This window comes from Aegilops tauschii, chromosome 7 (assembly GCF_002575655.3).
Source record: "Aegilops tauschii subsp. strangulata cultivar AL8/78 chromosome 7, Aet v6.0, whole genome shotgun sequence".
In the NCBI taxonomy this organism is placed as follows: Eukaryota; Viridiplantae; Streptophyta; class Magnoliopsida; order Poales; family Poaceae; genus Aegilops; species Aegilops tauschii.
This window is the reverse complement of record NC_053041.3, coordinates 331,549,832-331,621,920: the sequence shown is the minus strand read 5'-3', so window position 1 is coordinate 331,621,920 and position 72,089 is coordinate 331,549,832. Positions and strand designations below refer to the sequence as shown.

The window sequence follows — 72,089 nt, the reverse complement described above, 5'->3', positions numbered from 1 at the left end:
ATGGCCTTGTCTTTTCATTATTGAGGCTGGGGATGCTTTTGGTTTGCTTCCAGGTCGATCAGACAAAGATTGGGCACTGGGACAAGTTTTTAGACAAAAACTGTTGAAGAAGCTAGCAAAAAATCCACACAGATATAAGGTCTGAGACTTGGTGGCTAAGCTTTAGGTTGGAAGGTAGTCATGCTATAAATTTTTAAGCTCAAATGGACCAAGCAAAAATACACTTCCTTCACAAAGTGACCTTGCTGTCCGGAAATGAAAAATATTTTCTTGAGCCAAAATTCTCCTCATGACCATGGGATATTTTTGCATACAAAGGTGAGGCATGACTCAAAGAATACTATAGAATTTATTTAGGATTTTAGGAGCAATAAAAATGGGGGTTGCCTTGGAGCAGATTGACAAAATATTCATTTTCAGAGGGAAAATGAATATTATGCCATTTAAGAAAATTATTCCATGGCATGATCTTGGGAGGGATGTAGTGAAGAGATGTTTTGAGGGTGCTAGGATCCACTTGGAAGAAAATCAAAAATAATTTCTCAAGTGGCAGGTCCAAAAGAGTTGATTAAAAAATTCAAATTCAAACCAAATATTCAATAAACCTCAGGAAAAGAATGATTTCAAAATTCAGGGTGTCACAAAGCTCCCCCCTTAGGATAAATCTCATTCTCGAGATTCGGTTGCTCGAGAAACAATTCAGGGTATGCAGTCGAAATCCTCTCTTTCCCAGGTAGCTTCATCCTCAGTATGATGTTCCCACTGTACCTTGTAAAAATTAACTGAGTTGTTGCAGGTGACTCTTTCCATCTCATCAAATATCCGAAAAGGTTTCTCTTCATAAGTCAAATCCTGAGCAAGCTCTATTTCTGTCATATCAGTCCGTTTCTCTAGTGATGAGATACACTTTCGTAAATGTGACACGTGAAAGACATCATGCACTTCGAATAACTCGGGTGGAAGTTCTAATTGGTATGCCACTGGCCCAACTTTGGACATGACGGGGAACGGGACAATGTACCTTGGTGCAAGCTTTCCTTGAGTTTGAAATCTTTTGACTCCTTTCATGGGCATGACTCGAAGATAGGCATACTCTCCTAGATCAAAACTGATTTGTCGGTATTTGGAATCGTAATAGCTCTTTTGTTGACAATTGGCTACTTGAAGTCTGTCCCAGATTTCCTTTACTTGTTTCTCGGCTTCCATCATCAAATCAGTTTCTAAGATGTGGCTATCTCCAGCCTGAGACCAGTTTAAAGGGGTACGGCACTTGTGTCCGTATAGAGCCTCATACGGTCACATCTTGAGGCGGGCCTAATAGTTGTTATTGTACGAAAACTCCGCATAGGGCAAACTATCTTCCCATTTAGGTCCTTGAGCAAGTGCACATGCCCAAAGCATGTCTTCGAGAATCTGTTTTACTCATTTGGTCTACCCAACTGTCTGGGGATGATAAGCGGTGTTGTATTTCAAAGCAGTTCCCAAAGATTGGTGAAGACGCGACCAGAATGCCGAGGTGAATAGCGATCCTTGGTCAGAGGTGATGGTTTTAGGCACTCCATGCAAACTCACGATCCTGGACACATATAATTGTGCTAGTTGATTTGCTCGATATGTGGTTCTTATAGGAATGAAGTGGGCCACTTTGGTCAGCATGTCCACTACGACCCATACAACATTGTTTCCTCGAGACGTTTTGGGTAGTCCCGTGATAAAATCCATGCAGACATCGTCCCATTTCCATTGTGGAACGGGTTAGGGTTGAATTAATCCGATGGGTTTCTTGTGTTCCGCCTTTACTTTGTTGCCGATGTCGCAACAGGCAATAAAAATATGCAATTTTGTCGTGGGTGGACACGATCACCTATGGGGCCATGAGCCCCTTGTGGTTCGGCAAGGGGGAAGGTCATCTTGCACAAAGAGCGGAGGCAATGAGGCAGCGCGCCGACGATGACACTAGATATTTTTACCTAGGTTCGGGCCGCCATGAGGCGTAAAACCCTACTCCTGCTTTGGTGAATTGAGTAGAGGAACACAACAGCACACAACGCTCGAGCACTACAAGGTTGCCTCGGGGGAAGAGCAGCTACGCGCATACAAGTGTGAAGGGTCCGAATCCTTTCCTCTGTTGCCTTGGACCTCCTTTTATAGCTCAAGGGGTAACAAAAGTGGCAAAATAGTCATTATCTAGTGATTAGATAGCTAATAGTGCTATCATACCTAACTCTGGCAGTTAGGACAAAGTGCATTAAATGCACTGCTAGGTGTCATGTGGAAGGTGAAGCCCGGCAAGCCTGCCGTGACGCTTAATCATCTCTTGCTTATTTGCTTGACACACCTCCGGACGGGTGTCACACGAGGGTAATCTGTCTTCCAATGGGCTGCCACATGCTTAGTGGAAGCCAATTAATCACTTGGAGGCTCAACACCGCATTCATAAGTGATTTGCGTCGCTGCGAGGCGGAGTGATGGAGCGGTGGTGCCTTGGCGGAGTTTTTGGCCTTAGCGGTCCCTGCAAGCCTGCTGGGGAAGTCTTGGATCCATCCTTGAGGTGGCCTCGACCTGATCAAGCGCTCCTGCTCGGCAAGGGAGGCTTTCCCAAGGTGGTGCTCTGCTGTCTTGCACATTTAGCTTGGTCTTCTTGGTCCGCTCCTTGATTGATGCGGAGCATCCTACTTGACACTTCTCCCGTGTGCATGCATAGGTATTGTCGGAGCACCACATACGATGAGGAGGAGTGCGAGCACAAGAGTACAACTACACCATCCATGAGGGAAGCATGGAAGAGAAGGAAGAAGAAGCCTGGACAAGCTTCTGGAAAGCCCGGAACTTCCGGACGCTGCCCGGAACTTCCGGCCCCCGGAACTTCTGGCCCTGCTGCACCGAAGCCGTCCAAGAGTGTGCCAACTCTCTGGATAGCCCGGACCCTACCCGGACCTTTGCCCAGAACCTCCGGTGCCCGGACCTTCTGGCCGTCCCCGGAACTTCCGGCCCTGCCTGCGCGTAGACACTTGGGCCGAAGCCCATGTACCATTTCGCCCCTCACTTACCCCTTCGTGGCTACCACTATATATACTCACCCCTCCTCCATTATAGGGTTAGCAAAGGATTAGCTCATTTGAGATAGAGCTTTGCTCATCCATCCGGATCTACTCCATCGAGAGAGACCGTGCCTCTACGGAGAAGATCCACTTAGATTCAAGACCCCTAACGAGAAGACCTCAAGACCTCCTCACGGAGAAGAACTTGCTACTTGTATCGTCCCTTGTTGATCATTGATCGTGCATCTCTTTGTGTTTCGAGGAGCTAGTGCATGTGTAATCGAATATTGTTGATTGAGTGATTTCCTCTCGTGTTTCCCCTCATTTTCCCCTCGTGTTCTTTGTGTTCTTCGCGGGATCCGCTCCAATCGTGAAAGATCGGGCATATAGGGTTCTACCCTACATCATCTTGGTATCATAAGCCACGTTCATCACGAATTTGGAGTCTTCCCCCTCCATTTCTAGCCTTCTTTTGCTTGATTTCGTCCTAAATTCGAAAATCCCCACCAAAAATAGCCCCAAATATTTTTTGTAATTTGTTGGTTTGGATGATGTTTTGTTGATTTTGATCCATGGATTTGCTTTGTTACGAGTGGATCTAGCCTTCCTCCTCTTTCCCCCCATTTCCATCCACAAAATCTTCTCAATTTTGCCCCGGGAATTAGTGTTTTTCCGCCCCCGTTCTCAGATATGGAAATTAGGGTCCGTCCCGGAAGAAATTCCACGACCCCCGGAACTTCCGTCCTAGCCCCGGAACTTCCGGGCTAAACAGAGAGTTTACCCCAAAAATCCCCAGACTCCCCACACTTTTTCCGCGACCCCCGGAACTTCTGGCCAACCCCCCGGAACTTCCGGCCCTAGGCCCGGAACTTCCGGCCTAACCAGAAACTTTCCCCGAAATTTCAGCATCAGCCTCTTTCACCGTTTTCATCATTACTTTTCACTCCGAACTCTGATTTGAGTGTTCTTTGGCTCGTTTTGAAGCTATCGACGTGCCCGAGGTCCTCACATTGGTTTAAACACCATTTGTATCCATCAAAATTTTGGAACTTTGACATCTTTGCCTAGGCCTTCCACCATATCATCCGCAATACCACCATAGCCTTCCGCAACCTAACCCATTTTGATCCCCATTGCATTTGAGGATGTTTGAGTAGTGATTTGAGTCTCCTAAGGTGTTTAGCCTACTTAGGGACAGCTACTTCTTCATCAACCATCCACCATAACTACCGCATAACATTGGCCACCATACACTCCCGCCACCTGAACATAACCCAATTTTGTTTGAGCTTGTCCGAGTTGTGGTTTGTGTCTCCTAAGGTGTTTTGGCTACTTAGGGACGGTGACTTCAACTCCGACACCGTGTATAGTCCACCACCATAACCTGCAATGCGTACTCCAAAACCCATCATTGCATTTCCGCAATGTAGCGACCAGACCTCAAACAGTCTGATCTACCGTGCACCAGTGTCATCCCTGGATCAGTAATGCTGACACGCACAGTACTTGGAGGATTTATAACAGAGTAGCAATCACACATTACATTGAGTATCTCAAAAGAGAAATAACTATGACAAATATGGCTTAAGGCCATCTAAAACGATAACAGCGGAAGACTTGGAAGATAAGTGAGTCCATCAACTCCAACGGCATCACTGAGTATAAGACCACGACCTAAGGCACCTTACTCGTCGTCTGAAAAGTCTGCAACATGAAACGTTGCAGCCCGAAAATGGGTCAGCACATGGAATATGCTGGCAAAATAACACATAGAGAGTAATGAACAGAATACAGCTATACTACATGCATATTTGGCTGGTGTTTAAGCTCTATGGTTACAGTTTTGCGAAAAGCCAATTTTTCCCTACTGCAAAGGAATAAATTTTATTTAACTATCATGGTGGTTGTTAAACATTGAGAATGGTTGACAACATCTCAATCCCAATTAAGTATCATCCTTAACCCAACAAAATTAATTTGAGTAACATGATGAGATTCACATGATAATCCAAGTACTAGATACTCAAGATGTCCATAACCGGGGACACGGCTAACCATGATTAGTTTATACACTCTGCAGAGGTTTGTGCACTTTTCCCCACAAGACTCGATCTCCTCCGTTGGATTTCTCGCACTACATGGTGTTTGAGAAACGGATGACCGAGACATAGTCTTTCAGAAGCGTTTGCACCTTACGATTGGGTAGAAAGTTACACCTACTTTCCCCTACATCTGCTAGTCTACCACTGTAAGAGTTCACACGACTTAATCAACTATGCTAGAGCCCATAATAGGTTGTGGCTGCACACGGAAGTTTCTAGCATGAATAATCTCATGATCCCTTTGAGCCTGGGTGGCGGTCCAAAAGAAAACATGCAATCACTGAAAATACCCAGGTGCCTCAATCCACCCAGATGTGTGTTTAAGTTGCCACATTAAGTAAAACCATTAAATTAACAATCTCACATCTGTCATGGATACACTCACCCAATCCACGTCTACTAGCATAGCATCGCAACATGAGCAAACGTAGAAGTAACTCCCAGGGTTTGATAACAAAACAAGTAATAGGTACTACCTCATCTACTTCCCAATACCCACAATTTAATTAGATCCTAATCATGCAATGTTTGAGGATTGGTCTAATGCAATAAAACTGGGTAGTAAAGAGGTATGATCAAAGTGTTACTTGCCTTGATGATGATCCGTGAAACCTAGAGATTCGAAGTAGCAAGCGGCGCTCTCCGGGTACCCTATCGCAAACAAACAAGCATACAGTAAGCACTCAACTAATGCGCAGTTAAAACTCAAATAAAAGATCTAACCAGAAAGTTCAACTTAAGAACTCCGGTTTGCAAAAAGAATCAAATCAAACGAAGCAACGAAAGTCAAACGGCGAAGGAAACAAGCTTCGTTTACTAATCTGGATCTAAGTCAAATTTTACAGTAGCAAAAACTTGTTTGAGTTGGTTAAACGGAAAGAGAATTTCGAGACGAAACTCTAGGCGCTTGAATCGCCTGATTCTGATAAACGAGCGAAAAGATATACCAGAACGAAAATCGGATCAGAAATCGCGATCTGGAATAATCGCGGAAAATCCGAGAAAAAGAAAAACTGACGAACAGTTTATCGAACGAATGTTCGTTAACTGTAAGTAAACGATGAACACATTCGTTAAAACGAACGAACGAGCGAACGCTCGCTAATTAACTAAACCGAGAAAAAGAAAAAAATAAACCGATCTAAAAAAAAACAACCGCAGTTTAAAAAAAAACGGGCGACTTTCTAGAGAAAACCGCCGGCGGCTACCTCGGCGAGGGGTGGCGGCTCGAGCAGGGTCGGCGGGCGGCGGCGGGAAGACGGGCGGCGGGGTCGGGCGGCGGGCGGCGGGGCGACGGCGTCGGGCGGCGGGCGACGGGGCGACGGCGGAAGTCCGGCGACGGGGCGGCGGCGGCGGCTAGGGTTAGGGTTCGGCGGCAGCGGCTTGGCCTAACGGCGGGGTCGGGCCGCGACTTATAAAGGACCCGGCCAGGGGAGTCCTGGCCGAACACAGCCCATAGTCGGTTCCTTTTTAAAAAAAAGAAATACGCGCAGAAAAACAAACAAAAGAAATACTAAACAAACTCCAAAAATCCCGAAATAAATTTTCCCCAACTTCTAAAATCAAGTCGGACAAGATGAACATTTATTTGGGGCTAAATGAAATTTTGCAAAACGCGCATTTTTTCCTATCCAAATAAAATAGCGAAAAACTCCAAAATAAAATCTTATTTGATTTTTTTATTAAATTCTCATTATTCCTTTATTTTGCGAAAGTCATTTTATTCCCTCTCTCATATTTTTATAATTGGGAATAATTGAAGATAAAATAAATAAAACCAAATTATCCTATTTTCAAATTTGAGAAAACCCAAATATGAAAATAACGAAATCCCTAACTCTCTCCGGTGGGTCCTTGAGTTGCGTAGAATTTCTAGGATCTAGCCAAAATGAAATGAATTATGATATGCAATGATGATCTAATGTATAACATTCCAAATTGAAAATTTGGGATGTTACAAACCTACCCCCTTAAGAGGAATCTCGCCCTCGAGATTCGGGTTGGCTAGAAAATAGGTGAGAGTGGTCCTTCCGTAGATCTTCCTCTCGCTCCCAGGTGGCTTCATCCTCGGTATGGTGACTCCACTGAACTTTGCAAAACTTGATAACCTTGCTGCGGGTGACTCGGCTGGCATACTCAAGAATCTTAACTGGTTTCTCTTGATAGGTCAAGTCACTATCCAGCTGAATCGCTTCCAATGGCACTGTATCTCTCAGTGGTATCTCAGCCATCTCTGTGTGGCACTTCTTTAACTGGGAAACATGAAATACATCATGAACTCCTGACAATCCTTCAGGCAATTCTAGCTTGTAAGCAACTTCTCCCATACGCTCCAAAACTTTGTATGGTCCTACAAAACGTGGCGCTAACTTTCCCTTAACTCCAAAGCGCTTCACTCCTTGAAGTGGTGATACTCGTAGATAAACTCTGTCTCCGACTTCGTAAACTGTCTCCTTGCGTTTAGAATCCGCCTAACTCTTCTGCCTGGACTGGGCTACCTTGAGCCTATCGCGAATCAACTTCACTTTCTGTTCAAACTCTTTAATCAAATCTGGTCCAAACAACTGGCGGTCTCCAACTTCGTCCCATAACAATGGTGTTCTACACCTCCTTCCGTACAAAGCTTCGAAAGGGGCCATCTTCAAACTGGATTGATAACTATTGTTGTAAGAAAACTCTGCATACGGCAAATTGTCGTCCCAACTAGATCCATAATCTAGCGCACAAGCTCTCAACATGTCCTCCAAAATCTGATTGACTCTCTCGGTCTGTCCGTCTGTCTGTGGGTGAAAGGCTATACTGAACTCTAGCCTGGTACCCAAAGTTTCATGTAACTGATTCCAAAACTTTGAAGTAAACTGGGTTCCTCTATCTGATACAATGGTCCTCGGAACTCCATGCAGACATACGATCCTAGTCATGTATATCTTTGCCAACTTAGCACTGGTGTAAGTGGTCTTCACTGGGATGAAATGAGCTACCTTCGTCAAATGATCGACTACAACCCATATCGAGTCATAGCCTGAACGAGTCCTGGGCAATCCCGTGATAAAATCCATGCCTAGTTTGTCCCACTTCCATTCGGGTATCGGCAATGGCTGTAGCAATCCTGCTGGCTTCTGATGCTCTGCCTTCACTCTCTGACATACATCACAAACTGCTACATACTCCGCAATATCCTTCTTCATTCCGGTCCACCAGAAAGTATCCTTCAAATCCAAATACATCTTGGTATTTCCTGGGTGAATCGAATACGGCGAATCATGGGCCTCTTGCAAGATCAACTTCCTGATCTCCAGATCATTGGGCACATAAACGCGGTCCTCAAACCATAAGGTATCGTGCTCATCCTCACGAAATCCCTTGGCTTTTCCTTTACTCATCCTTTTCTTTATCTCGTCAATCTCCTTGTCTGTCTTTTGAGCTTCCCTGATCTTTTCCATCAAGGTAGACTGAATCTCCAACGTTGCTACAAAGCCTCTCGGAACTATTTCCAAACGTAGTTCACGAAGATCCTCGGCTAACTTCTTGGGTAATTCTCCGATCATGAGTGTGTTGACCTGACTTTTGCGGCTCAACACATCGGCTACTACGTTAGCCTTTCCGGGGTGATAATGCAATCTCATATCATAATCCTTTATGAGTTCCAACCATCTTCTCTGCCTGAGATTCAACTCCTTTTGCGTGAAAATGTACTTCAAACTCTTGTGATCCGTGTACACCTCACAGTGATTTCCGATAAGAAAATGTCTCCATGTCTTCAACGCATGCACTACGGCTGCTAACTCCAAATCATGCGTGGCATAATTCTTCTCATGGGGTTTAAGTTGTCGTGAAGCATATGAAACAACTCTTCCCTCCTGCATTAGCACTGCTCCAAGTCCTCGACGTGAAGCGTCGCAATATACTTCATAATCCTTGCGTTGATCTGGCAGAATCAACACCGGTGATGTAACCAAACGTTTCTTCAACTCTTGGAAACTAGCTTCACATTCCGCAGTCCAATTGAACTTGGTGTCCTTCTTTAACAGCTCTGTCATGGGCTTAGCAATCCTCGAGAAATTCTCAATGAACCTCCGGTAGTATCCTGCAAGTCCAAGAAAACTCCGGATCTCTCCAACTGATGTGGGTGATTCCCAGTTTGTCACAGTGTCGACTTTGGTGGGGTCTACTGCTATTCCTTCTCCGGATATAACATGTCTGAGGAATCCAACTTCCTTCAACCAAAACTCACATTTGCTGAACTTGGCGTATAACTGATGTTCTCTGAGCTTCTCAAGTACCAAACGCAAATGCTCCTTATGTTCTTCTTCATTCTTTGAGTAAATCAAAATATCATCAATGAATACTACGACGAACTTATCCAGAAACTCCATAAACACTTCGTTCATCAGGTTCATGAAATAGGCAGGTGCGTTAGTCAGACCAAATGACATAACAATATACTCATACAGCCCATACCTGGTGGTAAAAGCCGTCTTAGGTATATCCTGCTCTCGAATCTTCAACTGATGATATCCTGATCGTAGATCGATCTTGGAAAATACCTTAGCTCCTTGTAATCGGTCAAACAGATCATTGATCATCGGCAGTGGGTACTTATTTTTGATGGTCACTTCATTCAATCCACGATAATCAACAACCATCCTCAACGATCTATCTTTCTTCTCCACTAGAAGTACGGGTGATCCCCAAGGTGAAGAGCTTGGGCGAATATAGCTTTTATCGAGTAACTCCTTAATCTGCTTCTTAATTTCTTCTAAATCCTTTGCGGGCATCCTGTACGGTCTCTTTGATATTGGCCCTGTGCCTGGAAAAAGCTCAATCAAAAACTCAATGTCTCTATCCGGTGGCATGCCTGGCAACTCCTCTGGAAATACATCCGGGTAATCCTTCACCACTGGTACTTCCTCCTGTACAACTCCTGATAAGGAATTTACTTGAGTCCTCTTCGGCACATGCCGGGATACATACTTAATCCTTCTTCCTTCTGGGGTGGTAAGCGAAATCGTTTTACTGGCGCAATCGATGTTTCCTCCGTACATCGAGAGCCAATCCATACCCAAAATCACATCCAAACCTTGCGACTCCAAGATTATTAAGTCCGAGGGGAAAACATGCCTACCTATGGCCAATGGCATCTGAAAACATAATTGGCTTGCCATATACTCTGCTCCTGGTGAACTCACTAACATAGGTGTTCTAAGAACTTTGGTGGGCAGTTTATACTTATCCACAAATCCCCTTGATATGTATGAATGCGATGCACCAGTATCAAAAAGAACGAGTGCAGTAAATGACTTAACCAAAAACTTACCTATTATTGCATCAGGCTGTTCTTCAACCTCCTCTACGTAAACGTGGTTCACATGTCCTTTATTGAAAGGGTTAGGCTTCTTCCCAGAGCTTCCATTGCCATTTCCATTTTTAGCTTCGGGACATTCATTAGCATAATGTCCAGTCTTTTGGCACTTGTAGCAAGTGACTTGGCTCAGATCTCTCTTAACTGGGGTAGATGGGTTATTACTGTTCTGTCCGTTGCTTCCTCCATTCCCAGTACCATTCTTGGGTCCACTATGGTTGTGCGAACCTCCTGCTCCATGGGTATGCTGAAATGATCCTCCCGAATTTGGGGTAAAACGTGGCTTCTGATGAGCTCCAGAATTGTACTTCCCTTGTCCATACTTCTTCTTGCGGCTTTCAATCTGCTGCTACTTCCCTTCAATCATGAGAGCTCTATCTACCAACTCCTGGTAGTTGTTGAAGGTTGCTACCATCAACTGCATACTCAGCTCATCATTCAGTCCTTCCAGAAACTTCTCCTGCTTGGCTGCATCTGTAGCAATGTCATCTGAAGCATAACGTGCTAACCTACTAAAGTCCTGCACATACTGGCCTACGGTGCGTCCTCCTTGGCGTAGGTTGCGAAACTCACGCTTCTTCATAGCCATAGCTCCTGCTGAAACATGGGCAGTACGGAAAGCTTGCTAAAACTGGTCCCATGTGACAGTGTCAATAGGGTGTGTGGCTGTGTAATTCTCCCACCATGATGCCGCGGGTCCATCAAGCTGATGTGCGGCAAAACGCACTCTCTCCGCATCTATGCATCCTGCAGTGGTCAACTCCCTGCCAACTTTGCGGAGCCAATCATTTGCAACAATCGGCTCGGTGCTGCTGGAAAACACCGGCGGATTAAGTCTCAAGAAACGGGTTAAGTGATCAACAGGTGGTGGTGGTGGGTTGTTGTTGTTGTTGTTGCCTTGGTTCTGTACTAACACCTGCACCAGGGCATTCTGCTGCTGAATCAACTGAGTGATCTCTGGTAGGAAAACAAATCCGGTGTCGCGTCTCGGAGGCATCTGATAGGTTAGAAAAGATGAGAATTTAGAATAGAATGAGGTCTAGAGAGAAAACACTACCCATATGCTCATGAGACAAACACAATCAATATCACTCAATCAATTCAAACAAGGCATACAATCGATCTAACTATCGTTACAAAGTGCTCGGACTATACTATATACATGGGGAAATACTACTACTGATTATGGTGATCTACTAGAAATTTTGATCGGTCGAAGACTCCATGATATCTGCTCCAGCTTCATCAACAAAATCATCTTCACTGGGGTCTGAGTCGGTGTCGTCGATGATGATGTAGTTATCCGGGCAAGCGCGATCATCATCTTCTCCTCCTGGTGTTGGGTCTCCCATGAATACTCCGATCTTCTTTTTCAGGTCGTCATTCTTCTCCAACAACGTGGCGATCTCCTCCTCATATCCATCGCGCGTAGACTTGAGTTCTTCCTCCAGTTCCATGATCCTAGTCTTTGCCTTCTTCAGATCGATCATGTCTGCGCACATCTGGTTCTCCTGGCGACGAATGTGTTGGTTTTGCTCCTGGATGAAAGCTGCAATTGATCCATCCTTCTTGGTGCTGATCATCTCCCATGTCTCATCTCGGCACCCACAAATCTGATAAATAGTATCCTTAAGCTCCCTGTGGTAGACTTCTCCAATGCGTCCCATAGTGATGTGGGCTGCCATGCTCTTCCCTAAACTCCAGGTTGGTGCATCAAAGGAAAATTCTATAGGCTCAGTGACTGGCGTAAACGTCCTTCCTAGAACTTGAACTTGAATCTTCCAGCGCTCTTCTTCTGGTAGTGTGGCGTTGTAGGTCCCGGTGAAGCTTGGTATTCCGATGTTCAGGTACTTCGTGACTTCCTTCAAGTGTCGTCCGAAAGGTGTATCTTCATCCGGTTGCATGAACTTGTTCCTTGCATCCGCCATTCCTAACAGAGTAGAAAATGGAGAGGAGTCAGAAATGAGAAGAGAGTAGTGTTCTAGGGTTTAAGCTTAGTGGTCGTGTCCTACAGTCAGCGTGTGCTCTGATACCACCTTTGTAGCGACCAGACCTCAAACAGTCCGATCTACCGTGCACCAGTGTCATCCCTGGATCAGTAATGCTGACACGCACAGTACTTGGAGGATTTATAACAGAGTAGCAATCACACACTTATTACATCGAGTATCTCAAAAGAGAAATAAGTATGACAAATATGGCTTAAGGCCATCTAAAACGATAATAGCGGAAGACTTGGAAGATAAGTGAGTCCATCAACTCCAACGGCATCACTGAGTATAAGACCACGACCTAAGGCACCTTACTCGTCGTCTGAAAAGTCTGCAACATGAAATGTTGCGGCCCGAAAACGGGTCAGCACATGGAATATGCTGGCAACATAACACATAGAGAGTAATGAATAGAATACAGCTATACTACATGCATATTTGGCTGGTGTTTAAGCTCTATGGTTACAGTTTTGCGAAAAGCCAATTTTTCCCTACTGCAAAGGAATAAATTTTATTTAACTATCATGGTGGTTGTTAAACATTGAGAATGGTTGACAGCATCTCAATCCCAATTAAGTATCATCCTTAACCCAACAAAATTAATTTGAGTAACATGATGAGATTCACATGATAATCCAAGTACTAGATACTCAAGATGTCCATAACTGGGGACATGGCTAACCATGATTAGTTTATACACTCTGTAGAGGTTTGTGCACTTTTCCCCACAAGACTCGATCTCCTCCGTTGGATTTCTCGCACTACATGGTGATTGAGAAACGGATGACCGAGACATAGTCTTTCAGAAGCGTTTGCACCTTACGATTGGGTAGACAGTTACACCTACTTTCCCCTACATCTGGTAGTCTACCACTGTAAGAGTTCACACGACTTAATCAACTATGCTAGAGCCCATAATAGGTTGTGGCTGCACACGGAAGTTTCTAGCATGAATAATCTCATGATCCCTTTGAGCCTGGGTGGCGGTCCAAAAGAAAACAGGCAATCACTGGAAATACCCAGGTGCCTCAATCCACCCAGATGTGTGTTTAAGTTGCCACCTTAAGTAAACCATTAAATTAACAATCTCACATAGCATAGCATAGCAACATGAGCAAACGTAGAAGTAACTCCCAGGGTTTGATAACAAAACAAGTAATAGGTACTACCTCATCTACTTCCCAATACCCACAATTTAATTAGATCCTAATCATGCAATGTTTGAGGATTGGTCTAATGCAATAAAACTGGGTAGTAAATAGGTATGATCAAAGTGTTACTTGCCTTGCTGATGATCCGTGAAACCTAGAGATTCGAAGTAGCAAGCGGCGCACTCCGGGTACTCTATCGCAAACAAACAAGCATACAGTAAGCACTCAACTAATGCACAGGTAAAACTCAAATAAAAGATCTAACCAGAAAGTTCAACTTAAGAACTCCGGTTTGCAAAAAGAATCAAATCAAACGAAGCAACGAAAGTCAAACGGCGAAGGAAACAAGCTTCGTTTACTAATCTGGATCTAAGTCAAATTTTACAGTAGCAAAAACTTGTTTGAGTTGGTTAAACGGAAAGAGAATTTCGAGACGAAACTCTAGGCGCTTGAATCGCCTGATTCTGATAAACAAGCAAAAAGATATACCAGAACGAAAATCGGATCAGAAATCGCGATCTGGAATAATCGCAGAAAATCCGAGAAAAAGAAAAACTGACGAACAGTTTATCGAACGAACGTTCGTTAACAGTAACTAAACGATGAACATGTTCGTTAAAACGAACGAACGAGCGAACGCTCGCTAATTAACTAAACCGAGAAAAAGAAAAAAAATTAAACCGATCTAAAAAACAACCGCAGTTTTTTTTTAAAACCGGGCGGCTTTCTAGAGAAAACCGCCGGCGGCGGCGACAACTCCGGCGGCTACCTCGGCGAGAGGCGGCGGCTCCGGCGTGCTCCGGCGGGGTCGGCAGGCGGCGGGCGACGGGGCGACGACGGGCATCGAGCGACGGGGCGGCATCGTCGGCGGCGGCGGCGGCAGCTTGAGCCAACGGCGGGGTCGGGCCGCGACTTATAAAGGACCCGGCCAGGGGATTCCTGGCCGAACACGGCCCATAGTCGGTTCCGTTTTTTTAAATAAATATGCACAGAAAAAAAAACAAAAGAAATACTAAACGAACTTCAAAAATCCCGAAATAAATTTTCCCCGACTTCTAAAATCAAGTCGGACAAGATGAACATTTATTTGGGCCTAAATGAAATTTTTAAAAACGCGCATTTTTTCCTATCCAAATAAAATAGCGAAAAACTCCAAAATAAAATCTTGTTTGATTTTTTTATTAAATCCTCATTATTCCTTTATTTTGGGAAAGTCATTTTATTCCCTCTCTCATATTTCTATAATTGGGTATAATTGAAGATAAAATAAATAAAACCAAATGATCCTATTTTCAAATTTGAGAAAACCCAAATATGAAAATAACGAAATCCCCAACTCTCTCCGGTGGGTCTTTGAGTTGCGTAGAATTTCTAGGATCTAGCCAAAATGAAATGAATTATGATATGCAATGATGATCTAATGTATAACATTCCAAATTGAAAATTTGGGATGTTACACGCAATCCCATTGAGGTTCCGCAACCACCACCGTATTCGGCTACCACCATTTGACATTTGAGATTTTGAGTTCGCGGTTTTTCTGTTTCCTAAGGTGTTTCGGATAATTAGGGATGGGTCTACATCATCTTGGTATCTACATGAATAACACCGCCACTCATCATCGCCACGGACGGTAACCTCCATATCATCTTGGTATCCCATCATTGTACATTCTTCTTGCCATAATATTGATAACCCCTAGCCCATTTTGCGTCACTTGCCTATCGAGACTAGCCATTTGAGTATTGCCGGCAATGTTACTTGTGCACATTAGTGGTCATCGATCTACACCTTCCACTGCATGCATACCATATCATATTGGTATTATCTTGGTATCATATCATCCCTTGTGTCACAAGATTGTTCCCGCATATACACAATTGCTATCTTGGTTTGTACATGTCGCATAGTGGCCATATCAAAAAAGAGAGAGAGAGAGAGAGAATAAAGCTTTTAAGCAAAAGAGAACAAAGAGCTTGTAAGCAATAGCCATAGCATCATACCACATTGCATATAAGATCATCTTGGATCATCTTGAGAGGAACATCGGGAACCATATATACATAGCATAATTGGGATAGAAGTCGTTCCATTTTTTTCTCCTATAGGCTGTGCACAAGTGGCGTATCCGCCTATTGAGCAATCGTGCTAGCGTCTCTCTAGAGTTGTGCAACAAGAGCATTTTCCGTGGATTCCACATTTTGAGCTCATTCCTTGGTTGCACGACCCCATTTATCTATCCGTGTACGCGTTTCCGTGTGCCATTCATTGCTATTGGTCTACTTGTTTCACTTGCCAATTTGTGAATCTCTTTCAACATTATTGACTCTTGCTAACATTTTGCATCAAATTTTTTGTGCCACTATCCTCACCAAGCTCCACCATAAGCTTTATTTGTGTAGGTGTGAGAAATCGACGAGAAAGGTACCAATTGTGCTATTTCCTTGTTACATCATTGAGTGATCATTGATCCATTCTCAACATCGGTCAAGGTACATTTGGTATAGTTCTCTCCTTTCTACCACTCACATTTGCTCGAGTCTTGTGATGGATAGGCAAGGCATTTCACCTTCGGTCTACAACAAGAACGACGAGTTTGATGCCACGAAAAACTCCACCGATGCCAAGATGGATGCTCAAATGGAAGAGATCAAGGCCCTCATCAAGTATTACAAGAGATCTTCCTCATCTTCGAGAAGACGCTCAAGTGCACACGCTTCCGAGCTACAATCTCTGGCAAGGTCACACCAGCATTGACACCACCCCGACAAGAATGTGAAAGTCAAGAGCTCAACTCAACCACTGCTCTACGACTTCACCATCTCCCTTGGCATCTTCGCCAAGCGACTTCAATGCATCTTTGCCTATGGAAATACGTCATCTTCGCCAACAAGAACCTCAAGGCTACGCTCAAGAGAAGCTCCCCAAGCTCAAGTCCGCGACGTCCACGAGCTACTACGACCTCGACGGTTAGGGTATAGGCCGTTTCGAGCAAGCTTTCGCTTTTTCTCCCGGCGACCACGCGATTCCTTTCTATGGGACTCAAGAACCCGAGGAGTATCAAGAGTGGGAGCGCCTAATGGACGACTACTTCAAGCTACATCAAGTTCCTCCCGAGGATCAAGTGAAGTGCGCCACAAGAAACTTCCACGACTACGCATCAACATGGTGGCTTCAGACACCTTCAGAGAGCTATGACATGAGTTAGCCCAAGACGAAGAGAGCTATGCGGCGAGAGTTCGTGCCTCCAACCTACACGGAACAACTTCTACGCCAATTGGAGAACACCATCCAAGGATCCAAGTCCATTGACGCGTACTTCAAGGAGATGAAGAATGCCTTGCGATGAGCCGGCGTGGACGACCCCATTTCGATGAAGTTCCACTTCATGATGGGATTGCACAACGGCATCTCCAAGACTTTCTTCCTCGAGAACTACAAGTCCCTCGACGACAACTACATTGGTGCTCTCAAGGCGGAACAATAACTCATGAAGGCCAAGGCTTCTCCTCCCCAAGCACACTTCTCGGTGACCAAGCTCCATGAGATCGAGCATGAGGATAGTACCACCAAGATGTCCAAGCCCGACGAGCTCCAAGACGGCACTCCCAAGTTCGACTCCACCGCCATTCCTCTTTGTGGCATTGATGATGCCGACTCTACTTCGACTCTTTTTCAAGAGGGTGCGGTGACGACTACGACTATGGAGCAAATCAAGGAACAAGCTTTAAAGGCGAGCGACAAGGTGGCGAGCATGGTGGATGCTTCCATCTTAGGAGGCGAGAGTGATGATGTGCCATCTTCGGCCTTCATCCATGGCGACGGTGATGAGATGGTTGAGTATTTCACCTCGACCACGGCGACGTATGATGACTTGACTGACTTTAGCCACCATATTGACAGTGAGAGTTCCTTCACCACTAGCCCTATATATGATGCGTTGCCCCAATTCCCATGTGAGGAGAGCCACAACCCCCACCACTTGAGTGAGATGAGTGACTCCACCATATGTGAGTTTAAGTGCACCTATTTTGAGGGAGTGAGTGAGGCACCACATAGATAGAGTGTGATAGTTGACAGGTCTTGTGAGGCCATTTGCATTTCTAACAACTTGACCTCTACCTCTATTGTGTCTTCTCATTTGGTGCTAGGTCCCATATATGATGACGCGCCGATTCGCGACGACTATATCCTTCCTTTGGACAAGGCGATGGCCATGGTGGAATATGATGCACCCCCACATGGTTCCATCAAGTTGATGATGATGACCACCATTTGGTCTTTACCATCTCACCTACACCACTTGAGTGGAACGAGAATGGTAACATAGGTGAAGGTGATGCTCTAGTCCCACTAGTGGACATTCTTGACATTGATTGTTTGCATGATGTTGATCAACCTATTACCATGCTTCATGCTAGTGCGACTTCCCCATGCGATGATTTACCCATTTATGATGAGTTTGATGATTTCCATGTGGAGTCTATTAGTTGTTATGCCATGTTACATAGGATTTCTTGTGACAATTCTCTAGGTCACATCATGTTTGACAATCCGCTTGACTTGTAATATGCTATGCATGCGATCAACCATATGTCATATTTGCAATCTCATCGTAGTGACTATGCACATGCATTTAAAATTAACCCAATTTGTACTTATGGCATAGATGACAAGCCCATGGTTATTGGCATTTGTTTTTCTTGTGATGATATTGATATGCTCCCTTTGCATCATTTATCTCATATGCCATGCCATGACCACCTAGCTTCGGATCTGCATTGTTTTGGATGTTGTCCATTTTCTCCATATGATGTTTCCAATATTGCTCATGAGGAGACCCTCATAGTTTCCTCATACATGTTAGGAGATTTTGATTCATCCTATCCATTGCATGATCCTCATATTATGTGCACAGTATGCTCCCCATGAATGAAAATGATATTGATGTGCCATATATTTGTATCCTCAATTTGCGTCCCCATCGTGTTATACATAACAACTATTCTTTCATGATGGATGACATGTTCTTATACCATGCATCATATTTCTTTGAGCGATGCTTATCTTGTGCTAACTCACAAATGCACATACACATCATGATGGATGATGTGTACATTTACCACACACACAATTTCTTTGGTTTGTGTCTATTTTGTGTAGGTTACCCATGAATACTTGTCAACCTCACAATCGCACGAGTTGACAAAACGAGCTCTAGAGAGCAATGAAGACTTGGGATCCCGTGGATTGCCCTTACCACCATTCCCTTCACGCAAAGACTTCGCGCATTTCTTCTACATGGCCCTCACTTAGCTATGGGTTATTGTCCATTGCATATTTTATGCCCACCTTGCCATGTTCACTTCGCATGATATGTTCATTCCTATGCCTTTGACATGCATTTGTGGCCCATGCTTTGCATTACACATGATGATTGATTCTAGTACTTGTATGTGTATTTGCAAGCGTGGTGGAGATATCACTTGTTATTGCCATGTTTGCTTTGTGCCCTATGCCTATGATTATACTATGATCTTGCTTTGTCTTCGTGCTTGCGATATGTCATGTGCACTGTCTATGCCTATTATTTGCTCACATGACATGATTGCCATGATTTCCTCTAGTATGTTGCATCTTCACACTACTAGCTTGCACAACTTGATTGATATGCTTGCTTATGTTGCATCACCAATGATTCATACTTGCTCATTTCATGCGGTTGATGACAACCATTTCCATGCTTTGCACATGATTGTTATTGCTTCTTGTCATATATCTCCATATGTTGCCTCTCTCATGCTAGATGATTTGACATGTATTGAGTGCAACAATGTTTTTAGTCTTGCTAATGAGATTTCCCCCATAGCATTCTCGTATATATTTGGAGATTTTGACATATTTCTTGTGAAGCATGCTTGTCTTACCTCTTTGAACCATATACCTAGTGCCTTGAATATATCCATTGTTGCATCATATTATTCATGCACTTGTGCTTCTAATGGTTATGTGCAAGAGAAGAGAACCATCATGATGGATGATGTGTGTTATCTACCATGCGCATACGTTCTTTGTTTTGTTGTGTGCATGTGTAGAATACTTGGACTACTAGTCGACTTCCACTTCATGCGAGTTGACCATTCGAGTGTATGAGAGCGAGCCTCATACATTCTACCACGACTCGCTTCTACATCGCACTTGCTTGTGCTTCGGCGTTGGGAAGGACACACAAGGAGATGCTTTCAAGGTGATATCCTTCTCATTTGAGAACCCGCAAACCATGAGCATGGATATTATGGATCATACTACTTGTGTTGCTTGCCCCATGAGACTTATTGTTCATCTTGGACCATTTGATCACGTTCATGTTAGAGGTCTTGCTTCGAGTTGTCATTTTCACCGTTCCATGCCTCATGACATATATACCTTGTGTGTTGCATCCAAATCTTGGATTACTTGCTCCTATCACATGTATGGTTGCAACAATGTAATTTCTTCACATATGCCATATCCCATTGCTTGTCACATGATTGACTTGATTGCCTCACACATGATGAATAATTGCTCTTTCTATTGTGTTGAGTGCCACTCGATTTTCACTACACCTTATGCACATTATGCTTGGATTGTCTTACACTTGATCCATGTATTTAAACACTTCATTCTATTTGGTGTTGTGAATGATTCTTATGCCTACCATCGACCATTCGTCGAGCGCTTTATGCATGTTTGCTATGACCTTGAGGTAGATGCTTGTTCTCTTGTCAAACATATTAGCATCTCTGCCTCCCATTTGCATGATTGTTTCCATGATGTCCTTGATTGTGCTCAATTTATGTGCATACATACCATTTCACAATCCTTTGTCACACCATATGCTATGCCTAATGACGACACTTGTTGGGTGAATCACCACTTGAATGTTGGTTTTGCACTAACGCTAACCAAATTTGTTTTTCCAAGTGTTTGTTGTCCTTGCTCCTTTTGAAGGAATCCCAAGACGACGCGACATTGGAGAGTGCCCATTCAAGCTTCAAGATGATGAGTACTTAGTGAACGTCCTCTACAACACGGCGCCACCATCTCTTTCCCATGGTGATTTGGTTTTCCATCCGAGGTCGGATCTTTCCCAAGGGGGAGGGGATGATGCGGAGCATCCTACGGACATCACCATGTCAAGAGTTCATTCGACAAGTGACATGTGCGACATCTACTTCACATACATAAAGGTGAATCATCTCCTTTACACGTGCTCACTTGACCCCTTCGAGGATGGTATACTACTTGACACTTCTCCCGTGTGCATGCATAGGTATTATGGGAGCACCACGTATGATGAGGAGGCGTGCGAGCAGAAGAGTACAACTACACCATCCATGAGGGAAGCGTGGAAGAGAAGGAATAAGAAGCCTGGACAAGCTTCTGGAAAGCCCGAAACTTCTGGTCGCTGCCCGGAACTTCCGCCCCCCGAAACCTCCGGCCATCCTGGAACTTCCGGCTCTGCTGCCCCGAAGCCGTCCAAGAGTGTGCCAACTCTCTGGATAGCCCGGACCCTGCCCGGATCTTTGCCCGGAACCTCCGGCGCCCGGACCTTCTGGCCGTCCCCGGAACTTTTGGCCCTGCCTACGCGGAGACACTTGGGCCGAAGCCCATGTACCCTTTTGCCCCTCACTTACCCCTTCGTGGTTACCACTATATATACTTATCCCCCTCCTTCATTATAGGGTTAGCAAAGGATTAGCTCATTTGAGATAGAGCTTTGCTCATCCATCCGGATCTACTCCACCGAGAGAGATCGTGCCTCTACGGAGAAGATCCACTTGGATTCAAGACCCCTAACGGGAATACCTCAATACCTCCTCACGGAGAAGAACTTGCTACTTGTATTGTCCCTTGTTGATCGTGGATCGTGTATCTCTTTGTGTTTCGAGGATCTAGCGCATGTGTAATCAAATCTTGTTGATTGAGTGATTTCCTCTCGTGTTTCCCCTCGTTTTCCCTCGTGTTCTTCGTGTTCTTCGCGGGATCCGCTCCAATCTTGAAAGATCGGGCATATAGGGTTCTACCCTACATCATTGATCTCACGAAGAGCGGTTCTTCTGGTTTGATCTTGCTTTTATATGCTGGTGTTGGATATTGAGTGCTAGCATGCATGTGTATAAGTCTGGGCAACAAACGCGATCATTCATTGCACCGACAGATGTCCTTCTTCATTCCATCCCACAAAAGTATCTGACTTAGGTCTTCATACATTTTTTACCACCAGGATGGATCGAGTATGACGACTCATGGGCTTCCTTTAATATCTTTTGCCTCAGATCTTCGAATTCAGGCATTACGGGGCACTTATCTTTTTTCAATTCAAAAGATGTAGGCATTTGCCAAACTTTAGTCCTAATTATGTAATCTTTTCCATCCTTATTTGTACCTTGTGAGGTTTGTACTTGTTTTTCTGCGCATTAATGAAAAAGAAATGCTTGCCAGGTACTTGTGCATGTGGTATGTCCATGCAAAGGAACAACTCCTTTATACTTTCATGTAAACCAGATTTTCTGGCAAGACATCTTGCCTGTTTCTTCCATTGCCTGCTGCAAGGCTCTGCTCGGCGGGCTAGGAGCGTGGAAGAGAACTGGCCCTTAGTCAACCCTCGTTCCCAAATGCAGCTGTGACCACCCTGATCAAAGTGACTTTTGAATCGAAGGAATAGGAGCACAAATGTTGGATGGTGACAAGGTTTCTCTACGCACAAGTTTTTCTCACAGTGGTATACTATGAATGACAAAAGAAAGAACTTATCTGCCTTATGTTGCTGGGGGTTGATATGCAAGCTTGTTCTCACTCCTCTTCTTTGGGAATTTTATCCGCGGTAGGAGCCCTGTTGTCAGTTCAGGGAGAAATGGTAGCACATGACCTCATCTATATGGGCTAATGAATATAGCAGAATCATAACTAAATAAACATGCATGCAAGCTCTAGATGCTAGCGCTTCATTTTACTATCTTTGCATAGGGTTTGCGCCTGGAATTGTACGAAGGGTTACATGCACATCAGCAAGGCTTGTACAAAAGGTGGCTGCCGGGGTTGAGCCCGGTAACCGCGCCTCACGGGTAGAACTTGCGAAGGCCTCAATATTCCATGAGTTTTGCACTTTAATGCCATCTTCGGTCTCCAGACTGACTGCGCCAGGTCTGGTGACTCGTACTACCCGGTAAGGCCTTCCCACTTCGGCGTCAATTTGTTGGAACCCTTAGCGGATTGAACACATGTAACATCCCAAAATTTTCTAAATTTTGGAATGTTAATAAATAAGTAATATTGTGTGCGTTGCTCTGGTTTCCAGAAAGAATTAAAACTTTTGAGTACTTATTCAAATTTTCCAAACCATGTCATGCAAGTTGGATTAACATAAATATCCAACAAAAGTAATTCTTGGTTTGGAAATTTATTTAAACTCAAAAGGATTAATATTCTTTATTTGGATATTCTCAAACCATATTTAAATGTGTGAGGATAATATGACTTTCTTGAATATGGTATTTGGATTTTAATTTGGATCTTGGTCCTAATCAAACTACCCTTGAAATTTGGAGTTATTTGCATTTTGAGACAAAGTACATATTTTTCGATTATGTCTAATAAAAGAAAAGAGATAATATGATTTCTCCATATAAAAGTGTTCGGCAATATTGAATAGGGACATTTGAATATTTGGATTTTCTAACAACAATTGTTTGTGTATTTGTAAAGTCATTTTAAGGGATTTGTAACGACCTTAAATGATTTATGTAATAAAAAACTATTTATCAAATTTATATTCGAGAGGGAAATATCTTTCCTACACTCTCTATATTTTATTGAGTCTATGTGTTTCTTTCTAGAATTTAATTAGACAAGGTTTGGCAATTACATAAGGCCATAATCTTTTTCTATAATTATTTAAATAGGAATCATCAGAAAATTACAAAAAAATTGAATTGGGAAATCTCTATATTTCTAGCCCATCCTGATCTCTCTCTTCCCACTCCCTAAACCGATTTGGGCTAAGACCCACGACATTTCCTATTTGGCGCCACAGGCGCCAGTTAACGTGCATTTTCGTAAACTGGCGCGTGCCGTGTCCGTAAATGGACTGGCCCATCTAGGCACCGGTTGACATTTTCTCTTTTGAAAATTCTATGAACTTTTTTTTAATATCTATGAACTTTTTAAAAATTTCAACAGTTTTTTTTCAGATTGATGAACTTTTTTGAATATCGAAGAACTTTTTTGAAATTTGATGAACATCTTTTTGAAAATGGACAAACTTTTTTTATTTATGACCTTTTTTTAGTTCAATGAACATTTTCTAAAAATACATGAATTTTTTTTGAATTTCTATGAACTTTTTTTTTGAATTTCTATGAAATTTTTAAAAATTAATGAACTTTTCCGAAATTGGATGAACTTTTTTACAATTTGAATGAACCTTTTTTCAAATTGATGAACTTTTTTCAAAATTGATGAACCTTTTTTTAAAGATATGAACCTTCTTTTCAAATGGATGAACCTTTTTTTAAATCTGTAAACCTTTTTTGATTTCATACTTTTATTTTCGTAACAAAAAAAATCAAAAAAACTGGGGCAGCACGCTAGTGGGCCGGCCCATTCTAGCAGCCCTGTAGGCACCAGATCGTTAACAGGCGCCTGCAGCCCTGCATAGGAGCTCCCAAGCTCCACAGCCTTAAGAAAAACCTTTTCCTTTCCCTGGGCCTATTCTTTCCCACTAAGGCCCACATCACATATTCTTCCTCCTTTGTTTGTTCGTTCATGAACACGAACAAACACGGGCGAGAACTCCATGGACGTCGGTACCTCTTCCTCCCCTCCTCACACTCAATTCCTTGGCTGTTTCACTCCGGTGTCTTCAGGAAAAACACGGAGAACATTATGAAGAATCCATTCAGAGAATCAAAACTCGACATTATTGCTTTAATTCGTCCAAGGGATTCGTGAAACGTACATGCACATACAGCCATAAATGGCCACTTTGAGCTCCCTTGATCTCCTCGTACCGGCTCCCTCGTCCATTATAAATTGACCTCGAGGAACCTCTCTCCACCCTGCACTTCCCAGTCCATGAGCCCCTCTCCAAAACCCTCCGACTCCCGAGCAATTTCTCGCCGGAGCTGAGCGTGGCTGCCTTCTTCTGTTGAAGCTCGCGACCTCTGTAGTGAAAGCTGAATAAAACTGTTGCTTATTGATGATTTGGTGCGGCATACAAGAGTATATAAGAGGGTACAAACCGACTTGGGTAGGGGTACAAAACTGACTTGGACTAGAAGTCGTATACCATAATGACTACTCTAACATCCCCCCGCAGTATCAACGGCAGGCTCGACGACGTTGAGACTGAAACAGATATCTTGAAACGGCTTAGTAGGCAGTGCCTTGGAGAAAATGTCAGCAAACTGAGCCGTAGAGGGAACATGAAGCACCCGAACCTGACCAAGAGCAACCTTTTCACGAACAAAATGAATATCAATCTCAATATGCTTTGTGCGTCGGTGTTGAACTGGATTGCTGGTCATGTAGACTGCTGATATGTTGTCACAGTAGACAATAGTGGCCTGATCAATAGGCCTGTGTAGCTCGGAGAGTAACTGCCGAATCCAGATTGTATCTGCAACGGCATGTGCCACAGCACGATACTCAGCCTCGGCCGACGAACGTGAGACTGTAACCTGTCTTTTCGAAGACCAAGAAATCAAATTGTTACCAAGAAAAACACAAAAACCGGAAGTGGACCTTCGAGTGTCAGGACAACCAGCCCAGTCTGCATCAGAGTATGCGGTAAGCGAGTTTGGAGAAGAATTATTGAGGTGGAGACCATGATTGAGAGTTCCTTTTAAATACCGAAGAATGCGTTTAACATGATTATAGTGAGGAACCCGGGGATCATGCATATAGAGACATGCTTGTTGAACAGCAAAAGAGATTTCAGGACGAGTAATGGTGAGATATTAGAGAGCACCTGTTAGGCTACGATAGAGAGTAGGATCGGAAAAGGGTTCACCGGTAGCCGAAAGTTTAAAACTAGTATCGACAGGAGTGCGAGATGATTGACAGTCAAGCATACCAGCATGATTAAGAAGATCAAGAATATACTGGCATTGGGAAAGAAAAAGGCTGGAGGAATCTCGAACAACAGCAATGCCTAAGAAATGATGAAGGAGTCCTAGGTTAGTCATAGAAAATTCAGATCTAAGAAGAGAGACAATATGATCTAAGAACTTTTGAGAGGAGGCGGTAAGAATGATATCATCTACATAGAGAAGTAAATAGGCAGTGTCAGAAGTTTGATGATACACAAAAAGAGAGGTGTCGGAGAGAGATGGAGTGAAGCCTATTGTTTGAATGAAGGAGGAGAAGCGTTGAAACCAAGCTCGTGGGGCCTGTTTAAGACCGTAGAGAGATTTCTGAAGAAGACATACATGAGTTGGAAAGGATGGATTTTCAAAACCCAGAGGTTGCTGGCAGTAGACAGTTTCTTGAAGGGAACCATGGAGGAAAGCATTTTTAACATCAAGTTGGTGAATGGGCCATGAAGAGGAGACAGCAACACTAAGAACGGTGCGAATGGTGCTAGGTTTAACAACAGGAGAGAAGGTTTCTTCGTAATCAATTCCTTGTTGCTGAGAAAAGCCACGACAAACCCACCTGGCTTTATATCGTGAGAGGCTCCCATCGGAGTGGAACTTTTGGCGAAAAATCCATTTGCCAGAAACAATATTTGTATTGGGAGGACGAGGAACAAGTTGCCAGGTGTTGTTTTGAAGTAAAGCATTATATTCTTCTTGCATGGCAGCGGCCCAATTGGGATCAAGTAGAGCAGTTTTGTAATTCTTTGGAAGAGAAGTGAGAGATACGGAGGTATGAAGGTTTAGGCGGTCTTGGGGTTGATGAAATCCTGATTTGGCCCTAGTACGCATGCGATGATCATTAATCGGGGCTGCTGTAGGAATAGCACGAGGGGGTAAGGTGGGTACTGGTGAGTCCGGCGCAGCGGAAGAGTCGGACGAAGGAGTAGGGCTGGGTGGTGGAGTGGGAGCAGGGCTGGGTGGTGGAGTGGGAGTAGGGGCCGGGGGTGTTGGGGAGGGAGCAGGGGTCAGGGGTGTCGGGGACGTCTCGGGTGGGGTGAGTGTATGGTTGGGATTGGCTATGGTGGGTGTTAATGGTGGTGGTGATAAGTTGTGTTCGGCAGGTAGGGGAGTATATAGTTGGAAAGGACGGGGAGAGGGGGTGTTTGCGGAGCTAGGGGTGTTGGATGGTGTAGTAGTGCGTTGTGAGAAAGGAAAAATGTGCTCAGCAAATGTGACATGACGAGAGACATGAACGTGTCCGGTGTGAAGGTCGAGACAGCGATAGCCTTTGTGCTCGTCAGAGAAGCCGAGAAAAGCACATGGGATAGAGCGTGGTGACAATTTATTTGCAGAAGTGGCGTAGGCATTGGGAAAACAGAGACAGCCGAAAACACGAACCGCGGAGTAGTCGGGGTGGGAAAGAAAGAGGGAATAATAGGGAGTAGTGTTGGGTTTAGTTTTAGAAGGTCGAATATTTAGAAGGAAGGTGGCCATGTGTAGGGCTTCAGCCCAAAACTTGGGAGGCATAGATGATTGAATGAGGAGAGTGCGAACTATATCATTGAGGGTGCGAAGAGAGCGTTCTGCTTTACCATTTTGAGGGGAGGTGTAGGGACATGAGAACCTAAGCAGGATGCCATGTTGTAAGAAGAAAGTATGATTTTTAATATTATCAAACTCGCGACCATTGTCACATTGGATAAAGCGAATTGGGAGGAAGAAGTGAACAGACACATAGCGTTGAAAATTAAGGAAAAGAGAATGGACCTCGGATTTGTTGCGTAGAGGAAAAGTCCAGACAAAGTGGGTGAAATCATCTAGGATAACAAGGTAGTATTTAAAACCCGAAACACTTGCAATGGGAGAGGTCCATAAATCACAATGTATTAATTCAAAGGGATAAGTGCTACAAGAACTAGAGGAACTAAAGGGAAGACGCACATGTTTGCCTAATTGACAAGACTCGCAAAACACAGAATTATGAGAGTCCCTATTACATGGTATGGTAAATTCACTAAGCATAGAAGCTAAGACGGCGGGGTTGGGATGGCCCAGGCGACGATGCCAGAGATCGACGGAGGCCAGCATGGATGTTGGAGGGGTGGCGGCAGGAACTCCATTAAGAGAATAAAGATCACCAGAGCTATTGAAGCGATCGATCTCGGCCTTGGTCAGGTAATCCTTCACAGATAAACCAAAAGGGTCAAATTCAGCCGAAACTAGATTGTCGCAAGTAAATTGGCGAACAGAGATAAGATTTTTAATGAGGGCGGGTGCAACTAGAACATCGCGAAGTAAAAGAGGTTTGGTGGAAGAGGGAAGTTGAGCCTGACCAACACAATATATAGGAATAGATGATCCATCTCCAAGGATAATGGAAGGGAAAGGAGATTTAGTGCAAGAAGATAACCAATTACTAGATGCAGACATATGACTAGAGGCCCCTGAATCAAAGATCCAATCCGTACCTGAGTTTCCGTGTGCAGCAAAGTTATTCATGGCCTGGAGAAAGGCAGCTTGATCCCAGCTCGGCGCCGCAGGTGAGGGTGGCGTCGGAAGCAGTGCCGGCGGATACGATGGTGAAGGCAGTAGGGCCGGCTGGGGAGTGTAGTAGGCATTGGCCGACTGTGGTGGGGGTGGCGTCGGGAGCAGGGCCGGCTGAGGTGTGTAGTAGGCACCGCCGTCGGTGGTGTAATGACCATAAGGAGCATACGTCGGGGCGGCGTGATAGGCATTGGCCGGCTGTCGGGGGTTGAGAACCCCGAGAGCACCAGTAGGCAGCCGAAGGCCGGGTTGCCAGGCACCTGAGTATGCCGGCGGAGCACCGAGGGTGGACGGAGCGGACCAGGGCATGGGCCATGCTTGAACAAGCCCCGTCCAAGGATCATGAGGAGGCCGCCATGCAACCGCAGATGGAGCACTGGTGGGTGGTGCAGGACTCGGTGTTGGTGATGTCGTAGGCGGAACCGAACGAGTCGACGGCGGCCTGTAGATAGGGTTTTTGCCGCGGTAGTTCGGACTAGGACGCCAGCCTGGGGGCGGTTGAACAGATGACGATGCGGACGGCCCGACGGCAGGAGCCGGCATGGAAGGCGGCGCTGGTGTAGACGACAGAGGAGGACGAGCCGCAGCATGAAAGACCTTGGGGCGAGAGTCCTTGCGAGCTTGTGTTTCCGCTGCGAGCTGTAGCAAGGAACGAACTTCAGCCAAGGTAGGAGGGGGCCGTATCATCGGTATGAACGAGGCTTGCTTGTCAAAGTCTTCGCTGAGGCCGACGACGACAATATTGATTAGCTGTGAGTCGCTAACTGTATCGCCGAGTTCGCGGAGCTCATCACCAATGGTCTTAACGCGCTGGCAGAACAGGTTCACCGGGGCATCTCCTTGCACCATATTGCGAAGCTCGGTGTGGAGAGCGTTTTTCCGAGCGTCGGTGTTGCTTTGGAAGAGCTGACGGAGGGAGTGCCAGATGTTGGCAGCGGTGGCGCCGTCGTGATCGAGCATGTTGAAGATCTCGGTGGTGATGCGGGTGTAGAACCACTGGACTATCGCGAGATCGTCTTTCAACCATTGCGGATCGTCGGGGCAGGGAAGACAGTTGGCGGCGACATGCGAGCGCAGGTTGCAACGGCCGAGGTGGAGATCGAAGAGATGTCTCCAATGATAGTAGTTGTGGGCGGCGAGATCAAGAACTATGGGGATGTAGGGGCTGACGTCGGAGATTGTGTCAGCAAGAGATATTGGTGCGGCGAGGATGGGTGCAGGGTAGTTTTGTGGAGCTATGGTGAGGGCCGAGAGAGAAGCGGCCACTGCGTTGGCAGCCTTGGCGATGAGTGCAGCCCGGCGCTCGAAGTAGCCGGGCGGCGGTGGCGGCGGTGGCGTTGGCGGAGCCATACCCTAAACCCTGGGACCGGTATCTAATACCATGAAAGCTGAATAAAACTGTTGCTTATTGATGATTTGGTGCGGCATACGAGAGTATATAAGAGGGTACAAATCGACTTGGGGTAGGGATACAAAACTGACTTGGACTAGAAGGCGTATACCATAGTGACTACTCTAACATGTAGTAAGCCCCTCGCGTTCAAACTTCTTCCCTGGGCGAGTTATTTCCGTGCGAATCTCTATCTCTACTACCTAAAAGAACTGCAAGGTTCCGTTTCCCGTCTTACATCGCACGGATCGTCAACCCCTCCACCCACCCGTTCGCGTTCTTACCCACGTTGGTTTTCCGCTAAAAAAAGATTGGACGTGAGTCAACGGGATCTCGCTCTATCTCTCTCGCTCCCAAACAAACCCCCGCCAATCGTTTCCCCTGGCCCTACCCCTCCCGATCTGGTCGCCACCACAATCTCGCCACCGAATCTGGCATCACCATCGATGGCGAGATTGTGGCGTTCAGATCCTGTGAGCTCTTCCAATCCTGTGAGCTGCTATGAATCCGCCCCCTGCTCTTCCAATCCTGTGAGCTGCTGGCGAGATCGGCATCCAAATCCGTCACCATCGATGGCGCTTTGTTCCCATCCGAAACTTGCCACTTGCGAGGGACCAAGCCCGCCGAAGCGGGCGACCAAAGGATTCGAAGCAGCTTCGCCCTTCGCCATCGACCATCGAGGAGGGCGTGGGCCTGATCTCCTGGCCTTCCAGGGGTCACCGCCGTTGCGCTCGTATCGTCAGGCCGCCGTAGCACCGATTCGGTCACCGGCCATGGCCCAATCCTCTCCCTCTCAGTTCGTGCTCCCCCTACTTTTATCTTCCAATGTTTTGTTCTGCAGGTTTTTGAGGCCGGGTGCGGGCATGCGACAACTCTCGACTCAGAGAGATACTTTGGCTGTCCTGGGATCATGTCATCCAACCATCCATGGAGTTTTCGAGCAAAGTCTCGGCCTCCGGGTTCGTCTACACATCCACGTAACACGTCAACTGTGTAATAGTTATCAAGGATGGTTGAGAAGAAGGGAATACACATGATCAGTTTTGAATAAATTCTCAAAAATATAACAACGATTGTTCAGTACTTTTTTCTCAAGCATTTAGCTTTTGACTAAACAAAAGAGAGTAGAGATGAATGAATGTTTCGTGAGCAGCTCACTGAAGGAGGTCAATTATGATACCACCAACAGTTAGAGATACTTGCTTATTCTAAATTGACAGTCTCATTGTTTGTCAATTTTATCCACGAGTTTCACTATTTATAGGCATCTCTTTTCAATACTATATTGTCACTCTCCCTATGCCTAATTGCATTGTTTGTATTATCCTTTTTGATTGTCTTGCACTGCAGAATTGTTGTATAGAACAAATTTATAGGTGGTATACGTTGTTTCTCCTCTTAACTATGTATATATGGAACAATGATCGCACATATTACCCTAAACTATAATCTCTTCACATTTATGCATATATTTGCTAGGAAAAAAAGGAAACCAGTTATAGTATAAGCAGATATATTTCTTCCGATCTATGTATTCTTGCTTGGAGAGAAACAAAGTAGTGATAATAAACAGTTTTATATAAGCTTATATCTTGCAAACTGGAAACAGAAACCCGTGATCATTTTTTGTTTTTTGACTTGTAATGTGGAATGTGAGAGCTTATTATATAGCCACATAAAACAAGTAGGTGTTACGAAGTCTTTCAATGGTGGTCTTGTATGTCTAATTATTGTTGTTGTATTTGTCATCTATAAGCAACAAGATTCTTCTTCAATTTGTAATTGGGCTGACTGTCGTTGAGCTTGGAGGAGGCCATCGTGGAGCTGATGCTACCTTGGCAGACAACGCCTGCACATAACGAGAACGGCGAGGAGTTGGTACTCTGGAGGAGCCGGACCATGGGGAGGTCCCAATTTTGTGTAGTTTCTTGGTTGCTAGCATATGAAAGGGTTGTAGTATCGATCGAGAAAATAAGTATCTAAATAGTACTAAGTAATTTGTGTGAGAATTTGACAGTTTGGTTTAGGAATCCAGTCTTGTTTTCTTCATCTTACTAACTTGAGTTTGTTGCAAAGGAACTATTGACCATCTATCAAAATGGATAAGAAGCCATGTGATCATAATGCACTACTACTTTCTTCATATTACATGCTTATATGGGAGAATGAATTAGTTAAAGAGGACAACAAATACCATTTTAATTTGAAGTGGTACAGTCCTTGAGGGAAAACTTTTGGATATACAACTCCAATTTATGTATGGGATGCACTACGGGGGAAATTTTTAATCAAGCTATTGACATATGATGGGAATTGCCTATGATTTATTGATTTATGATTCATGACAGTATAGCCATATCATAGGAAAAATAATTTGAAAAAGAGAGTTATGGTGAACTTAACTTGGCTATCATGGTGTTTATTGTCCTTTATTCATGCTTGCTTTGACACTGCGATGTAAAATTGATGCTTATGTATCTTAATGTTGCTCAAAACATCATGTTTGTAAGATCGGGAGATATTCCTCAGAACACCATGTTATTTCATGATACTTTTGTTTTGTTGAAAATTGTTCCGTTCCCGTAGCAACGGACGGGCAATTACCTAGTTCCCTAACAAGTTCTTTCCCTCAAACATCCAGCCGGAGCATGACCTCCGCAAAGATCGTGACGGACCGAAGCTCCAAGCAACTCCAGCGGCATCTTCACGACGCTCGAGGACGGCGATGAGCACCTCTCCGTGTCCTTCGTGACTACCTCACGCCCTCTACGCCGTCCCGCTCTCACCGGACACCAGAACCAGCCCCATCGCCAGATCTTCCCCATGTCCGACCACGCTGCCCGTCTCCGGCGACCTAGTCGTCCAACTCCGGTGAGCCTCCTCCTCTTTTCTTGACCACTTAGATGTGAAGAGGTATCAGCCAACAGAAATGCGACACGTGGCAGCTCATATCAAATCCCATAATTGATTTTCAGAAAAATGCACAATCTTTGGAAATTCATATCTTTTGATCTACTTATCCAAATTTTACAAATAAGATATCCCTGAGTTGCTTTGAACATCTAGTTTGTTATAAAAATTTGAGATCTCAGATTTTAGCAAGTTAAAATTTAGTTTTGGTTTAAATGGTAATTCGAGTATTTTTGCTATATCTATTATTCTGTAAATCATATGAAAACATTTTATATATGAAAATTGGCCTTTGGAACCATACCAATATGCTAGAACTTATAGTATAATTTTCAGCATGTTTTGGATACTATTTTAGTCGAATACCCTAATTTTGACCTTCTTTCATAATCGTTTAATAACTTCGTTCAAATAGAATTTAATCATGTAACAAATCTCTTAGATGGATCCCTAGAAACCCTCTCTGGTCTTTTGAAACCACCACAAAAATTGGGAGTTACAAGATTAAGAATTTAATTATTTTATCTTGAAACTTATGCCATGCCCATTCCCATTAACAAAGTCAAATATTCCAAACAAACCCATTATGAAATTGTCGTAGAATCTTGCCTCACAACCCTCCTTCTATCAAACGACGTTCTTCACTTTGTACCAACTTGATCCAAAGAAACTCGATCTTATCTGAACCATAACCATGACTCGATAATTATCATAAGGATGTACTTGTATTGTTAATTTGCATCTTTTAGTTGGCTCTTCATTTTGAGTTGCCGTGTGGTGACGTAATTTTATTTTATCGCTAGATGTATCGTAAAGTGAAGGAGTGACGATAACAAATAGGGAATCAACTTCAAGACTCAGGCAAGTTGCATCTTGATCATAATTTGTCCTACGCTTTTGAAATATGCATGATCTGTTTAAAATTTAGTATGCATGTTTTATTAAAAGGTTGCAAAGAATTATTGCTAGCTAGAGCCCTAGGAACTTGTAGCTATGCTTAGACTTGCTTACAAACAAAAGGGTTGGGAATCAAACAAGTTTTAAACAAATAAACTTGCCTTCTTTTGCAGCAACATTTTGTGAAAACTTTTGAGAAACAAAACTATATAGTATTTTACTTCTACTCCCTGGGCAGAATGGTATTGACAGGAGCGTCTACAAGTGATTGCGCCCATTGGGGTCTTGCAGTGAATGCGCCCGACTGGGGTCTTGCACACAGGCTTTTGGTGGGGACCGCCGTCCAGGGGACTGAGATCTCCCAAGTAGAGTTTGATGTAGCTTCTTGTACAGCCACATGCTACTAAGGGCTTTGGCTTAGCTTAGTACTAACGGGAAACCCTACCCCAGGACCGCCATCGGAGAGAGGCCTTCGTGCCGAAGTTGCGGGCGGCTTGGTTGGTATAGGGGGCTGTTACAGACAGGCTTCATCACAATCTCCTCCTAGTCGTCCAGTCCACCCAAGTGTGTAACGATAAACGGGGTTGATTGTGTCGTGTGGGGAACGTGTACGACCTCTGTAGAGGGTTAAACCTAATCGATTAGTCGTGCCCCGATTAAGGGCAATTTTGAGCAACTTAAGACTTGGACTAACAAAGAATGTGTTTCACTTCAACCCTATGTGTGTTTTAAACTAATTTTGGAGAATGAGCTTTGGTGCATATATCCAAATGTCTCACTTCTATCTATATACAAAAAATATTATTTTGTTTTCAAAGAAAGTTTCAAAATTTAGTATCAGAGAAAATTGGCTTTATGCAAAGGAAACCTCCACCAATACTCAACCTGCATATATATATATATATATATATATATATATATATATATATATATATTCTGTTAAACCTTCCTTTGCAACTTGCGAGTACATTCCACGTACTCACCTGCACCTGTCATGTGCAGATCTTGACAGATTAAGAGACGATAGGGTTATGGTCTACACTCAACGAGCCCAGTGGCGTTGATGGAGCCCTAACTTAGTGACTACGTATAATTTCGTTGTATTATGTGCCAGCATTGAGCTGTGCCAATGGTATGTATTTGCTTAGTTCTGGATCTACCGGTCTAGTACAATGATGTATGTTTTACTGATATTCATTCTTGTTACTGTGTGTGCTAGCTACGATCCAGGGATAGCACAATAAGCACAGAGGCTTGGATTCTACCAAATCCGGGTCATTACAAATGGTATTAGAGCATACGTTGACTATAGGACGTGGCCCTAGAAAATGGCTTAGAAATAGGAAGACCTTGATAGGAAAAACTTATATTTTTAGTAGTTCCGGTAGGCATTCTCATACCCTCTGGTTTTCTTTATTAAGTTCTAGTCTTCTTTCAAAAACTTAGATGGCAACCTCTTACCCTCCAATGACCTTGACACTGATATGAGCCTAAAGGTTACTTCATGGAAAAGACGTCTCCAGTACTGAAGCTTACATCCAAGAAGTTAAAGAAGGACTGAAGACACTAAGACCAAGATGGTTGTGAAGGTTACCACTACAAAAGAATATCCCACATAATTCAATAGTTTTCAAGCCCACCATGAGAATTGTGAAATAAACAAAAGAGTGTGTGATAGAGGCGAGGGTGTCCCGATCTTTCGATGAGATGATAACTATCGATTTGGTGGAGACGACTTTGACGATCCGACTACAAATGTGCACGATGTCGCGCCTTAGCAATCGCTAAACCAACTCCGAGAGGTTATTGACCACGTGCGGAGCACAATCAACCTGACCACGAAGGTCTATTCCTGCAAGCAATCGAAGAACAAGCAAGAATATGATAAAGCAATCTTAATATTGCGAATATAGATTAAGTATTGATAAAGATGGGGATACGAAAGCGGTCTTGGTCTGGTCGTTGGACACAAACAAAGTACACAAAGTTGCAATGGCTAACTTTTAACTAAACAAATCCCAAAGTCTAAATGGTGCCCTAAGGGCTGTATATATGGAGGAAGAGGGGGGAATTTCGTGATCCTTAGGGAAGGGGTCCGAAACCAACCCTATCTCTCGTTTCCCCACACATACGGACTCTAAAAACAGCATATACTTATGTATTTCGAAATTACATGGGCCTGGCCCAATAATAAGGTGACGCAGCACCTAGAATAGCCTTTGGACGAAATTTATGAAGTGGCATCTTGTATATTTCGTCCAAGGCTTCATGCACTCATTATGGTGGCTTCAAAGTCCTGAAATCATCACTTGTAACTCCGTTCTTGTTCCCCTTGCGCATGCCATCCTCTCCATGCTTGGTCTTGCCCCAGTGTTCATCCCTCTTATCCATGCCAGGCCCTTCATTTGTAAGCAAAACAAATGTATCCAATTTAGGCAGCATCATATTGTCATGAACATTAGAATCATTACCAAGAAACGAAAGTACCTGAAAATTTAATTGGCGTGCGCGAGCTCTAGTAATTGGTCCAGTATATGTAGCAGTAGGAGCTGTGGGTGTAACAATGGTATTGTTGTCCTCATCATCCTCCCCTTCTTGAAATGATGTCGTCCTCGACGGAAGCTCATCTTCCTCACCCAAATAGGGCTTCAAATCTGCAATGTTAAAAGTGGGACTAACCCCAAAATCTGCAGGCAGCTCAAGTTTATATGCATTATCATTTATTTTCTCTAACACCTTAAAAGGACCATCAACACGTGGCATTAGCTTTGATTTGTGTAAATTAGGAAATCTATCCTTACGCAAATGTAACCAAACAAGATCTCCAGGTGCAAAGACAACACGTTTTCTACCCTTATCTCCAGCAAGTTTATATTTAGCAGTCATACGCTCAATGTTTTCCTTAGTTAACTCATGCATTTTTAAGACCAATTCAGCACGTTGTTTAGCATCAAAGTTAACCTTCTCCGAAGATGGAAGAGGCAACAAATCAATGGGTGCACGAGGTAGGAAACCATACACAATTTCAAAAGGGCACATCTTAGTAGTAGAATGCAACAAACAATTATAAGAAAATTCAATATGAGGCAAGCATTCTTCCCACATTTTCTTATTATTCTTCAAAACAGCCCTAAGCATGGTAGACAATGTTCTATTGACTACTTCAGTTTGACCATCAGTTTGGGGGTGAAAAATAGTACTAAAAAGCAGTTTAGTCCCCAACTTAGCCCATAAACATCTCCAAAAGTGGCTAAGAAATTTAGTATCACGATCTAAAACAATAGTATTTGGCACACCATGCAAGCGAATAATTTCACGAAAGAACAAATCAGCAACATTAACAGTATCATCGCTTTTATGACATGGTATAAAGTGTGCCATTTTCGAGAATCTATCCATGACCACAAATCTGCTATCCCTCCCCTTCTTTGTTCGAGGTAAACCTAAAACAAAGTCAATAGATATATCCTCCCAAGGAACACTAGGTACAGGCAAAGGCATATATAAACCATGAGGATTGAGTCGTGACTTAGCTTTTTGACATGTAGTGCAGCGAGCAACAAAACGCTCAACATCCCATCTCTTCTTCGGCCAAAAGAAATGTGTAGCAAGTCCATCCTCCGTCTTCTTCACGCCAAAGTGTCCCATTAATCCTCTGTGACGCCCCGAGACCGACGCTCCAGACGGCTTCCATATTTTTTCGTTATCGTTGTGTGTATTTATTTATTTGTTTGCTGCATTCATCATGTCATCATGCACATTGCATCTGCATGTTTTCATAAAAGCTTGCGCCCCTTCGTAGTTGTCGCGTCCCCCTTGCCTTCGTTGACCGTTCCGAGACCAACCGTGTTTTTGTTTTCCCTCTTGCCTGGCTTCCTAACCTCTCTGCACATCCCGCAAACCCCTCGCGTGCGCGTCCGAAACTTCTCCGAACCCGACCTGGGCAGTCATGACCGATGGGTCCGGATCATCCCCCAACATCTATAAAACATCTCCGATTTCTTATTTGGGCTACCTAACCTATTTATTCTCGACCGCTCGATTTCGATCGGACGGACCGGATTAGTCCCTAACCTAATCCGCAGGCTATATATAAACTAGTCCAACCCTAATCTTTAGGAGGCTTGTCCCATCAGTCTCGTCCCCGCCGCCAACCATCAACCCACTCGCCTACCACCTTGGGATCCTCCCATCAGGATCACTTCTAGATTCACGACCGTTGCATTATTGTTCTAATTCGTTGAACATTATTGTTTTAATTCGTTGAACGGATCCGTGAAACATACATGCACATACAGCCATTAATGGACACTTTGAGCTCCCTTGATCTCCCCGTACCGGCTCCCTCGGCCATTATAAATTGACCCCAAGGAACCCCTCTCCACCCCGCACCTCCATGTCCACGAGCCCTTCTCCAAAGCCCTCCGACTCCCGAGCAATTTCATGCCGGAGCTGACCCTCGCCGCCTTCTTCTTTCGAAGCTCGCGACCTCTGCAGTAAGCCCCTCACGCTCAAACTTCTTCCCTGGGCAAGTTATTTCCATGCGAATTCCCTAACAAGTTCTTTCCCTCAAACATCCAGCTGGAGCACGACCTCCGCAAAGATCTCGACCGACCGAAGCTGCAAGCAACTTCGGCGGCATCTTCACGATGCTCGAGGACAGGGACGAGCACCTCTCCCATATCCTTTGTGACTGCCTAACGCCATCTACGCCGTCCCGCTCTCACCGGACACCAGAACCAGCCCCATCGCCGGATCTTCCCCATGTCCGAGCCACGCCGCCCGTCTTCGGTGACCTAGTCGTCCAACTCCGGTGAGCCTCCTCCTCTTTTTCTTGACCCCTGGATCTAGATCCAATAGCCCACGGTCTCCTCTGTGCATATTAGATGTGAAGAGGTATCAGCCAACAGAAATGCAACACATGGCAGCTCATATCAAATCCCATAATTGATTTCCAGAAAAATGCCCAATCTTTGGCAATTCATATATTTTGATCTACTTATCCAAAATTTAGAAATATGATATCCCTAAGTTGCTTAAAACATTTAGTTTATTATAAAAATTTGAGAACTCAGTTTTTGGCAAGTTAAAATTTAGTTTCGATTTAAATGATAACTCGAGTATTTTTGCTATATCTATTATTCTGTAAATCATATGAACACATTATATATATATAAATTGGCCTTTTGAACCATACCAATCTGCTAGAAGTTATAGTATAATTTTCAGCATGTTTTAGATACTATTTTAGTCCAATACCCTAATTTTGACCTTCTTTGACCATCGTTTATTAACTTCGTTCAAATAGAATTTAATCCTATAATAAATCTCTTAGATGGATCCCTAGAAACCCTCTCTGGTCTTTTGAAACCACCACAAAAATTGGGAGTTACAAGATTAAGAATTTAATTCTTTTATCTTGAAACTTATGCCATACCCACTTCCGTTAGCAAGTCAAATATTCTGAACAAACCCATTATGAAATTGTCATAGAATCTTGCCTCACAACCCTCCTTCTATCGAACGATGATCTTCACTTTGTACCAACTTGATCCAAAGAAACTCGATCTTATCTGAACCATAACCATGACTCAATAATTATCATAAGGATGTACTTATATTGTTAATTTGCATCTTTTAGTTGATTCTTCATTTTGAGTTGCCGTGTGTTGAAGTAATTTTATTTTATTGCTAGATATATCGTAAAGTGAAGGAGTGACGATAACAAATAGGGAATCAACTTCAAGACTCAGGCAAGTGGCAACTTGATCATAATTTGTCCTACGCTTTTGAAATGTGCATGATCTGTTTAAAATTTAATAGTATGCATGTTTTATTAAAAGGTTTTGCAAAGAATTATTGCTAGCTAAAGCCCTAGGAACTTGTAGCTATGCTTAGCCTTGCTTACAAACAAAAGGGTTGGGAATCAAACAAGTTTTAAACAAATAAACTTGCCTTCTTTTGGGGCAACGTTTTGTGAAAACTTTTGAAAAACAAAACTATATACTATTTTACTTCTACTCCCTAGGAGGAACGGTATTGACGGGAGCGTCTACACGTGATTGCGCCCATCGGAGTCTTGTAGTGAATGCGCCCAACTGGGGTTTTGCACATAGGTTTTTGGTGGGGACCGTCGTCCAGGGGACTAAGATCTTCCAAGTACAGTTTGATGTAGCTTCCAGTACAGCCGCATGCTACTATGGGCTTTGGCTTAGCTTAGTACTAACGGGAAACCCTAACCCAGAACCGCCATCGGAGAGAGGCCTTCGTATCAAAGTTGCGGGCGGTTTGGTTGATATAGGAGGCTGTTACGGAAAGGCTTCGTCACTATCTCTTCCTAGTCATGCACGCAAGTGTGTAACGATAAACGGGGTTGATTGTGTCGTGCGGGGAATGTGTGCAACCTCTGCAGAGGGTTAAACCTAATCGATTAGCCGTGCCCCCGGTTACGGGAAATTTTGAGCAACTGAAGACTTCGACTGAAGAAGAATCTCCCCTTTCTTTTCTAAAAGTCTATTAAGGTTGAGGATTGAGCACAGGGAATGTATTTCACTTCAACCCTATGTATGTTTTATACTAATTTTTGAGAATGAGCTTTGGTGCTTATATAGAAATGTCTCACTTCTATCTTTATACAAAAAATATTATTTTGTTTTCAAAGAAAGTTTCAAAATTTACTATAAGAGAAAATTGGCTTTATGATGAGGAAACCTCCACCAATACTCAACCTGCATATATATTCTGTTAAACCTTCCTTTGCAACTTGCGAGTACATTCCACATACTCACCTGTCATGTCCAGATCTTGACAGATTAAGAGACGATAGGGTTATGGTCTACACTCAACGAGCCCAGTGGCATTGATGGAGCCCTAACTTAGTTACTACGTATAATTGCACTGTATTATGTGCCAGCATTGAGCTGTGCCAATGGTATGTATTTGCTTAGTTCTGGAGCGGTGGTGCCTTGGCAGAGTTATTGGCCTTGGCGGTCCGTGCGAGCCTGCCGGGGGAGTCTTGGATGCGTCCTTGGGGCGGCCTCGACCTGACCAGGCGCTCCTGCCCGGCAAGGGAGGCTTTCCCAAGGTGGTGCTCTGCTGTCTTGCCCATTTAGCTTGGTCTTCTTGGTCCGCTCATTGATCTCACAAAGAGCGGTTCTTCTGGTTTGGTATTGCTTTTATATGCTGGTGTTGGATATTAGGTGCTAGCGTGCTTGTGTATAACTCTGGGCAACAAACGCGATCGTTCGTTGCGCCGACAAATGTCCTTCATTCCATCCCACCAAAATATCTGCCTTAGGTCTTCATACATTTTTGTACCATCAAGATGGAGCAAGTACGACGACTCATGGGCTTCCTTTAATATCTTTTGCCTCAGATCTCTGGATTCAGGTATGAAAAATTGTCCTCGAAATTTCAGAGTACCTTGATCATCCACATGGAACTCTTGAGTCTTGTCGGCTTGTACTCGAGCGACATGGCTTTGAAATAATGAATCCTCCGCTTGGGCCTTGCAGATTTCTTCCAGAGTAGGGGTAACTTCTAGATTAGCAGTGTAGATGGACTCAACAATGATCAGGTTGAGCTGAGCCATCTCTTCATGTAGCTCGGGAGGCAAGGATTCCATTAATATGTTTAATCTGGTTGGTTTGCGGCTGAGAGCATCGGCAACCATATTAGCTTTACCCGGATGGTAATTGATATCGAGGTCATAGTCTTTGACCAATTCAAGCCATCTTCTTTGCCAGAGATTCAAGCCTGGTTTGGTGAATATGTACCTGAGACTCTTGTGATCGGTGAAGATTTGGCACCTCTTGCAGATGAGATAATGCCTCCAAATTTTTAAGGCATGCACAACTGCTGCTAACTCCAAGTCATGAGTAGGATAGTTTCCTTCATGTGGCCGTAGTTGTCTGGATGCATAAGCCATGACCTTGCCATCTTGCATGAGTACGCATCCTATCCCTCTTCTGGATGCATCACAATACACGTCGAAGCTTCGATAAATATGAGGAAGCGTCTACAAAGTGCGGTGGTCAATCGAGTCTTCAATTCATTGAAACTTCCTCTTGCAATCTTCAGACCATCCAAATTTCTGATCATCCTTGAGTAGTTCTGTCAGTGGTTTCGCAATCTTGGAAAATCCTTCAATGAATCGACGATAATAACCAGCAAGCCCTAAGAAACTCCGAATCTCGGATACATTCGTGGGTGCTTGCCAATTTTGTACTTCCGCGACCTTACTTGGGTCCACAACTACTCCTTCAGCTGATTGGATATGCCCCAAGAATCCTACTTGCTTGAGCCAAAACTCACACTTGCTGAATTTTGCATATAACTGATGATCATGGAGCCTTTGCAATACTGCCTGAGATGTTGTTTATGGTCTCTTCTCCCTTGGAATATATGAGAATGTCATCGATAAATACCACCACAAACTTGTCCAAGAAGTCCATGAACACTTTGTTCATCATGTGCATGAAGATGCGGGGGCGTTGGTCAGACCAAAATACATGACCTATACTCATACAATCCATAGCGAGTAGTGAGTGCTATCTTAGGAATGTCTTCCTTCTTGATTTTGAGTTGATGGTACCCGGTCCTCAAATCAATCTTGGAAAATATTTGAGCTCCACTCAGTTGATCAAACAGGTCATCAATCCTAGGAAGCGGGTACTTGTTCTTCATGGTGACAGCATTAAGCTGGCGGTAGTCTAGACACATACGAAGACTACCATCCTTCTTGTCCACAAAGATGGCGGGAGAACCCCATGGTGAAGAGCTGGGGCGAATGTACCCCTTCTGGGGCATCTCGTCCAGTTTCTTCTTCAGCTCCAATAGCTCGGATGAAGGCATTCGATAATATTTCTTGTATAGAGGTGTTGTCCCAGGCACAAGATCAATAGCGAACTCTAGCTCATGATCTGGTGGCATTCTTGGCAATTCTTCAGGAAATACATCTAGAAACCCACTGACCACTGGAATCAATTCCATGCTTGAGGTTACAGTTGCAAAGATCATATCCCTTTTTGGCATGTTTCTGTGGGCCACAAACTGTGCTGCTTGTCCTGCCGGATTTATTAATGTGACTTCCCGGGTTGCACAATTAATACATACTTGATGTCTTGTCAGCCAGTCCATTCCCAAAATAACATCCAGCTTTGATGATTCAATATACACCAAGGTGGCAGGGAAAATAACTCCATGGATGTTTATCTCGAGACCACGACATACCACATTTGCTTTGAGCATGGATCCCGGGGATTGTATCACCATGAATTTCTCAAGAAGAGAGCAAGAAAGCTTTTTTTGGGCAACAAAAATCCGTGAAATAAAAGAATGGGAAGCCCCAGAGTCAAATAAAAGTGTTGCAGGTATGCTATTAACAGGAAACATTCCAATGACCACTTCGGGGTTTTCTTGGCTTCTTCGGCAGAGAGATGATGCACTTGCTCTTGAACTAGGTTCTGAGCGAGGAAGGATCCCATGTTGTTGACTTGTGGCTTGAGTGTTGAAGTCGGCTTGCCATTCTTGGGACACTGCCTTGCATAGTGCCCGGCCTGGCCACAAGTAAAACACGCATTGTTACTCTGACAGTCTTCCCTTATGGGGTTAGTCACAATGTTCTTGACTTGATTTTTAGTCTTGTTGGCATTCAGCTGCCGTGTTGGCTTGAACTCAAACCGAGGTTGCTGCCAGGTACGAGCCTTCTGAACAATCGACCCATGTTTCTTAGGCTCAAACTTGCGTTTGCAGTCTTCATAAGCTGGCTTGTTATCATGGACGAGCTTGTGCTCCCTTTCTGTGATGAGAGCCTTGTTCACCAGAGCCTGGAAATCTGGAAAGTCCAACATGATGAGCGTGCATCGGAGTGTCTGGTTGAGTCTTACAAGGAATCAATCTATCTTCCTTTCTTCGGTGGCCACATCATGAAGGGAATAACGAGCCAAGTGATTGAACTTGTTTAGATACTCATTTACTGTCAGGTTCCCTTGTGTGAGAGCAAGGAATTCGCGCTGCTTGACCTTAATAATCCCAGCGGGAATGTGGTACTTGCGGAACTTGTCCTTGAATTTATCCCAAGTGACCTCGTCTTCAGCAGTCCTCATGGCCTTGGTATTATCCCAAGAGATAGGTGTGGGTCCTTCAAGATAATGAGTAGCAAATGGAACCTTGTCGATTTCTTGGGTACGAGCAATCTCCAATTTCTTCTCAATGGCCCTCAGCCAATCGTCGGCCTCCATAGGGTTAACAACTTGACTAAAGCTGGTAGGCTTTGTCCTCTAGACATCTGACAGCTTGGAGTGACTACCATTCCGATTATTATTCTTCCCAACCATAGCTTGCATACTTCTCAGAAGTTCAAGCAAAATATTGGTTTCTCTTTTCTTCGAACATGCGCATAATCTGTTCTGTTGTAGGTGGATGCAGTGGAGGAGCTCTTGGTGGTTGATACGGTTTTGGGGAATGTCCTGTCTGTCTGGTGGAGCGACGAATAGGGGCATCGTCACCACCATGTTTGCTGCTACCGCATCTTCTCATCCTATATTTGTTTCCCAGTACGAAGCATCGATGAGCAACATCCACCAAAAGGAAAAAAGCAAACGAGAAATCCGAGAAAAGCGATGAAAAACCAAGGCAAATAAAAGTTCCAACATAAGTATACATAGACTCATCATACATGAAAGGAAACATCATGGAAAGTACTACCACACTCATACAACCAAGCATCACGACAACCTCGTCTACTCCTGAAGAAAGTGACCGCACTAGTGCCCTGAAGATCCTGCTGGGGTCTCCTCGGTCTCGAACTCTGATCCAGAACTGACCACATTAACGAAAACCTCCAGAGCAAAGGAAACATGACGACGCTTTCTGGGGGGCTCTCCCTCAGGGGCAAGTGCTGGGTGAGGCTGAAGCATTGGAGCGACGGGAGTAGCAAGAAGTAAACTCCACTCGGCAAGGGACTCGTGAGGAGTCACTGTCGAAGTATCCTAGTTACTCTGAGGAGTAACCGGAGTGGGTGGAGGGATAGTAGCTGGGGCAACGAGAGGGGTAAAAGCGAGTGAGGGTGGAGCGATATCGTATCTAGCGGTAGCCAGGGCTGCACGAGTACGAGTCATCTCCTGGGCCAGGTTGAAAATCAGAAGGTAGCCCGCCGTTATGTAACGAGAAAGGTGGCTAGATGAATGATCACGCGCTGGATCAATGGAAGGGAAACGAATATGTCCATCATCGAGCATGGACGGGTAGAAATGGAAACCTGGGTGAGTCTGCATGCGGACCTCGTTGTAGCACAAGTCAATGAGAGCCTCGAATGCAGCAGACTGGACTGCCTGATGGGGTGTAGAAGTGAAACCGCTCATAGAATAACGGTTGTAGGTGCTAGTCACAATAGTGTTGTGCATGATGACCTCCGTGTGCTACTCATTCATCGAGTCTGCAAACTGCTCCTGGTACACCTGGTACACCGGGTCATCACCGTCGGGGTAGATTCGAAGCCACACATTACACAGAAGGTGAGAAGTGAAAGGTGCTGGCTCAGACTGGTACGGGTACAGAACTGGAGCCATCTACACACACAAGCCGGTTAGTAATAAAAATAATCTAAATGCATGCAATGCAACAACCAAATGTAGATGCATAGACAAGGCACCCAATGGCTACTAACTACCGCTTAACTAATGTGTCGGCTGTCTAGGGCGTCCTACAGTCAGCGCGACTCTGATACCAAGTGTTGTTTCACCCCGGCTCAGAGCAACCGATTTACCTTGCATTGCCGACCCAGAGATCATGTCTTCTAGGAATACACAACAACTTGGTACATAAATACAATCGCTTTATTGATCTCTTGCGGGAACATAGGTTCGATGATACATAAGGAAGTGAGGCCAAGCGGCACACACGGTGCTACTACACATATGTACATTATTTAGTTGACATGTCGGGGGCCTCGATGATAATGGCACCGCTATGCGCAGCGAAACAACGACATAGAAGGACTCCATCTCACAGGGACACTGCTGGGACATGGCCTAGACTGCGATGAACGATGCAACTCTGACTCTTGGTACAACTTCTCGTGAAACTGTCATGACATGCCAAGTGAGTACTTTGAATGTACTCGAAGGCTCACAACAAGCATATCAAATATGACAAACAATAACAAGATATTTAACCAGGTTAAATGCATGAGCACGACATGATTATCATGAAGTGGGTGCATCCAAAACTTACGGTCCCTCAGACCAACTCACCATATCGGTTACCTCGTAACCACATTCATCAGCTTACCACGGTGATCACCTTCGGATCACAAAGGATACAAGCTCAATGATCACACAAGATCACCAACCAAAGCATGTGCCATAAAGATATCATTAGTGTGCATGTTAATTATTTCTGTTGACCCACAGTCTGACCTACTATGAACTGTGTCCATAACCGACGACACGGTTATCGATAGATTATACACACTATGTAGAGGTTAGTACACTGTACCCACACCACATAACCCATGGCCTCGTACTCCCGTTCAGGTGGACCAACAACGTTCTGACAAAACCAATCTATTGCATGACACTGCCCGGCCACTCCGACTAACTCCCCTTTGGGCTAAGTCATGGGTGGCCCCGGGTGCCACTCCGGACATCAAATGGCCACCGTAGTGGCAAAACAAAAATGGTCCCAAATGGGGACAATGGTACCAAACAACTTTGGGCACACAAGGCTATGCCTACCTATCGGGCCAGGGTAGCGCAAGCGCATAACCTTCCCTCGTTGGAGGCATCGGCGAGAGGCATGACAATAAATTGAATTAGGGCCTTCCCATAAAGACAAATGTGATTGCACTGGGAAGCTCGATTTGGTGGCACCATGAATCGATCAGCAACATGTTCAAGTTGGGTTATCATCACGTTAAAGTTGAAATGAAAATATCCGAGTCATAGTATGCCATGAAATGCACATGCAACAAATCCACATAGTAATGGTACTATCATAAGCATAAGCATATTAAGTAAACACTACTACACCGCTTAATGAATTAACCATCATACTTGTGTAAAGCCTAACAAGCATATCATGAAAAATAATACTAGCTCAACATAAATTATTTAAATTAACTAAATGCAATAATATGAATTTAATTCAAATAAAAATCATTGCCATTGCAATGCCATCCTTGCAAATGAATGGTGTGGCTTGCCTTAGTTGAGAGGAGGGTCACAGAAGTCCTGGTCCTCTTCAAGACAAGTTGAACCTTCTGAAAATAATTAAAAAGACAAAAAGAAAATGTCACATAAAGCATTTTAATGCACCAACAAATATCTACAGCAAGGAAAAAATTTCAATTTCTACATACAGCAAGAGGAGCTCAAGACAAAATTGTTGCGAAAAGAATCATCTCATTTGGACATGTTCTTTAAAAGATATAGTTGGTCAAAGTTAGGGTCAAATATTTGAATTTAAATAGAAAATGCCAAAATCCAGAGAGCGCCATGTCGAAGGCGTATTCTGGTTATACGCCTCCACTCATACCACTTCGGGAGAGAGAGTGGCAGCGCTGTCGATGGTGGTTCTCCGGCGCGGAGGCCATGACGACCGCCGGCGAGGAGGGGTATGGAAGTAGCGCATGGAGACGAGCACGTACGTACCCGAAGCGTGGCCTGAGGTGGACGGACGTCGTCGGAACGACCTTCTCCAGAGATGGTGGGTGGCGGAGCTCGTCAGAGTTGTGGTTTCCGACAAGGTTTCGTCGATCCAGAAGCACTGTCATGGTTAGGAGAAGCTCACGAACACGCCTGGAGGAATGGGAGATGTCAAAGAGCACCAGAGCGAGTGGACCATCGTGGGGGATCTGCGGCCAACTCCGGCGAGGAACGGCATCTAGAGGATTGCCCGGCCTTGCCGCGGTGTTGGGCTGATTAATTTGTGGCCAGAGAAGGTGGGTGGGGTGGCTAGAGCTGCTTGGGGAGGGCTCTTGTCGAACCCTGGCTCAGAGCAACCGGTTTACCTTGCATTGCCAGCCCAGCGATCAAGTCTTCTGGCAACACACAACAACTTGGTACAGAAAACAACCGCTTTATTGATGCTAGCGGAAACATAGGTTCGATATTACATCAAGTAGCGACGCCAAGCGGCACACAGGGTATGGCTGAACAATATGTACATTATTTAATGAACAGGAAGGGGCCTCGATCACGATAACTACGCGACAGCGGAACGATGACGAAGTGAAACTCCATAGCACAGGGACACCGATGTGGACACGATCTAGACACGGGAAGCACTCCGATCCGATACGACTTTCCTGAAATCTGGCATGACACGCCAGGTTAGTACATTCAATGTACTTGCAAGCTCACAAAAATCATAAGCATAATGGCAAACAATATCATGACAATTAATCAGGTTTAATGCAATGCAAGACATATTACTGATGCGGTGAAGAATCAACTTGTGCACCGAGTCCCGCAGACTCTTGTACCAGACGGGTTACCTCGTAACCAAAACAGTGATCATACCCAGATCACAAACGAAACCAACACTTTGGTTCCCACCACGATCATCTTCATGATCTCACAAATCATGACATAACCAACAATAAAATTTTAGTGTGCAAGGTTACTTATTAATGTTGATACATGGTGTGACTTACTCGCGAGCTATGTCCGTAACTCAGGACGGGGCTATCGATAGATTCAAATACACTCTACAGAGGTAGCGCACTTTACCCACACCACGGAACCCATGGCCTCGTCTTCCCATTCGGGTGGACCAACGGCATTCCGACAAAACCCTCCCATTGCCATGACATTCTCCCGACCACTCCAACTAACTCCCCACTGGGCTAAGTCATGGGTGGCCCCATGCCTACCAAAGGCATCAGCGACCATCGTCGGGGAAAAACGGTCCCGAATGGGGACAAGGTACCATAACAACAAACGGGCACACAAGGTTATGTCTGCTTACCGGGCTAGGGTACCGCACGCCCATAACCTTCCCTCATTGGAGGTACTGACCAGAGGCATGCCAACGGACCGAATAAAGACCTTCCCATAATGGCAAATGTGGTTGCACTGGGAAAAACTCGATTCAGTGGCACGATGACTCTATCAACGTTATGTTCAAGTTGAATTAATATCAATTTAACTTGAAATAAAATACTCGAGTCACAATATGCCAGGATCATGCAACTATTCGACATGCAATACATACCAATTAAAGTAAACAGATCAACATCATTAAAGTTTTCTTCTTGCACTACTCATCATTAAACTTTTCTGATTCTACTTCACTGGTTTTAGCACTCATCATTTTGGTTATACCATAATATATTAAAATCAATTTATCACATAAAGAAACTACCATAAATTATAAAAGCATGACCACACAATCAAAATTTGTTATACTGCCTTAAACTAGTTCATGCATTCAATCAGTACTGTAAACTAAGCATTTCAACCATGACAAAGTAACTAGCATAAGCAATGTTCATTTAAATAATTAAATGCATTAAAAATACTCATATTCAAGTTGGAAAAATCATAGATATTGAAATGACACCATAAAATGTTGGTGTGGCTTTCCCTAGGGTAGAGGAGGTTCACACTCCTCCTGGTTATCTTCAAGACAAGCTTCTCCCTCTGAAAATAATTAAAAACAGCAAAAGAAAATATCAAGAATCATTCTAAAAATCACCAGAAATTCTAGACAGCAAGGAAAAATCTCCATTTTGGTGTGCTCGTAGAACTTTTCAAAACAAACACAATGCAAAAAGAATCAACTCATTTGGACTTATGGTTTAAAAGTTATGTTGGTCAAAGTTTATGGTCAAAGATTGATTTAAATCTGAATTAAAAGAAAATCAGGGGGGTGACATCGAATGGTGTATTGCTGGAATACGCCTCCACTCGTACCGGTTCGGGCGCAAGTGGTGAGGCTGACAGCGGGCCCCACACGTTAGGTCGGGGCGAGAGAGAGAAAACAGAGACGGCCGACACTTTCTCCGGCGAGGAGAGCTCGGCGGCCAGATCGAGAGGGATGGGTGGATAGAGGAGACGCTCGCGCACCTGCCGACGGGGTCGGAACGGGCTTCTCCAGCGGCTGCGGAAAGTGGAGCTCGCCAGAGTTGAAGAAGATGGCGACGTGGGGCTGCACCAGGGGCTCCTACAGTTTCGGACGGCACCAAAGGGCTACTAGGGAGTCGCCTTAGTAGTGGATTGAGATCGAGGGGCACCGGAGTGATGAGGAAGGGTCGTGGGGATCGCTGGCAAGCTCGGGTCAGGGACGGCGGCCAGAGGCCTGCCTGGCCGGGCTGCGGCTTGCTACAGGTTTGTGGAGGTTGGCGATGAGCTTGGAGTGCTCAGAGAGGCTGGAGGGGTCCGAATTTATAGGCGGAGGGGGGTGGGGGTACGTGGCTCCACCGGAGCTCTCTAGAAGCGGCGCACGGTGACGAGGAGTGCCAACGAGGAGGGGGCAAAGCTTCAGAGCTCACGTGGGCACTATGAAGCTCGAAGACGAGCACATGAGGTCATTGGAGAAGAAGACAGGGGCACAGCTGCACTGTGGCTTTGGCCGCGACGTGCCCGTGCTCGCTGCGGCTGCTCCGACGTCAGCGAGCGGCAGGGAGGGGTCAAGGGCGATGAGACGAAGACGGTGGCGCGGTGCGGCAGTCGTCGGCGAGCTCTGGAATGAGCACGCGCGGAACAGACCCGCGGGCGTAGCGCAAAGCGCGTCGGACGCGTTGCCACGGCCGTTTCCTCACGCGGTCACCACGCTGGCATGCTCAAAACAACGCCCACGCGATGCCAAACCATGTCTACTGTGTTTTCCATGCAGTGTTTAGTCCAGAGGAAGAGATGGCACACTGCCAGGCCGACCAGATGAGACTAGAGCTTCTTGGCAAGTTTCTGGCCAGAAACTTGGTCGCCTAGTTTGGATGGCTCCTGGAAGGAGATTAGGGCTAATCTTCTGGAGTTAAGCTTTTCTTAGGAGGGTAATAAAGCTAAAAAAAATCAGCCTCATTGGATCAAGGAAAAGTATACTTACTGTAGAAACTGCATTTTGGGGTCAGAACAGAAATGATTTTATGTAGCAAAAATATTCCAAAAAGTTATGCAATATTTTTGCTCAGGTAGGTGTGCCAAGGTCCAAAGATTATTTGGGAATTTTCTCAGATTTTTGTGAGCAAGAAAAATGAGGGTTGCTTTGGAGCATAAGTTTCTAAATTGAATTTCAGAGAAGAAAAAGAATATTTTCTTTTATGAAAATATTCCTTGCGTTATTTTGGGATTTTTCAGAGAAAGAATGATGGTTATGGGAGGGATGGGTCACTTGGGTGAAAATCAAGGACATGCCCAAGTGTTTAAGTCCATTTGAATTGATTCAAAAACCCCAAATTCAAAGCAGAGGCAAATGAAGTCCGGAAAAAGAGAGAAGGCAAAAACTAGGGTGTCACAAACCTCCCCCACTTAGGATGAATCTCGTCCTCGAGATTCGGTTGCTCGGGAAAACAATTCTGGGTAGGTTGTCCTTAAAAATTCCTCGCTCTCCCAGGTTGCTTCTTCCTTGGTGTGATGCTCCCACCGAACCTTATAAAACTTTATCACTTTACTGCGAGTGACTCTTTCTGTCTCATCCAATATTCTGATTGGTCTCTCATCATAGGTTAAATCCTTGGCAAGTTCTATTTCTGCCATATCAGTCCTTTTGTCGGGTGGCGAAATACACCTTATTAGCTGTGAGACATGGAACACATTGTGCACTTCTGACAATTCCGGTGGCAATTCCAACTGATAAGCAACCGTGCCAACTCTGGTCATAACTGGGAACAGACCAATATATCTGGGTGCCATTTTTCCTCGGGTCAGAAATCTCTTGACTCCTTTCATGGGTGTGACTCAGAGGTACACATGCTCTCCGGGTTCGAAACTGATCTGACGGTCTTTTGCATCATAGTAACTCTTCTGTCGGGACTTGGACAACTGCAGTCTATCTCGGATCTCGTTGACTTGCTTTTCAGCTTCCATCATTAAATCCATTCCGAAAATGCGGCTATCTTTAGTTTGAGACCACTTTAGCGGATTGTGGCACTTCTGGCCATACAGAGCTTCAAAGGGTGACATCTTCAGGCTGGTCTAGAAACTGTTGTTGTAGGAGAATTCAGCATACGGCAGGCAATCTTCCCACTTGGGTCCTTGGGCCAAAGCACATGATCGGAGCATATCTTCGAGTATCTGATTTACCGCTCAGTCTGCCCATTTGTATGAGGATGATAGGCTGTGCTGTATTTTAGGGTAGTCCCCAAGGCTTGATGGAGACGTGACCAGAATGCTGAGGTAAAGAGAGAACCTTAGTCTGAAGTAATATTCCTTAGCACTCCATGCAAACTGACGATTCTGGACACATATAACTGTGCGAGTTGATCGGCTCGGTAGGTGGTTTAGATGGGAATGAAGTGGGCTACCTTTGTCAGCGTGTCCACCATGACCCATACTGCATCATTGTGTAACACCCACGATGCGGCTATATCTCCCACGTGTCGAGGCACGACTTAGAGGCATAACCGCATTGTGGTTTTGTCGCAAGAAGGGTCATCTTCACACAATCCCATGTAATGAACAAGAATGGGATAAAGAGTTGGCTTACAATCGCCACTTCACACAATACATAAATAATCCATACATCATCCAAAATACACACATAGACCGACTACGGTCAAGATCCAAATGAAAATAAGATAACCCCAAATGCTAGATCCCCGATCGTCCCAACTGGGCTCCACTACTGATCATCAGGAAAAGACACATAGTAACGACCACGTTCCTCATCGAACTCCCACTTGAGGTCCATCCCATCATCTGCACTGGCATCGTCGGCACCTGCAACTGTTTTGGTAGAATCTGTGAGTCACGAGGACTCAGCAATCTCACACCCGCGAGATCAAGACTATTTAAGCTTATAGGAAAAGGAAGGTGTAATGAGGTGGAGCTGCAGCAGACACAAAGCATATATGGTGGCTAGCATACGCAAAAGAGAGCGAGAAGAGAAGCAACGAAACTCCTACTTACGTCAAAAGAGAGCGGTCGTCATCTAGCAATGACCAAGAAGTGATCCTGAACTCCTACTTACGTCATACATAAATCAGACCGTGTTCACTTCCCGGACTCCGCCGAGAAGAGACCATCACGGCTACACACTCAGTTGGTGTATTTTAATTGGGTCAAGTGACAAGTTCTCTACAACCGGACATTAACAAATTCCCATCTGCCTCATAACCGCGGGCACGGCTTTCGAAAGATAATACCCTGCAGGGGTGTCCCAACTTAGCCCATCATAAGCTCTCACGGTCAACGAAGGATAAACCTTCTCCCGGAAAGACCCGATCAGTCTCGGAATCCCAGTTTACAAGACATTTCGACAATGGTAAAACAAGACCAGCAAAGCCACCCGAATGTGCCGACAAATCTCGATAGGAGCTGCACATATCTCGTTCTCAGGGCACACCGGATGGGCAAGACGTCGGGTTGGCATAGACCCTGGTTGCCCAGGGGGCGCCGGACATCGCCCAGTTTGGGCCAGCACTCGAAGGAGCACTGGTCCGGGGGTTTAAAATAAAGATGACCCTCGGGCTCGCGAAAACCCGGGGGAAAGGCTTAGGTGGCAAATGGTAAAACAAAAGTTGGGCCTTGCTGGAGGAGTTTTATTCAAGGCGAACTGTCAAGGGGGTCCCATAAATCACCCAACCGCGTAAGGAACGCAAACTCAAGGAACATAATACCGGTAAGACAGAAACTAGGGCGGCAAGAGTGGAACAAAACACCAGGCATAAGGCCGAGCCTTCCACCCTTTACCAAGTATATAGATGCATTAATTAAATAAGAAATATTGTGATATCCCAACAATATCCATGTTCCAACATGGAACCAACTTCAACTTCACCTGCAACTAGCAACGCTATAAGAGGGGCTGAGCAAAAGCGGTAACATTGCCAAACAACGGTTTGCTAGGAAAGGATGGTTAGAGGATGACAGGGCAATAGGGGAGGCATGATATAGCAAGTGGTAGGTAGCGCAGCATGGCAATATAACGAACAACTAGCAAAGCAAAGATAGAAGTGATTTCGAGGGGTGGTCATCTTGCCTGCAAGGTTCTCAGAGTTGTCGAAAGCTTGATCCTCGTAAGCGTACTCAACAGGTTCCTCGTTCACGAACTCGTCTCCCGGCTCTACCCAATATAAGAACACAAGCAATGGAACCACAATCAATCACGAGAAATGCACAAGCAACATGATGCAAAACATGTATGATATGCGAGATATGATATGCAATGCATATGCGTGCTCCGGGAGGAAAAATGATGAACAAGGCAGTAACTTGGCAAACCAAGCATGCCACTGCAAAGATGAGATGATTTCGGTCGAAATCGATATAAAGATCACCGGAAACGGATGCATGGTTTGCAAATGGCAAGCAAAACAAGAATGACACGAATCTGCGATTAACAGCATGATATCACTTAAAATGCAACAAACAACAATGCTACAGCACTCCAACATAACAACAAAGCATATGAAAGTAATCTACAGGAGATGCTTGACCGGTGGTCTACCGGTAGTATACCAAGGCCACTTGACAAGCCTCGGTCCATTCCGAGAACGTTAGACACCCGCTACCGAAAGGAAACAAAAGGGGTGCACCAGAGGAGATGGGAGCGCCGGATTGCAAAACGGACAACGGGGAAAATGCTTGGATGCATGAGATGAACACGTATGCAAATGCAATGCACATGATGACATGATATGAAATGCATGACATGAACAAAATGCAAAAACGAAAGACAAAACCCGACCATGGAGGGAATATCATAACACATGGCCGAAAATGGCAAGAGTTGGAGTTACAAATATGGAAAGTTACATCCGGGGTGTTACACATTGCCTCCGTGAGTCCTTGGTAGACCTGTGATGAAATCCATGCAGACATCATCCCACTTCCATTGTGAGATGGGTAGGGGTTGAAGGAGTCCGACGGGTTTCTGGTGTTCCGCCTTAACTTTGTTGTTTATATCGTAGCAAGCGACAAAGTATGCGATGTCTTTCTTCATTCCACCCCACCAAAATATCTGGCGAAGATCTTTGTACATTTTGGTACCTCCGGGGTGAATGGAATACGAAGATTCGTGTGCTTCTGCCAAGATCTTCTTTCTCAGGTCTACTTACTCAGGTACCCAAATCCGTCCTCGAAACCTTAGCGTACCTTGCTGATCCTTAGAGAAATCCTGGGTCTTGCCTTCTAGCATACGCTTGACATGGTGTTGTAGCGCTAAGTCATCTGTCTGGGCCCTGCGAATCTCATCCTCAAGGGTAGGAGTAACTTCCAATACATTGGCAAGACTGGCATCAACTATAACCAAATTGAGCTGAGCGATCTCTTCTTGGAGTTCGGGAGGCAAGGACTGCATCATGGCATTCAGACTGGCAGGCTTGCGGCTGAGGGCATCGGCAACCACATTGGCTTTACCCAGATGATAATTTATTCCAAGGTCATAATCCTTGACCAACTCGACCATCTTCGCTGTCGAAGGTTTAAGTCCGGTTGAGTGAATATATACTTGAGACTCTTGTGGTCGGTAAATATCTGACACCTTTTTTCCAATGTGGTAGTGTCTCCAAATTTTTAAAGCATGCACAACTACAGCCAACTCCAAAGCATGTGTTGGATAGTTCCCTTCGTGAGGTCGTAACTATCGAGATGCGTAGGCCACAACCTTGCCATCTTGCATGAGTACACATCCAATACCTCTCCTAGATGCGTCACAATATACATCAAAGTTGCGGTAGATGTCTGGAAGAGTCAACAAGGATGCTGTTGTCAGTCTATTGAAGCTCTTCTCACAATCCTCCATCCATTCAAACTTCTTATCTTTCTTGAGGAGCTCTTTCATTGGCTTGGCTATCTTAGAGAATCCTTCGATGAAACGACGGTAGTATCCGGCTAATCGAAGGAAACTTCGGATCTCGGATACTGTCGTGGGTGCCGTCCAATCAAGCACGTCCTTCACCTTACTTGGATCCACGGCTATCCCTTCTGCTGAAAGAACATGCCCTAAAAATCCAACTTGCTTGAGCCAAAACTCACATTTGCTGAACTTTGCATATAATTGATGGTCGCAGAGCCTTTGCAAAACTGCTCTAAGGTGTTCCTTGTGTTCTTCTTCACCCATTGAGTAGATGAGGATGTCATTGATGAAGGCCAACACAAACTTATCCAAGAAATCCATGAATACCTTATCATCATATGCATGAAAAAGGCAGGGGCATTGCTGAGGCCGAAAGACATAACTGTATATTCATAAAGACCGTATCGAGTAGTGAACGCGGTCTTAGGAATATCTTCCTTCTTGATTTTGAGCTGGTGGTACCTGGTCCTCAAATCAATCTTGGAGAATACTTTTGCCCCACTGAGTTGATCAAACAAATCATCAATCCTCGGTAGTGGATATTTGTTCTTGATAGTGACATCATTCAGCTGACGGTAATCCACACACATTCGAAGACTGCCGTCTTTCTTGTCCACGGATATTGCGAGTGATCCCCATGGTGAAGAGCTCGGACGGATGTATCCTTTCTGAAGCATCTCATCAAGCTATTTCTTTAATTCCACTAATTCTGACGAAGGCATCCGATAATACTTCTTGTATAACGGTGCGGTTCTGGGCAGAAGATCAATTGCAAACTCAAGCTCCCTACCTGGCGGCATTCCTAGTAATTCCTCAGGGAATACATCTGGAAACTCACTAACCACAGGAATTAATTCCAATTGTTCAGCCACAGCCATGAAAACCATTTCCTTCTGCGGGCATAGAATTTTGTGGTTCGACCTTTCTGACTTGTCATGGTGACTTCTTTGGTCGTACGATTGATGCATACTTGATATTGGGTTAACCAGTTCATTCCCAAAATAATATCCAGCTTGGCAGACTCGATGACTATCAAGGAAGTTGGAAATCTGACTCCCTTGATATCAATTTCCAAATTATGACATACCAGATTGCTTCGGAGCACGGATCCCGTGGATTGTACCATCATACTTTTCCCAAAATCGAGCAAGGAAACTTGTTTTGGGCAACAAAACTCCATGACATAAAAGAGTGGGAAGCCCCAGAGTCAAATAAAATTATTGCAGGTATGCTATTAACAGGAAACATACCAATGATGACTTTCGGGTCCTCTTGGGCTTCATCTGCGGAGAGGTGGTGAACTTGCCCTTGGATGGTCCTCTGGACAGAGTAGGGCACCAGATGATTTACTTGTGGCCTGAATGGGGCGGTTGGCTTGCCGTTCTTGGGGCACTGTCTGGCATAATGTCCGGTTTGTCCACAATTAAAGCAAGAATTGTTGCGCTCACATTGTTCGTGCACTAGGCTAGTCAGGACGTTCTTGACTTCAGTAGTGGTCTTGTTAATATTCTGTTGCCAATTTGGTTTGTACTCAATCTGAGTCTGCTGCCAAGTACGAGCCTTCTGCACTCATTGCCCATCCTTCTTAGGCTAAAATTTGCGCTTGTGATCATTATTAGCGGGCCTGTTGTCGTGCACGAGCTTGTGTTCCCTTTCTGCAATGAGGGCCTTGTTTACCAGAGTTTGGAAATCCAGGAAATCAAACATGCTGAGAGTGCATCTAAAGTGTTGGTTCAGCCCTCCAAGAAATCTATCGATCTTCCTTTCTTCTGTGGCCACATCATAGAGAGAATAACGGGCCAAATGGTTGAACTTGTGCAGGTACTCACTTACTGACAGGCTTCCTTGTGTGAGAGCGAGGAATTCGTGCTACTTGACCTTCATAATACCGGCGGGAATATGGTACTTGTGGAAATGATCCTTGAATTTAGTCCAAGTAATTTCTTCTTCCGCAAGCCACATGGCCTTAGCATTATCCCACCATATATCGGCATCTCCTTCCAGATAATGCATAGCGAACAGAACCTTGTCAGCTTCTTCAGTGCGAGCAATCTCAAGCTTCTTCTCAATAGTCCTTAACCAATCATCGGCTTCCAAAGGATCGATAACTTGACTGAAGCTGGGAGGCTTGGTCCTCTGAAAATCTGACAGCTTGGAGTGATGACCATTCTGATTTCCATTCTTCCCAACCATAGCTTGCACACTTTTCAACAGCTCAATCAGATCGTTGTTCCTTCTTTCTTCAAACATACGCATAATTTGCTCAGTGGATGGTGGATGTGGCGGTGGAAGCATTGGTGGCGGATATGGCTCGGGGGAATGTCCTGCCTGTCTTGCTGAGCGACAAATAGGGACATCCTCACAAGCGTGGCTGCTGCTGCCTCCCCGCATCATCCTATTGTTTATTTTTCCCAATATAAAGCAAACGAGATGAGAAATATCCAAAAATGTGAAGAAAGCCAGCGATAAGCCGAAAGATAGCAGCGAAAAAGAAATCAAGACGAATAATAAAAAGGTTCCAACATAATTATACATAGACTCATACCTGAAAGTAAACATCATGACGGGTTCGACTACCCCCATACATGAAACTAAGCATCATGACACGTACGACTACATTCGTACATCAACCTGATGACAACTGCGGGTACTCTAACGATCTAGTGCTCGGCTGGTGCTGCGGGCTCCCCTCCTGAGCCGGACTCAGATCCTGAGCTGACAGTGGAAACCTCCGGGTTAAAAGTGACACAACGGCACTGCCTCGAGGACTCTCCCTCACGGGCAGGTGCGGGGTGAGAGCTAAGCATAGGGGCTGCAGGAGTAGTGACAAGGGAAGCCCACGCAACAGGGGCACTGCAAGGAGTCACTGCCAAAGGGTTCGTGGTACCCTGACTAGTCACCGGAGTAACAGGAGTAACAGAGGCTGGAGGAACGAACAGAGTGAATCCGACAGTAGGTGGTGGATTCCTATTCCGAGCAACGGCAAGGGCTATCCGGGCTCGGGTTAATTCTTGGGCCAACTCATAGATCAAGAGATAACTGGCAGTGATATAGCAAGAAAGGTGGCTAGCAGGACGATCGCACGCCGGATCAATAAAAGGAAAGCGGATGCGCCCGTTCTCGTGCAGAGACGGGTAGAAGTAGAAACCTGGATGGCCCTGCATGTGAACCTCGTTGTAGCGCAAGTCTACAAGAGCCTCGAGTGCAGCAAAATGGATGGCCTGAGATGGCGTGGATGCGAAACCACCCTTAGAGGAACGGGTGTAAGCGCCGGAAGGAGAACTGTGGTGTAAAGTGACCTCCGCGTAATACTCGTACAGCGAATCGGCCAGATGCTCCCTATACACTTGATACACTGGATCAGCGCCCTCTGGGTAGAGTTGTCACCACACGTTCTGAAGCAGGTGCGGCGAGGTGTACTGTGCTGGCTCGGACTGGTACAGGAACAGAACTGGAGCCATCTACACTCACAATCATTAGACGGTTAGTAATAACAATAAATAAAATGCATGCAATGCAGCAATCAATTTCTATTACTACCGGCACCCAAACTAAGCTAACTACCATTCATCTAGCGCATCGACAGTCTAGCGTTTCCTACAGTCAGCGCGGCACTGATACCAAGCGTTGTGGCACCCCGACTCAGAGCAACCAGTGTACCTTGCATTGCCAGCCCAGAGATCAAGTCTTCTGGCAACACACAACAACTTGGTACAGAAAACAACCGCTTTATTGATGCTAGCGGAAACATAGGTTCGATAGTACATCAAGTAGCGAGGCCAAGCGGCACACACGGTGCGGCTGAACAATATGTACATTATTTAATGAACAGGAAGGGGCCTCGATCACGATATCTACGCGACAGCGGAACGACGATGAAGTGCAACTCCATAGCACAGGGACACCGATGTGGACACGATCTAGATACGGGAAGCACTCCGATCCGATACGACTTTCCTGAAATCTGCCATGACACCCCAGGTCAGTACATTGAACGTACTTGCAAGCTCACAACAAGCATAAGCATAATGGCAAACAATATCATGACAATTAATCAGGTTTAATGCAATGCAAGACATATTACTGATGCGGTGAAGAATCAACTTGTGCACCGAGTCCCGCGGACTCTCTTACCAGACGGGTTACCTCGTAACCAAAACGGTGATCATACCCGGATCACAAACGAAACCAACACTTTGGTTCCCACCATGATCTTCTTCATGATCTCACAAATCATCACATAACCGACAATAAAATTTTAGTGTGCAAGGTTACTTACTAATGTTGATCCATGGTGTGACTTACTCACGAGCTATGTCCGTAATCGAGGACGCGGCTATCGATAGATTTAAATACACACTGCAGAGCTAGCGCACTTTAGCCACACCACAGAACTCATGGCCTCGTCTTCCCATTCGGGTGGACCAATGGCATTCCCACAAAACCCTCCCATTGCCATGACACTCTCCCGACCACTTCGACTAACTCCCCACTGGGCTAAGTCATGGGTGGCCCCGTGCGTACCAAAGGCATCAACGACCACCGTCGTGGCAAAACAGTCCCAAACGGGGACAAGGTACCATAACAACAAACGGGCACACAAGGTTATGTCTGCTTACCGGGCCAGGGTACCGCACGCCCTTAACCTTCTCTCATTGGAGGTATCGACCAGAGGCATGACAACGGACCGAATAAAGACCTTCCCATAACGGCAAATGTGGTTGCACTGGGAAAAACTCGATTCAGTGGCACCATGACTCGATCAACGTTATGTTCAAGTTGAATTAATATCAATTTTGACTTTAAATAAAATAACTCGAGTCACAATATGCCATGATCATGCAACTATTCGACATGCAATACATACCACTTAAAGTAAACATATCAACATCATTAAAGTTTTCTTCTTGCACTACTCATCATTAAACTTTTTTGATTCTACTTCACTGGTTTTAGTACTCATCATTTTGGTTATACCATAATATATTAGAATCAATTTATCACATAAAGAAACTACCATAAATTATAAAAGCATAACCACACAATCAAAATTTATTCTACTGCCTTAAACTAGTTCATGCATTCAATCAGTACTGTAAACTAAGCATTTCAACCATGAGAAAGTAACTAGCATAAGAAATGTTCATTTAAATAATTAAATGCATGAAAAATACTCATATTCAAGTTGGAAAAATCATAGATATTGAAATGACACCATAAAATGTTGGTGTGTCTTGCCTTAGTGCAGAGGAGGTTCACACTCCTCCTGGTTATCTTCAAGACAAGCTTCTCCCTCTGAAAATAATTAAAAACAACAAAAGAAAATATCAAGAATCATTCTGAAAATCACCACAAATTCTAGACAGAAAGGAAAAATCTTTATTTTGGTGTGCTGCTAGGACTTGTCAAAACAAACACATTGCAAAAAGAATCAACTCATTTGGACTTATGGTTTAAAAGTTATGGCTGGTCAAAGGTTCTGGTCAAAGATTGATTTAAATTTGAATTAAAGGAAAATCAGGGGGGTGACATCGATGGCGTATTCCTGGAATACGCCTCCACTCGTACCGCTTCGGGTGCGAGCGGTGAGGCTGACAGCAGGCTCCACACATTAGGTCGGGGGAGAGAGAGAGAAAGGAAACAGAGACGGCCGGCGCTTCGCCAGCGCTTTCTCCGGTGAGGAGGGCTCGGTGGCCAGATCGAGAGGGATCTGTGGATAGAGGAGACGCTCGCGCACCTGCCTATACCCGTGGAATGGCTAGTGCTGGACGGACGGGGTCGGAACGGGCTTCTCCAGTGGCTGCAGAAAGCGGAGCTCGCCGGAGATGAAAAAGACTGCGACGTGGGGGTGCACCAGGGGCTCCTACGGTTTCGGACGACACCAAAGGGCCACTATGGAGTAGCCTAAGGAGTGGATTGAGCTCGAGGGGCACCGGAGTGAGGAGGAGGGGTTGTGGGGATCGCCGGCGAGCTCGTATCCGGGACGGCGGCCAGAGGCCTGCCCGGCCGGGCTGCGGCTTGCTACGGGTTTGTGGAGTTTGGGCGATGAGCTTGGAGTGCTCGGAGAGGCTGGAGGGGTCCTAATTTATAGGTGGAGGGGGGTGGGGGTACGTGGCTCTGCCGAAGCTCTCTAGAAGCGGCGCACGATGATGAGGAGCGCCAGCGAGGAGGGGCCAAAGCTTCAAAGCTCACGCGGACACTATGAAGCTCGAAGACGAGCACATGAGGTGGTTGGAGAAGAAGACAGGGGCACGGGCACACTGTGGCCTTGGCCGTGACGTGTCCGTGCTCACTGCGGCTGCTCCGGCATCGGCGAGCGGCAGGGAGGGGTGAAGGGCGATGAGATGAAGACGGTGGCGCGGTGCAGCAGTCGTCGGCGAGCTCTGGAACGAGCATGCGCGGAACAGACGCGCGGGCGCAGCACAGAGCGCGTTGGACGTGTTGCCAGGGCCGTATCCTCACGCGGTCACCACGTTGGCATGGTCAAAACGACGCCCACGCGATGCCAAACCGTGTCTTGTGTGTTGTCAACATGCAGTGTTTAGTCTAGAGGAAGAGATGGCACACTGCGAGGCCGACCAGATGAGACTAGAGCTTCTTGGCATGTTTCTGGACGGAAACTTGGTCGCCAAGTTTGGGTGGCTTCTAGAAGGAGATTAGGTCTAATCTTCTGGAGTTAAGCTTTTCTTAGGAGGGTAATGAAGCTCAAGAAAAATCAGCCTCATTGGATCAAGGAAAAGTATACTTGCTGTAGAAACTGCATTTTGGGGTCAGAACAGAAATGATTTTCTGTAGCAAAAATATTCCAAAAAGTTATGCAATATTTTTTCTCAGGGAGGTGTGCCAAGGTCCAAAGAATATTTGGGAATTTTCTCAGATTTTTGGGAGCAAGAAAAATGAGGGTTGCTTTGGAGCATAAGTTTCTGAATAGAATTTCAGAGAAGAAAAAATATTTTTCTTTTATGAAAAATATTCCTTGGGTTATTTTGGGATTTTTCATAGAAAGAATGATGGTTATGAGGGGGATGGGTCACTTGGGTGAAAATCGAGGACATGCCCAAGTGTTTAAGTCCATTTGAACTGATTCAAAAACCCCAAATTCAAAGTAGAGGCAAATGAAGTCGGGAAAAAGAGAGAAGGCAAAAACCAGGCTGTCACATCTCTATTTATAGAGGAGGGAGAGGAAGAGCTAGCTGCTGCCGGAGAGGCGTCTGGAGTGGCAAGAGGCGACGAGGGAGGCTCTGGCTCAACGGGACGGCTCACTAGGGCTCAGCCAAGCACAGTGGATGAGAGGAGCCAAGCACAGGGGCACCGAGAGGGACGACTCATTCACGCGGGAGCACTGTGCTCTCTGCTTCGCCGTGTCCGCATCCTCCGCCGCGTAGGGTGCCTACATCGGGGAGCAGTAGAGGATAGCTGGGAGGAAGAGGATGAGGTTGCAGACGAGTTAGGACAAGCGAAGGTGGCACGGGGCGAGTGCACGGGCGAGGTCAGAGGGGTAGCGATGCGCATAGCGTGTCACATCCTAGCTAGTTCATGCATTAGAGTGTTGCATCATGTCTAGTTTTCACAGAAACTTGAAATGGGGATGCCAGAAACCCCCAGCACCCCCCTGAACACAACTAGGGTTTACTAAAATCCTTTTCAATGAACCTGAAATGCCCTCCATAAATGTTCACCATCTTTGGTCCTGGCTAAAACCTCTGCCAAAAATGGTTCCATATTTTTGGAGGCTATTCTGGATTTTTCACCAAGCCATAAGTATTTGCATTTGGGCAATTTAAATCCTATAAATATTTTAAAATGCCCAAATAATCTTGAAGGTATTTTTAGGCTGTTGAGAATAATTTCAAATGTGCCTCTGAATATTTCCAGGATTTTCCTAAATGAAATAGTATTACTACTATTTCAAAACACAGAATAGAAATAAATAAAAAGAGAAAAACAGAAAGCAGAGAGGACTTACCTGGCAGCCCACTGGCCGGCCCAGCACTGTGCTGGCCCGCGCCAGTCAGCTGCTTGCTCTCGCCAGAGCAGGCAGAGAGGTGACGCCGGCGTGCGCGAGCTCGCCACGGCGCCACCTGCTTGCCGCCTCGCCCCTGGATGAGCTGGACGACCTCCACGACGCGCCCCCGAGCCCCTGGACACCCCCTTTCTCCCCCATCGCCTCTCCCTCGCCTTCCTCCACCATGGCCGACGCAGCCGCTGCCACCTCGCCGGAGTAGCCGTAGCCACCGTCGTCCTCGCGCCGCCCCACCGTGTCCAGCAGCTCCGCCGTCGCCTTCTCCTTCGAGCAAGTCAAGCCCCGAGCGCTCGCTTGCCCCGAAGCCACCACTCCGACCTCGCCTTCGCCGCTCACCGTCGGAGATCCCCTCCGCCGTCACCGCCGCAGCAGTTCGCCCCCGACCTCGCCGTTCGCTCCGTCGCAACCACCGTGAGCCCGGCCACCTTCCTATCCTCTCCATTCTCCCTCTCGAGCTCTGAAGCCACTGCACATAGCTCACCCGCACGCGCCGCCGCACGAGCTTGTCGCCGACAAGGCTCCGGCCATCCAACGGTCGCACCACCATGGCCGTTAGCTCCACTACATCGCCAGGAGCCCGTAGCACCATCGCACGCCCCTCGCCGTGCTCTCTAGCGACGGGTTCGACTACACCCGTACCCCGGCAGCCGCACGGCTCGTCGCCGGCGTCGATTCCGGCGACCCCGAGCTCCACCACCACCACCAGTCGATGCGGTTTGCTCCCAGCTACACGTAGGTGCTCTCCGCCGTCCATTTGGTCGCCGGAGGAGGAATCCTGCACTCCACCGCCGCGTCTGGACGTCGCCGGCGGCTAAACGCCGACGAGTCAGCGTGGTTTGACCACGGGTTGACTCCCTAGAGTCACTGACAAGTGGGGCCCGCCTGCTAATTAATCTGAGTTAGAGTTAAAAATTAATCCTAATTAGTTAATTACCTAACAGTGACACTGACACAGGGGACCCACACGTCAGGTTTGACCTGGACGACCCCGTTGACCGCTGACGTCATCATGACACACTGCTGACGTATTAAGCAATTTAATTACTGGAATTATTCTTATATAGGAAATTCCAAAAATTATCACAAACTTCAAAAAATCATAGAAAATAATCTATAGCTCAGAATGAAAAGATTTATATATGAAAAATGATCAGAAAAATCCATTCTATCCATCTGTACTGGTTTTATGCATGTTTAAGCAAGTTAACCTACTGTTTAATGCAGAACAAGATAAAGCACTAACATGGGCCATTTATGAACTTGGAATTTGAATCTTTGATTCAAAATAGTCCAAACCCATCTGGTCTTAGTTGCATTAGCCCAATACATCCATTTTGCCATGTCTCATGCATGCATCATATTGTTGCACTTGCTTGGTGTTGATTGTGCTTCGATGTGTTCATTGTGGTAGGTCCTGCCTCCGAGGATATTCACGAGTATCCAACTGAAGGGCAGTATCCCACCACCACCCCGTCAGGCAAGGAACCCATTGATCATTTCCATACAAACCCATCTTCTCGCTTCTGCTCTCATTTACTGCATTAAGACAACGCCATTCAAACTGCTGTGTGTTGCGGTAGTTGAACCCACTTTCCTTTGCATGACCTTTCATTGCCACAGTAACTAGATGAAACCCACTAGCATGTGTAGGAGTTGATTGAGCCATGTTGTGTTCCTACAATGCTATGCTTGCTACGCTTAGAGTCGTGTCAGGTCTGGCTCATCAGGGTGATGAACTAGAGTGAAAGTGTGTGTCGGTAATGAGAGTGAGGTGTTGAATACGATTTGGTAAAGGTATCGATGGGAGGCCATGTAGGAGTACATGGTGGGTTGTTTCATTGAGACCGTCCCTAAGAACTGAGATCTGTATGCGTGATTTAAGATTCAGCTACTACCACGCATTGGGCCCGAAACCAATGGACCCCCTCGGCTTCTTAATCACCCTTGTCCTCTGTCCAGGAGTTGCACGTAGTTTCTGGTGTTTGTAGTAAGCTGGAGGCCGTGGACAGCGCTGACCAAGGGGTGGGCTGTGATGCGGTAGGCTCGTGGCCCGGTGTACCGCGTCGCCCGTTTGGTGTCTCGGGAACCCTGCACACATCGTTCGGGGCCGTATGTGGAAACCTCGGCCGGACTCCCTGCGGATGGAACCTGAATAGGCGATAAACCTGGACTAGAGACTCGAGTGTTTAGGTAGGCTGTGGCCGACACCCTCGCTGGGCTTCCGCTTGAAGGTTGCCGAGTACACACTGTGTAAACGGTGGTAAGTGGTGAGAGCGTGTGTGACGAAGTACACCCCTGCAGGGTATAAAACTATTCGAATAGCCGCGTCCGCGGTAAAGGACTACTTGGTCGCTTATGCAGTTCATAGACAAGTAAATGGATACTATTAAAAGCCTCAAGATAAGTGTGAGTACCGCGGATGGCTCTCTCGTGGGATGACGAGGGAGGATCCACGGTGGAGTATTGAGATGGTGATTAGTGGACTCGTGTGCGAAAACTATTTCACAAGTGGTGTCTCGTAGGATAGCTTAGCCAAGAGTCAAAGCTGGCTTGCTGCAATAACTCCACTACCTTCTTGAGAATGAACATGTATAGTAGGATCTGTTGTAAGACTTGCTGAGTACCTTTGTACTCATGTTGCTTCAATTACTGTTTTCAGACGACAACACCGCCCCTTCCGATGGGTTCTACGTAGAACTCGACGACGACGAGTGACTTGCCACCCAGGTGGTGATCTAGGCTTGTGAAGGGCCTACGTAGATAGACAGGCTTCGTCAAGCCTTCTTTCTTTCTAGTGTCTGTACCCAGACAAGTTGCTTCCGCATGTGCTTGTATGATTGTATGACTTGAGTGTCGGGTCTTGTGACCCCTATCTGTATGAACAAGTTATGTAAGGCTCTCCGGAGCCCTTTAAATTAAGTACTTTGAGTTGTAGAGTTCTGTTGTGACGCCATGTTGTATTTGCACATATCGAGCATATTGTGTGTATGATTGAAATGCTTGGTATGTGTGGGATCCGACAATCTAGTTGTTTATCCTTGGCAGCCTCTCTTATGGGGAAATGTAGTCTAGTGCCTCCTTGAGCCATAGTAGTCCGCTACAGCCCGATTCACCGGAGTCCTGCTAGCCCAGCACTACTGCTCTGGACACTTGACTGGCCGGCATGTGATTCATATCGTTCCTGTGTCTGTCCCTTCGGGGAAATGTCACGCGGTGACATCCGGAGTCCTGCCTAGCCTACTACAGCCTGGGTTCCCGGAGTCCTGTTAGCCCAGTGCTACAGCCCGGATTCACACGCTGCTGACCGACACGTTCGATGTTGATTCATGTATGCCTGTCCCCATACGTTAGTGCCGCTTTGGGTTCACGACTAGCCATGTCGGCCCGGGTTCTCTGTCATATGGATGCTAGCGACATTGTCATATACGTGAGCCAAAAGGCGCAAACGGTCCCGGGCCATGGTAAGGCGACACCCGTGGGAGTACCGTGCGTGAGGCCGCAATGTGATATGAGGTGTTACAGGCTAGATCGGTGTGACTTAGAATCGGGGTCCTGACAGCGTTGGCATCAGAGCCGGACTGCCTGTAGGTGCGTTAAGCCAAACTGGTCGATGTCGAGTCTAGAAATGCTTTAGTTATATGTAGGGGAATTGATTGTGGGAGGGAACGTAAGGCGCTTTTACTCCTTTACCCCATGCCCTCTGATCTGAGTCATTCTCTTCTCATTCTACATGGGTTAAGGACTAGGCTCTCTTCTCTCTATTAGGTTCACGTGTTACTAATCCGTAGTAACTTATAGGATTGTTGGTTCCATGCTTCGGTTCAGTTTCTACTACCTTAGTATGTTGTCGGTTGAACCAGAACCTTGACATGATGTTGTTGAGTGGTATTGCAAACTGTTGCGAATGTCTCAAATCTTTTTCTGAGCATTTACAGCCATTATGCTGTCCGAATTCTCCTAGAAATACTAATGCCTTGCATTATTCCGTGCTTTCAGATGGCCACCCGTTCCCAGAATCAAGTGGTTCATCTGACCCGGTGCCTCGATGTAGCTGGTCACACGGCCATGCTGGTCCGAGTGATGGTTGAGACAGGCTATCGTTGGTATCCCGAGTATACCGTCGAGGAGCAGTTTCGAGACTTTAATCAAAGTCAATATCTTTGCACAGTCAGGATTTACCCTTCCTATCCTGGATCCACTGAACCCCTCCATTGCTCTTATGGACTTGGGGTTACCATCGAGATGTCCGTGCGGGATGCAGCTTACTCAATGATGACTATCATGCGAGCCAGAACTGCCTTGCTTCAGAACACTGACTTGCGCTATATGCCAGCAGCACTCCCTGGGGCACAGGGGTACTATTAGGCTACTTACTGTGATCCTACCCATGAGGATTCACTACTCCGCACCACCACCGAGATGCTTGAGGACAAGGACCGTGAGAATTGTGCCTTGCGAATGGAGCTCTTTAATGCCCGTTCTGATCACTGGGCCACTCTGACACGGTTTGCACCTGCCGTGCAGGCTGGGTATATGGACATGAGGGACTTGTACCCCGTGCGGTCTGGTCTGCCAGAATGTATGGAATGGCGTGATGTAGGAGGCATCACCCCTCCTCGTGGACCCCGTCTGCCACCGTTTGTTGGACCAAGGTCACACCCGAGTCCTTATGGACCGCAAGCTCCACAGGACCGACTGTTTCCAGATGATCATGTTCAGCTCCCAGGACATGGTGGTGACTTCTACGAAGATTACTACGGAGACGTCTGAGTTGGTAGTAGTTCCACTAGTATTGTAACAGTTGTATTCCCCACAGTCCTGCGTGTCTTGTGGGATACGACTTGGTGTGTATCACATTCCGGAGGTGTAGAAAAATAATGTATAGGAGCTTGGAATGCCTCTGATGAGATGTATCGTCTTTCATCATAGCCGTACTCTAGTCTGGGCTTGTACTAAACTATGTATGGTGTGTATGACCGTTGGTATATATATGTCGGTTTCTATATTACCATGTCATACTGATGATCATCTCTGCATTCCGTGTTATCCATTACATTCCACATTTCCCTGCCAAGATTTAGCCATCCTTGTCTAAACCGTTGTTTTGTTTCTCCTAGGATGGTTAACACCCGCAACAACCCTGCTGTCCAGGCGCAGGGTGAAGCCAATGCAGCTAGGGGGGAGAATCTGCCCCAACCGCCTTCACTGGCCGAAGTTATGCTGGAGGCAGAAAGAAACAAGCGTGAGACTAACCGCTTGCTAGAGCGAATTGAGCAGAATACTGCACGTCATCAGAGGAACGACTTGGTGTCCATCAATGACTTTATCAAGTTGTATCCACCGAAGTTTAACCATTCCGTCGAGCCCCTTGATGCGGATGATTGGCTTCGCAGCATCACCCACAAGCTACGTTCTGCCAACGTAGCCGAAGCTGATAAGGTCACCTACGCTGCCTATCACCTCGAAGGCCCTGCTAGCCTTTGGTGGGAAAACTTTGAGGCTATGCGCCCAGCCGGCCAAATCACTACTTGGGCTGAATTCAGTGAGGCTTTCCGTGAGCATCACATTCCGGAGGGTCTCATAGATCGTAAGCGGGAAGAATTCTGCAACTTCACCCAAGGCAGACTGACTGTGGATGCATACAGCCGTGAGTTTGGAAATTTAGCACGCTATGCTCCTGAAGAGGTATCCACCGACGCCAAGAAGCAGGCAAGGTTTCGCAAGGGACTTAGCCCCGAGCTTCGCCGTGATCTTCGTCTGCACGAGTGCACCTCTTTCCAGAAATTGGTCAATAAGGCCATCAGTGCTGAGACAGGACAGACTGACTATGACGCTACACGCAAGCACTCTCGCGATTTTGGTTCCTCATCCGGCTCCGGATCTCAGAAGCGCCGGGTCTGGATTCCAAACACTGCTCTGCCACCTAGGTTCACTCCGAGGCCATCCTTCGAGGCGCCTCGCCCCAACCAGCAGTATGCACCACCCAAGGTCTATGGTGGCCCCGCTGCTAATGCTGCTCCACGCCCCAATGTTGTGACGTGCTTCAAGTGTGGAGAAACGGGTCATTATTTGCGCGAGTGCCCCCGAAACAACCCCAATCAACCTGGACAATCCGTTGGTCGTGGTAAGCCAACAGGAAAGACTTACTACGCCAAGCCAGCCACCACTGCACGTGGCCATGTCAACTATGTTTCAGCTGAAGAAACTCATGAGGATCCCAACGTCGTCCTTGGTACGCTCCTTGTTAATTGCCATCCGGCAACTGTTCTTTTCGATACTGGAGCTTCTCATTCATTTATCTCTGAGAGCTATGCTCGATTGCACAACACCACATTTTGTGACATGCCCACCTCCATGGAAATTCAAACTCCTGGTTCTAGATGGCAAACCTCTAGGATTAGCCATGGAAATGAAATCCTCGTCGACAGATTGGTCTTCCTTGCATCACTAATAGCTCTCAAGTCCTCGGACATAAATATCATCTTGGGTATGGACTGGATGTCAGCCCATTATGCTAAGATTGATTGCTCTAGTAGAACTGTTCAACTCACTCATCCGTCGGGCAAGACAGTCAATGTTTTGACCCGAGTGTCTAAGCGTCAGCTTTACTCATTAAATGCCAACCCTCTTCCAGACCTCGAAGATGTCCCGGTAGTCCATGACTTCCCGGATGTCTTCCCTGAAGAACTGCCAGGTATTCCACCTGACAGGGATGTCGAGTTCGTGATAGACCTTGTTCCAGGAACCGTCCCAATCTCTAGAAGACCTTATCAGATGGCACCCCTAGAGCTAGCTGAGCTTAAGAAACAACTCGATGAGTCCTTGAAAAAGGGCTTCATCCGTCCTAGTTCCTCTCCGTGGGCTTGCCCCGTCCTCTTCGTCAAGAAGAAGGATGGTACGGATCGGATGGTTGTAGATTACCGACCTGTCAACCTAGTCACTATAAAGAACAAGTATCCGCTTCCCAGGATCAACGACCTGTATGATCAGCTCGCTGGATCCTCAGTCTTCTCTAAAATGGATTTGAGGTTGGGGTACCATCAAATCAAAATCAAGAACGGGGACATTCCTAAAACGGCCTTTGTTACTCGTTATGGCCAATACGAGTATACCGTCATGTCTTTCGGTTTAACCAATGCTCCAGCCACCTTCTCTCGGTTAATGAACTCAATCTTCATGGAGTATTTGGATAAATTCGTCGTAGTATACCTCGATGATATACTCATCTACTCCAAGAATGAGGAAGAACATGCCGAGCATCTAAGGCTAGTATTGACGAAACTTCGAGAGCATCGCCTTTATGCTAAATTCTCTAAGTGTGAATTCTGGTTGCCAGAAGTGACCTATCTAGGCCATGTAATCTCTGGTAAGGGTATTGCTGTCAATCCCGAGCGAGTTCAAGCCGTCCTTGACTGGACTCCACCTGAATCGGTCAAGCAAGTTCGGAGTTTCCTTGGTTTAGCGAGCTACTGTCGCCGCTTCGTCGAGAATTTCTCCAAGGTTGCTAAACCTCTAACTGAACTCCTTAAGAAAGATAAAAAGTTCGAGTGGACACCACAGTGCGAGTTCAGCTTTCAGGAACTGAAAAGACGCCTGACATCTGCTCCCGTACTCATACCACCAGATTTCTCTAAGGACTTTGTTATCTATTGCGACGCCTCGCGACAAGGACTAGGTTGCATACTCATGCAAGATCGTCACGTGATTGCCTACGCTTCCCGACAGTTGCGTCCACATGAGGATAATTATCCCACACATGACCTAGAGCTTGCAGCCGTAGTCCATGCACTCAAAACATGGCGACATTACCTTCTCGGTAATCGTTGCGAGATTTTCACTGATCACCAAAGTCTGAAATACATCTTCACCCAACCGGATTTGAATCTCAGGCAAAGACGTTGGGTCAAGTTGATCACAGATTACGATTTAGGAATAACTTATACCCCGGGCAAAGCCAACGTCATGGCTGACGCGCTAAGCCATAAATCTTATTGTAACAACTTGATGTTACAACAAAGTCAACCACTTCTCCACGAGGAATTCTGTAAGCTTAACCTTCACATTGTTCCTCGAGGATTTCTATCCACCCTGGTGGCGAAACCTACCCTTACGGATCAGATCATCAAAGCTCAGAAGGTAGATCCGGGAATCTCCTGTATTAAGAGAAACATCAAGAAAGGAGTTGCGAATTGTTTCTCCGTTGATGACCAAGGTGTTGTGTTCTTTGGAGACCGCCTAGTGGTTCCCAAGGTACGCAACCTGAGGCGATTGATCCTTAAGGAAGCTCATGAATCTCCTCTCACCATTCATCCCAGTAGTACTAAAATGTATCAAGACCTACGCTAGAGGTTTTGGTGGACTAGGATAAAGAGAGAAATTGCTCAATACATTGCTAATTGCGACGTCTGTCGTCGTGTTAAAGCAGAGCATCAACGGCCTGCTGGCACCCTTCAGCCTTTGGCTATTCCTGAATGGAAATGGGATAAAATCGGTATGGATTTCATTACCGGGTTTCCCAGGACCAAGAGAGGGAATAATGCTATCTTCGTTGTTGTCGATCGTCTTTCCAAAGTAGCCCACTTCCTACCTGTTCGTGAGA

The 72,089-nt window shown here is 45.6% G+C and overlaps 2 protein-coding genes and 1 long non-coding RNA gene across 3 annotated transcripts; 1 reads left to right on the top strand and 2 right to left on the bottom strand.

The window, feature by feature from the left end:
- The first annotated feature begins 29,841 nt into the window (after nt 1-29,841).
- LOC123495120 (uncharacterized) lies at nt 29,842-39,444 on the top strand. Its single transcript, XR_006667174.2, has 5 exons — nt 29,842-30,659; nt 32,342-32,571; nt 33,414-33,471; nt 34,510-38,320; nt 39,203-39,444. It is a non-coding gene; the product is annotated as an uncharacterized lncRNA (long non-coding RNA).
- Nucleotides 39,445-42,003: 2,559 nt separating this feature from the next.
- Nucleotides 42,004-43,748, bottom strand: LOC141027141 (uncharacterized). Its single transcript, XM_073504108.1, has 3 exons — nt 43,448-43,748; nt 43,100-43,342; nt 42,004-42,482 (listed from the first exon to the last, which is right to left on the bottom strand). The coding sequence occupies exons 1-3, from the start codon at nt 43,746-43,748 to the stop codon at nt 42,004-42,006; spliced, it is 1,023 nt and encodes a 340-aa protein (XP_073360209.1).
- Nucleotides 43,749-44,927: 1,179 nt separating this feature from the next.
- On the bottom strand, nt 44,928-55,788 carry LOC109753630 (uncharacterized mitochondrial protein AtMg00860-like). The gene is made up of 2 exons (XM_020312546.1): nt 55,333-55,788; nt 44,928-45,077 (listed from the first exon to the last, which is right to left on the bottom strand). The coding sequence occupies exons 1-2, from the start codon at nt 55,786-55,788 to the stop codon at nt 44,928-44,930; spliced, it is 606 nt and encodes a 201-aa protein (XP_020168135.1).
- Between the last annotated feature and the right edge of the window lie 16,301 nt (nt 55,789-72,089).

Coding starts and splice junctions, on each gene's coding strand:
- LOC141027141 (XM_073504108.1), bottom strand. CDS start 43,748: ATGGAGGCCGACGATTGGCTGAGGGCCATTGAGAAGAAATTGGAGATT. Junction 43,343..43,447: donor CAAGTTCAATCACTTGGCTC/GTTATTCCCTTC, acceptor TGGACTTTCCAG/ATTTCCAGGCTCTGGTGAAC. Junction 42,483..43,099: donor TAACCCCATAAGGGAAGACT/GTCAGAGTAACA, acceptor AATTGATTCCAG/TGGTCAGTGGGTTTCTAGAT.
- LOC109753630 (XM_020312546.1), bottom strand. CDS start 55,788: ATGGATTTCTTGGATAAGTTTGTGTTGGCCTTCATCAATGACATCCTC. Junction 45,078..55,332: donor ACATCTACCGCAACTTTGAT/GTATATTGTGAC, acceptor TTGTGTGTGTAG/ATGGCTCCAGTTCTGTACCC.